The sequence below is a fragment of the Daucus carota genome, chromosome 1 (assembly GCF_001625215.2).
Source record: "Daucus carota subsp. sativus chromosome 1, DH1 v3.0, whole genome shotgun sequence".
NCBI lineage: Eukaryota > Viridiplantae > Streptophyta > Magnoliopsida > Apiales > Apiaceae > Daucus > Daucus carota.
In genome coordinates, this window is record NC_030381.2 from 29,605,143 (window position 1) to 29,676,892 (window position 71,750).

General features: G+C 38.3%; 6 protein-coding genes, 2 long non-coding RNA genes and 1 other non-coding gene across 27 annotated transcripts in view; 5 read left to right on the forward strand and 4 right to left on the reverse strand.

The window, feature by feature from the left end:
- The first annotated feature begins 3,948 nt into the window (after positions 1–3,948).
- LOC108205502 (patellin-3) lies at positions 3,949–6,640 on the forward strand. The gene is made up of 4 exons (XM_064079230.1): positions 3,949–4,862; positions 5,564–5,688; positions 5,793–5,943; positions 6,053–6,640. Exons 1-4 carry the CDS (start codon positions 4,047–4,049, stop codon positions 6,305–6,307), a joined length of 1,347 nt encoding a protein of 448 aa, XP_063935300.1. The 5' UTR covers positions 3,949–4,046; the 3' UTR covers positions 6,308–6,640.
- A 3,869-nt stretch (positions 6,641–10,509) lies between these two features.
- Positions 10,510–17,222, forward strand: LOC108220457 (uncharacterized). 17 transcript variants are annotated; one of them, XR_010284333.1, is made up of 8 exons: positions 10,510–10,638; positions 10,784–10,916; positions 14,547–14,672; positions 14,859–14,928; positions 15,044–15,114; positions 15,244–15,300; positions 15,746–15,777; positions 15,866–17,222. It is a non-coding gene; the product is annotated as an uncharacterized LOC108220457 (long non-coding RNA). The 17 variants fall into 17 exon arrangements; XR_010284331.1 differs by having other exon boundaries at positions 10,529–10,687; XR_010284334.1 differs by lacking the exons at positions 10,510–10,638; positions 10,784–10,916 and adding exons at positions 10,925–13,079; positions 13,987–14,411.
- A 3,613-nt stretch (positions 17,223–20,835) lies between these two features.
- Positions 20,836–21,522, forward strand: LOC135149888 (uncharacterized). The gene has a single exon (XM_064085775.1). It carries the CDS (start codon positions 20,836–20,838, stop codon positions 21,520–21,522), a length of 687 nt encoding a protein of 228 aa, XP_063941845.1.
- Positions 21,523–25,877: 4,355 nt separating this feature from the next.
- Positions 25,878–25,984, reverse strand: LOC135150027 (small nucleolar RNA R71). Its single transcript, XR_010288381.1, has one exon. It is a non-coding gene; the product is annotated as a small nucleolar RNA R71 (small nucleolar RNA).
- Positions 25,985–38,907: 12,923 nt separating this feature from the next.
- Positions 38,908–40,216, reverse strand: LOC108220467 (uncharacterized). Its single transcript, XM_017394249.1, has 2 exons — positions 39,869–40,216; positions 38,908–39,741 (listed from the first exon to the last, which is right to left on the reverse strand). The coding sequence occupies exons 1-2, from the start codon at positions 40,214–40,216 to the stop codon at positions 38,908–38,910; spliced, it is 1,182 nt and encodes a 393-aa protein (XP_017249738.1).
- A 3-nt stretch (positions 40,217–40,219) lies between these two features.
- On the forward strand, positions 40,220–41,360 carry LOC108220476 (uncharacterized). The gene is made up of 2 exons (XM_017394260.1): positions 40,220–40,615; positions 40,824–41,360. The coding sequence occupies exons 1-2, from the start codon at positions 40,220–40,222 to the stop codon at positions 41,358–41,360; spliced, it is 933 nt and encodes a 310-aa protein (XP_017249749.1).
- A 4,989-nt stretch (positions 41,361–46,349) lies between these two features.
- LOC108220486 (uncharacterized) lies at positions 46,350–46,679 on the forward strand. Its single transcript, XM_017394271.1, has one exon. It carries the CDS (start codon positions 46,350–46,352, stop codon positions 46,677–46,679), a length of 330 nt encoding a protein of 109 aa, XP_017249760.1.
- Positions 46,680–52,898: 6,219 nt separating this feature from the next.
- LOC108220510 (uncharacterized) lies at positions 52,899–53,774 on the reverse strand. The gene has a single exon (XM_017394303.2). It carries the CDS (start codon positions 53,772–53,774, stop codon positions 52,899–52,901), a length of 876 nt encoding a protein of 291 aa, XP_017249792.1.
- A 15,549-nt stretch (positions 53,775–69,323) lies between these two features.
- Positions 69,324–71,750, reverse strand: part of LOC108194284 (uncharacterized) — a 2,706-nt gene continuing 279 nt past the window's right edge. Inside the window, exons 1-6 of one of the 3 annotated variants that reach the window (XR_001801387.2) lie at positions 71,504–71,750; positions 71,361–71,412; positions 71,061–71,252; positions 70,928–70,981; positions 69,856–70,571; positions 69,324–69,789 (exon numbers count right to left, since the gene is read on the reverse strand). The exon at positions 71,504–71,750 is cut by the window's right edge and continues 278 nt beyond it. This is a non-coding gene — a long non-coding RNA (uncharacterized LOC108194284). Of the gene's footprint in view, positions 69,790–69,855; positions 70,572–70,927; positions 70,982–71,060; positions 71,413–71,503 lie in introns of all 3 variants that reach the window. The other 2 variants (XR_001801377.2, XR_001801388.2) reach the window with 2 other exon arrangements.

Consider the following 71,750-nt stretch of genomic DNA (forward strand, 5'->3'; position numbering starts at 1 on the left):
TTAACCCCTTTGATATTAATCGAAAAATAGAGTCCATTCCAAATCGGCTCCGAATCGAGCCGAAGAAAATTCTATGAACTCTTTTAAATCCATAGGGAAAATATAAGTAAAAATATCCACGAGGTGGTCTGACTCAATTGATCTCGAATTCCCATGTACTAACTGTTGGGTTCCGAGGCATATAATGCAGCGGATAAACGTAAATAAAACGAAAAATTCGAAACCCAAGAACAGGATCCATGTATAATTATGGGCAGATTATGGAGATAACGAATCATACCTTTCAAAATCTTTACTTTCACGAACTCAACGGAGATCCTAGCTATCACGCTTTCGTGTCTACCTCTCGGAAAACACCTCTATGGTATCCACACGAGCACCTCCAAGAACGGAATGGATGTACTAGCCTCCTTGACGATCTATTGCCTCTGCCTCTCCTTGCTGCTAGGGTTTTCACCAAAACGTGAATCTCTCTTTAACCTATCATTATCTATTTATAATGATAGATTAAAAGGCCCATAACAGCAAAGCCCAACCCTAATGGGTTAGATTAAATAATAAAAACGGATTTCTATTATTTAATTAATAACTAAGTCATACTTAATTATTATGGGCAAAAACATTCCTTTTAATTCGAATTTATATTATCTCAATTAAGTCTTAGTTGATTATAATAAAATTCAAATAATCATCAATTAATTTAAATCTATAATTTAAATTAACTATTCCATTAAGTGCTCTATATGTGTGACCCTATAGGCTATTATTTAATTGGCAATAATTTTATTCTCTAATAAAATTATAAACAATGAGCGGTATCTAGTAATACATCATTGTTACCCAATTAAACAATAATTAAATCGTGATTAGATAAAACCTTCCGTGATTAATGTTTCAGTGTAATATAATCCCTTTAACCATACATATTATAGATTAAACTCGAGGCATGTATTTAGTCATCCTTTTCAACATTTAATCCGGGTTTACTTGATCCATGAGTGGACTATCAAGACAAATCATTATTTGAGCATGGCCATGCTTTTTCATAATCTCACTCAATCAAGAGGCCAATAATATCTCTCCTAATTATAGAAGGGTTAAATCCTTTATCTATCATTCATATTTCTCATACGACTCATGATATACCCGATGTCCACTTTTATCATCACCCGATCAAAGGTAACTTTTAATGTAGTCAAAGTATATTAATCTTCGTATAGAAATATAATGATTTCAAGTCAAAGGATCATTACACCATTATCACTGTGAGTCTTTCTTATGACTTTATTAAACATGAAGAATCTCACTGTGGGTCTGTCCAGTATCATGTACTCTTACATGTACCTATGTATTGACTTTAGTATCCCCATACTTATAACCAATGAGATGTGGTTATCTTGTCAAACAACATACTAGTCTATCTATGTATTATTATTGTCCTTTATATAATAATACTCGACTAGGGACCATTTAAGAATATGATATATTATATAATCTCAAGTTCAAGTCATGAACTTAAACTATACAATGTGTATCATGATTCTAAGGACATTTATTATGAGAATAAAATATCGCAGTAATTAAGGACATAACAAATACATTTATTGAATGATCAACTGACATAAAGGTTTAAAAACAATAATGTATTGCCTCTAGGGCACCTACACTAACAATCTCCCACTTGCACTAGAGCCAATCACCCATATATCTAATACCCATGAAACTAGTGTGACCATCGTGCTTCTACTGCGACAAGCCTTTGGTCAGTGGATCTGCAATGTTATCATTTGTGTGCACTTTACATATGTGTATATCACCCCTTTCATTAATCTCTCGAATAAGGTGAAATCTCCTGAGTATATGTTTGGCCCGGGAGTGTGATCTAGGTTCTTTAGCTTGTGCAATGGCTCCATTATTATCGCAGTATAGATCAATGGGATCTGCGATCGATGGAACCACTCCCAAATCAGAAATGAACTTTCGAATCCAAATGGCCTCCTTTGCTGCTTCACAAGCTGCAATGTACTCAGCCTCCATTGTAGAATCAGCTACAGTTTCTTGCTTTGAACTCTTCCAGCTTACAGCACCTCCGTTTAGACAAAACACAAAACCAGACTGTGATACAGTATCATCTCTGTCTGTTTGGAAACTTGCATCGGTGTAACCTTTTACAACGAGTTTTTCCTCTCCACCATATACCAAGAATGAATCTTTAGTTCTTTTCAGGTACTTAAGAATATTCTTGACTGCCGTCCAATGACCTTCACCCGGATTAGACTGGTATCTGCTCGTCATGCTCAAAGCATACGAGACATCTGGGCGAGTACATACCATTGCATACATGATAGATCCAATTGCTGAAGCATATGGAACCTTACTCATGTGGTCCTTCTCATCCAATGATTTCGGACACTGGTCCTTAGAGATCATTATCCCTTGAGACACGGGGACATATCCCCTTTTAGCGTTTTGCATTCCAAAACGATGCAAAACCTTATCAATGTATGTGCTCTGACTTAGACCAATCATCCTTCTAGATCTATCTCTATAGATCTTCATTCCTAAAATGTAGGATGCCTCTCCTAAGTCTTTCATAGAGAAATTGCTCCCTAACCAAGTCTTAACATCCTTTAGAGAAGGTATGTCATTCCCCATTAGTAGTATATCATCAACATATAGTACTATGAATGCCACATAGCTCCCACTGACCTTCTTGTAAACACATGGTTCATCTTCGTTTTGAATAAAGCCATACTCTGTGATTATTTCATCAAAACGGATATTCCATCTCCTAGAGGATTGCTTCAATCCATATATGGATCGACGCAATTTACATACCTTGCCAACATTCCTTGGATCGACAAAACCCTCAGGTTGTGTCATGTACACATCCTCTTCAAAGCTTCCATTAAGGAAGGCTGTTTTGACATCCATTTGCCATATTTCATAATCATGGAATGCTGCAATGGCAAGCAAAATCCTTATAGACTTGACCATAGCCACTGGTGAGAAAGTTTCATCGTAGTCAATACCATGAATTTGTTTGAAACCTTTTGCAACCAGCCTAGCCTTATAGGTCTGAACATTTCCATCCATGTCCTTTTTCTTCTTAAAAACCCATTTGCACCCTATGGGTTTTACCCCTTTAGGTGGATCAACCAAAGTCCATACTTGGTTTTCGTACATGGAATCTATCTCGGATTTCATGGCTTCAAGCCATCTCTTAGAGTCTGGACTGTTCATAGCATCTTGGTATGTGAGAGGCTCATCTTCATCTATGAGCATCAAATCACCACTCTGAGTCAAAAGAAATCCATATCTCTCTGGCTCATGGCGAATTCTACCAGATCTACGAACAACCTGTGTTTGTTGAGCATTAGGATTATTCTGCTCTTGTTCCACTTCAGGTTCAATGCTACTTTGTGGTTCTCGATCTTCATCGAGATCTATAGTTCTCCCACTGTTTCTTTTGGAAACAAAATCTCTTTCCATGAAGACAGCATCTCGAGCAATAAACACTTTCTACTCCGAAGGACTATAAAAATAATACGTCTTTGTTTCATTAGGGTATCCCACAAAAATGCACTCTTCGGATTTAGGTCCAAGCTTATCAGATACTTGACGCTTCACAAATGCCTTACATCCCCAAACTTTCATAAAGTTCATGCCTGACCGTTCTTCCATCCATATCTCATATGGAGTCTTTTGAAAAATTATCAAGAAAATTGTGTATAACTCAATGAAAAATTATTTTTATAATTTGAAATGATAAATATATCGAATTAAATGATTCAAATGAGACCCGTTGAAACGAGCGGTTTAGGTGAAACGGCGGTTTTGTTAAAATCCGACAATACATTTTAAAGTAAAATAAGAAGGAATAACGAGGCTATTGCTTGATACACATACTCTGTAATCTGTATATTGACTATATTCTCCACCGAAAGGCAAAAGCCAAAATAAAGTACACTACTGGTCGATATATAATTATATACTGTTATCTCTACACTTCTAAACTAGTTTAACCGCACTCTCCATACCCTAAAATGGCCGATGAAAACCCCACCAACTCCCCACCGGAAACACCCGCTAACCCGCCGGAAAAACCCCATTTTCCGGCAGCAGAGCCCATTTCAGTTACCGAAAAAGAAACCCCACTCGACCCTTCACCAACCACTCCAGAACAAGACCAGAAAGAACCAATCCAGCAAGAACACTCAATCCCAGAAGCTGAAAAGCCCCAGAAAGTCCCTGAATCACAAGGCTCTTTTAAAGAAGAAAGCAACAAAGTGACAGATCTCTCAGATCCAGAGAAAAAATCACTTGATGAGCTGAAAACCCATGTTCAAGAGCTAGGTGAAGCTCAGATTTATGGGGTCCCCCTTTTGGTAGATGAGAGGAGTGATGTGATTTTGCTCAAGTTTTTGAGGGCTAGGGATTTCAAAGTGAAGGAAGCATTTTTAATGCTCAAGAACACTTTGAAATGGAGAGAGGAGTTTGGGATTGAGAGCTTAGTTGAGGAGAAACTTGGTGATGATCTGGATAAAGTTGTGTTTAGTGATGGGCTTGATAAAGATGGTCATCCTGTTTGCTACAATGTGTACGGTGAGTTTCAGAATAAGGAGTTGTATAAAAAGACTTTTGGTGATCAAGAAAAGAGGAATAAGTTTCTCAAGTGGAGAATTCAGTTTTTGGAGAAGAGTATTAGGAAGCTTGATTTTAGTCCTGGTGGTATAAACACTATCTTTCAGGTTAGTGACCTCAAGAACTCGCCTGGACCGGGGAAGACGGAGCATAGGATCGCTACTAAGCAGGCTTTACAGTTGCTTCAGGATAATTATCCCGAGTTTGTTGCAAAGCAGGTATCTTTTTGTTTTTTGCGATTTTATTTTCTCTTGTATATGGACTAAACATTGCATCTTGATAGATGTTTTGGTGCTATTACTGTGTTTGATAGAAATTTGATAAGATGTGATTATCTTAATTGCTAGTTACTTGCTGAAAGGCGAAAGCTGCTCGAACTGCCTGATTAGGGAAGAATACTATTCGATATCCAATTGCATATGTTGAGCCTTTTTAACAATGATAGTGAATAAAAGGAACAAAAAAGCACTTTAACTATCTGCTCCATACAAACCGTACACAAGTCCATAAGCTGCCTACATCCTAACACATTACTAACATGATAGAGGACACTAAATGAGATCTGCAAGGACATTTTTCTTCGACAGTCTCCATTCCACTATGTTTCCTATTGTGTTTTAAACTTTTAAAACCTGAAAACCACTCCACAGCGTGGCCAAATACTATAAATTAGCAGTGTCATTGTTTGGCCGTTAGCCTATATTACTAACCTTAAATCATTCCATAACCTCTTTTTCAAGAGCTTTAACATTAATTAATTTCACATCATTAGTGTTTTATTATAGCTATAACTTGCATTAAATTTCTAATTACATCCTAATCTTGTTAATTTGTTGCGTAATTGGTAGTTGCTGATTGATCAGTTGTGCATATCATTGGCTGTCTAATATATGCTTGGTGTTCTTTGCAATTTATCAAGGTGTTCATCAATGTCCCTTGGTGGTATCTGGCCTTTTATACGATGATTAGTCCGTTCATGACGCAGAGGACCAAAAGCAAGTTCGTATTTGCCAGCCCTGCAAGAACTGCAGAAACACTTTTCAAGTGAGTCATATCTGCAACTTTGTATATTGAGAATTTGAACTGGTGTTTTTAATACTGTATATAGGCTTTCAATTTAAAACATCTTGATATGATCGGGAAAACAGATACATCGCGCCAGAACAAGTTCCCATACAATATGGTGGTTTAAGTGTGGATTTCTGTGATTGTAATCCTGCATTCACTAACAATGATCCAGCATCAGAGATTACTATTAAACCAGCCACTAAGCAAACTGTGGAAATCCTTGTAAATGAGGTACCTTTTAATCCCTCTTGTTATTATGATTGCTGATAACAGTTGTCTGGACCCTTTTGTCTTAATTTTTTTACCAGTATACACTTTTGACCATGCACTGTAATTACAGAAGTGCAGTATTATCTGGGAATTGCGAGTAGTTGGCTGGGAAGTGAGTTACAGTGCTGAATATGTGCCCAGAACTGAAGGGAGCTACACCGTAATTATACACAAGGCAAGGAAGATGTCCCCAACGGATGAACCAGTAATTTGCAACGGTTTCAAGATCACTGAGCTTGGTAAGCTGCTGCTTACAGTTGATAATTCTACTTCCAAGAAGAAGAAGCTGCTTTACCGGTTCAAGGTGGAACCATTGTGCGATTAAGATCTTTGGTTCAAGTGCTGCATCGGACTTCCTGAGACTTAGTTTTTGTTTTTTGTTTTTTTTTTTTTTGGGGTGGGGGGGGGGGGGGGGGGGGGGGGGGGGGGGTGGTGTTGTATGTTTTTCAGAGCTTAGAAATTTTACTTGTCCAAATTGACATTATGAATGGGATCTTGTTTATGGAGTTTATGTATTAGACTGGAAACTTTTTGGTGCTCTCTCCTCCTTTTGGAGGAAAGAGGGCAAGGTGTGTAATGATTTGCCCATGATATCAACTGGGTTTTGGCCTGGATCTATATACTCAAGTGATTAGCATGCTTGGGGATTGAATGTTAACTTGAGCTCAAAAGTATAGATGACAAGCCAAATGTTGTAAACATGTGTATCTTCACTTGGTGTGTGTTAATGCAAATCTATTTCACATCATACATCTGTCTATAATGACTAATATAAGTATACTTTTCATTTCTCTTGCTTGTGTCATCGATTTTCTAGAATCTCGGTTTTATCGATAAATCTCAAAAGGGTTAGTACACGGGCATTAGAAACCCATTGAGTCGGACCACCTCGTGGTTAGTTTTACATATTTTCCCTATGGGTTTATAGGAATTCATAAAATTTTATTCGGCTCAATTTTAAGCCGAATCGGTGCCTATATGGCATGAACTCTGTTTTTCGATAAATCTCAAGGGGGTTAGTACACGGGAATTCGAGATCAATTGAGTCGGACCACCTCTTGGATATTTTTACATATATTTTCCCTATGGGTTATTAGGAGTTCATAGAATTTTATTCGGCTCAATTCGTAGCCGAATCGGTGCCTATATAGCGTGGACTCGGTTTTTCGGTAAATCTCAAAGGGGTTAGTACACGAGAATTCGAGATCAATTGAGTCGGACCACCTTGTGGATATTTTTACATATATTTTCCCAGTGGGTTATTAGGAGTTCATAGAATTTTATTCGGGTCAATGCATAGCCGAATCGGTGCCTATAGACACGGGAATTCGAGATCAATTGAGTCGGACCACCTCGTGGATATTTTTACTTATATTTTCCATATGGATTTAAAAGAGTTCATAGAATTTTATTCGGCTCGATTCGGAGCCGATTTGGTGCCGATATGGAATGGACTCGATTTTTCGATAAATATGAAATACACGAGATTTCGTGACCTATTCAGTCGAACCACACCGTGGATATTTTTATATATATTTTCCCTATGGGTTTATAGGAGTTCATAAAACTTTATTTAGCCCGATTTTGAGTCGAATCGATGCCGATATGGCATCAACTCGGTTTTATCGATAAATCTCAAAAGGGTTAGTACACGGGCATTAGAAACCCATTGAGTCGGACCACCTCGTGGTTATTTTTACATATTTTCTCTATGGGTTTATAGGAATTCATAAAATTTTATTCGGCTCAATTTTTAGCCGAATCGGTGCCTATATGGCATGGACTCTGTTTTTCGATAAATCTCAAAAGGGTTAGTACACAGGAATCAGAGACACATTGAGTCGGACCACCTCGTGGTTATTTTTAAATATATTTTCCCTATGGGTTTATAGGAATTCATAAAATTTTATTCTGCTCAATTCGTAGCCGAATCGGTGCCTATATGGCGTGTACTCTATTTTTCGATAAATCTCAAAGGGGTTAGTACACGGGAGTTCGAGATCAATTGAGTCGAACCATCTCGTGAATATTTTTACTTATATTTTCCCTATGGGTTTATAGGAGTTCATAGAATTTTATTCGGCTCAATTTGTAGCCTAATCGGTGCCTATATGGCATGGAGTCGGTTTTTCGATAAATCTCAAAGGGATTAGTACACGGGAATTTGAGTTCAATTGAGTCGGACCACCTCGTGGATATTTTTACTTATATTTTGCCTATGGATTTAAAAGAGTTCATAGAATTTTATTCGTCTCGATTCAGAGTCGATTTGGTGTCGATATGGAATGAACTCGATTTTTCGATAAATATGAAAGGGGTTAATACACGAGATTTCGTGACCTATTGAGGCGGACCACATCGTGGATATTTTTATATATATTTTCCCTATGGGTTTATAGGAGTTCATAAAATTTTATTTGGCTCGATTTTGAGTCGAATCGATGCCGATATGGCATCAACTCGGTTTATCGATAAATCTCAAAAGGGTTAGTACAGGGGAATTCGAGACCCGTTGAGTCGGACCACCTCGTGGTTATTTTTACATATATTTTCCCTATGGGTTTATAGGAATTCATAAAATTTAATTGGCTCAATTCGTAGCCGAATCGGTGCCTATATGGCATGGACTCTGTTTTTCGATAAATCTCAAAGGGGTTAGTACACAGGAATTCGAGATCAATTGAGTCGTACCACCTCGTGGATATTTTTACTTATATTTCCCCTATGGATTTATAGGAGTTCATAGAATTTTATTCGGCTCAATTCTTAGCCTAATCGGTGCCTACATGGCATGGACTCGATTTTTCGATAAATCTCAAAGGGGTTAGTACACGGGAATTCGAGATCAATTGAGTCGGACCACCTCGTGGATATTTTTACTTATATTTCCCCTATGGGTTTATAGGAGTTCATAGAATTTTATTCGGCTCGATTCGGAGCCGATTAGGTGCCGATATGGAATTGACTCGATTTTTCGATAAATATGAAAGGGGTTAATACACGAGATTTCGTGACCTATTGAGTCGGACCATCCCGTGAATATTTTTATATATATATATATTTTCCCTATGGGTTTATAGGAGTTCATAAAATTTTATTTGGCTCGATTTTGAGTCGAATCGATGCCGATATGGCATTAACTCGGTTTATCGATAAATCTCAAAAGGGTTAGTACACGGGAATTCGAGACCCATTGAGTCAGACCACCTCGTGATTATTTTTACATATATTTTCCCTATGGGTTTATAGGAATTCATAAAATTTTATTCGGCTCAATTCGTAGCCGAATCGGTGCCTATATGGCATGAACTCTGTTTTTCGATAAATCTCAAGGGGGTTAGTACACGGGAATTCGAGATCAATTGAGTCGGACCACCTCGTGGATATTTTTACATATATTTTCTCTATGGATTATTAGGAGTTCATAGAATTTTATTCGGCTCAATTCGTAGCCGAATCGGTGCCTATATGGCATGGACTCGATTTTTCGATAAATCTCAAAGGGGTTAGTATACGGGAATTCGAGATCAATTAAGTCGAGCTGAAATTCAGATGTGTATTATATGAGTTGATAATGTGGAACAAGCTCCTTACCCTGTTTATATTGTACAGGCATTTGTGGATTGTGGGCGTCTGGGTGAGGCACTGAGGTATATGCCAAAATCCTGCTTGCGTTCTAGAACAATGTTTCAAGAGTTATATAAAAGCCAGAGCTCTTGCATTTTGCATGACCACTGTTTTACCAAAAATTTGTTGGGTGATAACCAATTGATTATTTTGTAATAATAATAATAATAAATACAACAAGACACAAGAAATTGGTAATGCTGAAAAATCTCAATGTAGGGAAAAAATCGCAGGTGATAGCTAAGTAGAATTGATTATTTTGTTTACAAGTAATAATAATAATAGTAATAAATACAACAAGACACAAGAAATTGGCAACGCAGGTGGGATTGGTAGTTGAAATTGTAGTAGAAGATAAATTGTGAAAAATAATTATATGATTGCAGATGATACTCTCTAGCTTATGTAGCTAATCCTTGTAGAGTCCTTGAAATGGACTCCTATTTTTGCTCCACTTCTTCTCCTACGTGAATACAACTTCCGTCCTATCTTTATGCAACTCTATCTCGTATTCAAATTGCTCCTTGATTCGTGGGTTTGTTAAGACTAAGTTCCCATACTTATTTCTATATTATTAACCTTATTCGTTATTGCTTTGCCATGCTGTCAGCCGATACCACCACGTCGTACATCATCAACTTGTGTTGTCATGTCCTAAAACCTTGTCGTCACGTCTATCTCGTATTCAAATTGCTCCTTGATTCATGAGTTTGTTAAGACTAATTCCCCATATTTATCTCTATATTATTAACCTTATCCGTTATTACTTTTCCATGCTGTCAGCCGATACCACCACGTCGTACATCTTGTGCTGTCATGTCCTCAAACCTTGTCGTCACGTCTTTAGACTTGTCGTCATGTCCTGATGTCAGTGAATTGTGGGTATAACAACCACTTTTCTGAAAGGGGAAACCGTAATGTCCTGTACTGGTCCCAATTATTCGGTATATGGCTACAATTTTGAGAAAGAGAATCAAACTAGCTGTAAATTGCAAACGTAAAAGAATAGCCACCAAAGTGCTACATTAGGTAGCATTTCGAGCCAATTCTTTGCAAGTTACTCCAGAAATGAAGCTCAGTAGGGGTTTCAGTTGTTATGCACTATTACTTCACTTTCATGTTTAAGGGTATGGTCTTTGGTTGAAAAAATCAAAAATTTGTTGTCTGGTTGCAGTGATACTGCATAAAAGTAGGAGTCTTGAGAGTAGAAGCTGCAGATGCTGTCGCATACATACCGGAAATGCTTAATATTTTGTTGCGAGGGCAATTGAAGCAGCACATGGATCTGTCATCATTTGAACCCACAGGCATGCATGTTCTCCCTGCCTCATCAACCCTACTTCATGCTCTCTATATTTTACTTCAATTTCTGCATTTAAACCCTATCTACATTCTCTCGAATCATCGAAATAGATGTTCAGGTTTATAAAAAATTTCTGTACTTCGAGAAGGGTTCAGGTTTGATCTTTGAGTGAGAATTTTTACTTTGATTAAATTGTCAAAAAAAGAAAAGAAAAAGAAATAGACCTTGCCAGTTTGCAACCACTACCTTGGTTCTAGCCTGGGAGTTGTGATAAAATGATCCAGCAATTTTATGTAATTTCTTGAAAAGTAATATTAAAATTTTATATAAAATTAGTTTTTATTAAAAAAGAACAATACCCAGAAGTTTGAACTATGCATGCGTGAACGAAAACTGTTCCCAAAAGCAAAAAGCACCATGCCACCATGCTTACCTTTTCTTGAACTGCAGGCTGCAGCTTTTACCTTTTCTATCTTCTAGGAATAAAAATTAGCTGTGCCATTATAGTTAATTAGTTATAATAAATCACTTGGCCTTACATTTTATATATGGACCTCTGTAGAAATTAATCAAACTTAGTTATGGTCTTATGGATCAATATTTTAGCTTGTAAGTTGTAACCGGATACTAGCAGCAATCCAGTGCCTATATCGAATGGGTTGGGCCAGTAAGTTCTAAAAATTAGCAAGTTGCAATTCCATCTTATGTATTTAGATGTTCTTGCCTGCTTTATATTTATTTCTGCAAATTTTGTTTTACTAGTCACCTAATCATGTCCGTTCCGCAATATGTGTTGGGCCGCGCAACACCCATTAACTCTACATTAGTATGATATTGTCCGCTCTGAACCATGGCCAAACCCGCACGGATTTGTTTTTGGACTCCTACCAAAAGACCTCATACTAATGGAATTGTTTTGGCTGCTTATATTCAAGACAAATCTTATTTATCTTTTCGATGTGGGACTTGAGTTGAAACCCACTAAACAATCTCCCCTCAATCCAAGAACCACCAATCTTGTGACCCGCTCTCATCCGTAATTTCTCATCTTGCGGGACAAGCCGCCCGACCACCTCAGTGTCAGGAAGAGTTTCGACACAAGTCGTCCCAGACCTCCAATCACAATTCTGGAGAACCTCCCCCACATCACACAACTTGCAGCCCGCAACCCCAAGATCAACTTCTTAACATCGGCTCTGATACCACATGTTGGGCCGCGCAACACCCATTAACTCCACATTAGTATGATATTGTCCGCTCTGGGCTGTGGCCAAGCCCGCACGGATTTGTTTTTGGACTCCTCCCAAAAGGCCTCATACAAATGGAGTTGTTTTGGCTACTTATATTAAAGACAAATCTTCTTTATCTTTTCGATGTGGGACTTGGGTTGAAACTCACTAAACCTGGCTCTGATACCAGTTTGTTAGGATCGCATCCACTGTAGATTGACGTTAATCAAACACAATAACAAGCACGAAAGTAAAGAACACAAACAATTAACGTGAAAACCCCTCAAGGGAGGGTAAAACCACAAATCCACTAAATCTGTATGTATTACAAGATTGGAGTCGCTCCCTCACTCAACACTCTTGAATACAAACCTCCTCAACTCGATCACAAAAGTTCTCTCTTGTGTATCTCTCACACAACTCTTTAACTTTTGCATACATAAACCTCCTACAAATAACTATATTTATAGGCACCCCAAATATTCTAATCCTAATTTACTTCAAATCCTATTTATGATAATTATCATCTTTTCCTATCTTGGAGAGAAATCCTTCTACAATTAATGTTCTACCAAGAATCGGATTACCTCAATTATCATAAATAAGATACCTTCTCAAAATAGGATTCTTAATTTATTTAGGAATTCGGGACGGAACCCAACAATGTGACCCATATTTCACATACGAAATCCTGCACTTTGGTGCATAGACTTTCGTCATCACTCTGTCTGCGCAAGCTTGCCTAAAAGCAGATAGATTTATGCCCATCTACTTGTATCTTCATTTCTAAGTAAATGCTAGTAATCTCATGATTTTTGCTTGTTCTCACAAGCATGTATGAAACAGATTCACGTTCGTCTTAGAACCCAAGAAATTGTGGAGTTTCCTCTTCAGGCCCTCATTCCGCATAGTGCACTTGTGTTCACCTTGTCTCTCTGGTGAGTAAACAACATCTTTCACTACACCATAGATTCACTTACGCAACGCTCTTATTCTGTGTTGCATTCAAAAACGTTGTACTAGTTACAAAATTTAAATCTACTGCAACATCAATTTTTTTATGTTGCGATATATGTAAACACGATGTTGTAGTAGTTAGAAAACGTTAGACGGTTCAACGGTGATGATGAAATGTTGCTGTAAGTATGTTTTCAATCAAAACACTAAATATAAAAATATTTTTATGAAAATAAATTAATAGTGATAAAATATATAATTGAGAATTCATTATTTTTTATTACATTATATAATGTCATCTTTAATAAAATAATGTTTTTTACTATTTTTATATAGAAAATTATTTAGTAATAAAATTTGAATAAAAAATTAAAATTAAAATTTATTCAAAATTCAATGATTTTGAAAAATTAATTTAAGTTTAATGTTTAAAAATTAATAATTTACTATTAAAATATATTGCAAAAAATTTTAAAATATTATAAATTTTAAAATTAAATATTCATTAAATTATTAAACAAAATATGAAATAAGGTAAATTATAGGAGGTAGATATATTTGTAAAAGTGGGAGTACAATTGTTTATGAATTGTGAGAAGCGGCAAAATTGCCGCCTTCCACAAAAACTTACTCAAACCTCAATCCCCAGTACAAACTCTCTCATTCTCTCCCGACTTAGCTCCCCTCTCTTTCTTTCTCGATTTGAAGCAACTCAAGTGTTGTCAGATTAGTAATTTCTTTCATATCGGGATTCTTCAAACTCTCAACTGATGGGATTTACAATTAGGGTTTTGATTTGGGTTGGGGTTTTACAATTCGAGATATTACTAGGTATTTCTCTCAACTTCATCTGATACATGTAATTTTGACTATTAATTTGTTTTGTAGGTGGTATTGGAGCTTCAAGTTTTACTCATCGAGCTCCAAATCAGACTTTTTCTACTTTGAATTAAATTTTATGCTCATATATGTATGGTATCTGTTGTTGTCTATGTGCTCTGCCTTTCTCTATCTGTATGTGTGTCTTTAAATTTTTATGTCTGTATATACTGCATCTCTGTATGTGTGTCTATAGATTTTTATGTCTGTATATACTACATTTGTATGTGTTTGGGGTTTGGATTTGGGGTTTAAGATTGGGGTTTAGACGGGTTTTAAGATTGGGATTTTAATTTGGACTATCAACATATTAGTTCTTGAGTTGTATCCTTAAGATTGGGGACTCTTATAGTTCGTGAAATAATTTCATATTCGGCTAGACTTCGTCTGCCTCAATTGCTGTTTCTTGATGAGCTAACAAGTGGACTTGATAGGTAAAGATATTATATCTTCTATAAGATCCTTCTTTGAAATCATAATTCTCTGTCCATTGTCTGTGATACTCGTCGATAAGGAACTTTGTTATTAACATATATGTTAAATTTTAATTGCTTATATGTTGTTGGCAGTGCTTCGACATTTATTGTGACTCAGACGTTAAGATCTCTATCAAGATATGGAAGGACTGTCATAGCCTCTATTCATCAGCCAAGCAGTGAAGTGAAAGATTATTTATTTTGGCAAGGCTTCACAAGGTTATGAGGCAATTTTTGTCTTTAACTTGATCAAGGATTTTATTGAAACCAGTTATATATATATATATATATATATATATATATATATTGTGTTACAAAAAACTTGCTCTGGTCTTTTACTTGTGTCCTTGTTAATTCTTATGCGGCGTATTTCTTTTGTTATTTGTACCCGTCATCAACTGCCAGCTGCTATTCAATATATGTATACATTACCATTGTGGGAACATGCAGAAGTGGCATCCTGACAAACACAAAGGTGATTCTGCTGTCACTAACAAATTTCAAGCAATCAGCGAGGCTTATACATGTATACTTATGTCAATACATTTTTACTTTGTTTTACCTTTTGTAATGCTTTGATTGAATTACAGGAATACTTAACAAGATTTTAAGGGATGATACTTACTTGTAATGGGCTGGGTCTTGGTCACTCATCAATTTGGTGAGTTTTCTATAAACTTGGATTTAGTTATATTATTATGTATTCTGTATTTTTTTATGTCTAGAAATCAAAAGAAATTAATTCATGTTCATTTTGAAGTCTTAACCATTTTCAGATGTTATGAATCAGTTTGGTGATTATTAGAGTCAGAAGATTTGCTGGAGCAGCTGGAGGTGCAGTTGAAAGGTATTACTGGTCTAAATTATAACAATTTTAGAAGCAAATATTATCTATCTTATCTAGTAGTTAAGTATACGGCAAGAGTTTCTATAGTATGTGTTTCTATATTGATCTGTTGTTGTTTGTCTGCTATCCAGTAGCTAACTTCTGCTCCTTAATTTATATCTGTAGTTTGGCGCTTTGGTTATTCTTGCACGCCAAACAAATATTGTACTGAATAAGTTTTTACCCGACACATGTTGTTTGGTACTAATAATATCACTGGCACTGACTTTACCTGTATGTTAAAATCTGTATTTGATTGTTCGTACCCCTCGTTTATCCTGAAAAATATTGTTCTTATACAAGCTCTGTAGTCTTGTATTTATATAATAATCGCAGATAGTTTTTTCTCTAGTTTTGCTCTAAAAAGTAGGATACTAATCTACTCTGTGTTTTTTTAACCCCGCAGGACATGCTATGCAGCTTCTTCAGTATAATTGGGTAATACGTATTAGATTGAATTGAAACCTACTTGTGTTTCATAACTATGGACTGGATTTACCTGATAATATATTTTCTTCTTATGCAGGGATCCATCTAAAGGATTTTTTGTTATGCCCAGGGATATAGCACCCATTTCTTCTGCGTCGCTTCTTTTCTGTGGACTACTACAATTGCATTTACGCTTCATCGTACTGTTGTTAGACACAAAGCAGATGTAGAGGACTTGGAGCCTATGTTTCATCTGTATGTTTGGGGTATGTTTTGATTAGTTGTAATAGTTTGATATATGCGAGATCAAGTATGTTTATGAGTATGACTGTATGTCACCAATGAGCTTGCACCCTTAATGTTCCTGATCCGCTTCTGTTACAGCTTGGGAATATTTATCTTTAGTAGGAACTGATGTTTACACAGTATTTCTACCACTTAAGAATGGGGGAGGTCCCACCTTTCTGTAAGAACTTTGAATCACATGTAGAGTTGGCTGATCCATTTGTTAAACTATATTTTTTTCTTCCCGCAACTGAAAATTGCAATGGGGGATTTATTTTCTTGCATTTTCTAAAGCTGGTTCTTGCACACCAATCACAACAGAATCAGGAGCTAACACAAAATCAGTTTCTTCTCCTGCAACAAAGGCACCTAAAGCAAGAAGCCCAAATATTGTTAATCGTAGGGGACCTCGTACTCTGGCATCCAAGGTATTATATTACAACTCGTCTATCAATTCAAGTTCTTGTAGTTTAGAATATGCCACTGAGTTTCTTGAATATTACTTATAATTTAGAAATACCATCTGTACATGGTTATATGTCTTTTAGTACTTTTAATGAATCTGGGTAAGCACATTGGTCTGTGTGTCTAATTTCTAACGCATTGAAGATGCAAACTTATATTCTTAATCTGAAAAATAGTTGTAGTACAATTTTTTTTTCTTTCAATACATCATCTCAGCTCTGCTCATTGGAGTCGGTGAAGAATCAGGCTAATTTAGACAATGAAGAGGCCCATAAACAGCTAGCTGCCTTGTCCGCGAATCTTGAGGAAAGTTGAAAATTGTGATTAATTCGACAATATTGTCGATTAGTTTTCATTAATTAAGTTTTGTCTAGTTAGCAGCATGAGCAAGGCTGACACTTTGTAATGGATTTTGCAGGAGAGACACTTCTTTCTAAAAACATAGGGCGTAGATTACCCGTTGCTGAATACAGGGGTGAAAGCCATCAATCTCCACCTTGCAAAAGGCGCTTCTCCAAAGTCTCTGATCAAATCCCTTCAACAGTTTACCTGTACAAGAATGAGGATGAAATTACTTAGTTGTGATATTATGTAACTCTATTTTTCATTGTAACTCGTGTATAATTCATCTTAGTTGAGTGATTTATGATTCCACACATGTACATTGTATAAATTAATTGAAAATATCAATCATCATTTTTATAGATACTAATAGATAATGTAATTATTAATGTTGGCAATAATATAATATAATTTGTATATTTAAATTGTTGGTGGGCCCAGCACTGGGCCCACCATTTTTTTGAATTTAAAACTTTATTGCAACACTTTTATAATGTTGCTGTGGGGTATGTTTCGTGTTGTCTTAGTACTTTACAGCAACGAAAAGTGCAGTGTTGCAGTAGTGAGTACCAGTGTTGCATTAGACACCTACGGCAGCGGCAAAAAATGCAACACTGAAAAATGTTGCCGTTTCCTTTTATTTGGCTTGCAGCAACATTTTTTTGGTTTGCTGCAACATTTTTTCAATGTTGCGTAGGTGAATCTATGGCGTAGTAATTTATTTCTAAGCATAGTCATTGCTGATCTTACTCCGGGATATTTTTTCTCTATACATCTAGCAATATGACTAAGGAGTAAGGAGTATCAAGAATAGTCTTTTGCGACCCTTTTTTCCTCTGCCAAGTAAGTGGTATTTGGAAATCTCACTTCACAACAACCATGCGTCTATATCTACTGTCAAACTAAGATGCATAATATGCTACTGAGAAATGAAATGTATATTGATAATGAAAGTTTCAAACAGAAGGGTACACATGTTGCTTTATATACACATTCTTCTAACAAACTAATAACAAACTAAGTCAACTCAACTAGGATTGTGCCCGCTGCCGCGAACGTAATATATATAAAACTATTGTATCGGATGATAATTTCTGCTTCTAAAAGCTTGTTCATCATAAGAAATGATGTTATAATCATGTTTAATGTATATGAGGTTATGTAATTATATTTGTTTCTTAATGGAGGATCAAAATTTCCTATTAAGGATGGATTGTCTTCTTCTTGAAGAAGACAACGGTCATTACTTCTTCATGCATTAGATTAAATCTTCTACATTCTTTGTTAAACAACATGATCTTAAAATAAAAGTTCTGCAAGTCCAGGGAAATGAAGACATAGTCCATAAAACCAAATATAAATAGAGTACACCTCCCACATCGAGGTCATCATACCAAAATGTAAAATGTTTTTTTCTCAAGAGTTTTTCTTGACCAAGCTCCTGCCTTTCTTCTTCTTCTTTTCCTTGCTTCCCGTACTAAGAAAGTTCAGATCGGAGAAATCTTCCAGATTTTAAAAGAACCCTCCGCCTGCTTCAAATTATATTTTAGCATAATATATTAATTCATAGGTCACAGATTTTTTAGCTAAGCATTTCATTGTTTGTTGTGTCTAAAGATTAGGAATAATGATTCCATAATTTTGCTCTTCAATATTCTTTCTCATCTCAACAATTCCATTTGCGTAGTAGGTGTTCAAATAACATACATTAATTTGATTATTAATTTATAACAAAGTCTAATTGTTTATGATAAAAAATTAATTGCTTAAATCTTTATTCATAAAAAAATTATTTATCGTAGGGAACCCGCAGCCACATGATCTAAGTTAACCCAACGGGCTCAAGCAATAGCCTGCAAACCACGTGATCCAAAGTAAACCGCACTTATGCGACATGTCCTGACTTAGAGCATGGGATTTGAAGCTGTAACCAAGATGATATTTTATCTCTTCCAACTGAGCAAACCCTTGCGGGTAGAAAAAGAAAAATTTAAAAATAAGTTATTGAGCTATAATTTTTATGTTCCTTAAAATGCTTGCCGAATACTCCCTCCAAATGATAAGAATTGAACTAGATGGATGGAGTACTATATTTCAACTACAAAATAAAATATAGCCTCTAAGAATAATTAAGTATGAAAATCTATTAATGAATTAAAAATCACTTGGCAATACCAAAATCTAATACTCAAAAGATAGGTTTCTCGACCATGCCTCGCTTTTAAATTATTTAATTAAATATATTATTAAAATTATCGGTATTATTCCTCACTTTGTAAATGTTAAATAGTTTAATTGTTTGTTATTTAAGGAAGCAAAATCTTATACTAAAAAGATATATTTATTTTTACTTGAGTTATAAGCGTTAAATTGCTTTTGCATGTTATGTATGATTCGTATTATTATTAGAATTAAATTTTATGCATAAGCATGAGTGATTTTGAAATTATTTATGAAATTCCAAAGAAAATGAAAATTCTAAAAAACAATCATGTTTTTATGATCCTTAAAATGCGTGTCTAACACGTCCCTCCAAACGATAAGAATTGGAGGGGACGGAGGAGGTATATATTTCAACTACAAAATAAAATATTGTTTATAACAATTATTAAATATGAAAATCTAATAATAAATTAAAGATTTCTCGACAATACCTAAATATAGTATTCAAAAGATAGGTTTCTCAGCATGGCCTACGGCCATACCTTGCTTTTAAATTATTAAATCATAAATATTATTAAAATTATCGAAATTATTCCTCAAGTTATAAGTATTTAAATAATGTAATTGTTTGTCAGTTAAATTAAAATTATCGAAATTATTCCTCAAGTTATAAGTATTTAAATAATGTAATTGTTTGTCAGTTAAATGAAGCAAAATCTAATACTAAAAAGATAGGTTGCTCGGCATAGCCTATGCCCATACCTTGCTTTTAAATTATTTTTTTAAAAAAACATTACATTTATAAAATTATTAAATCAAAAATAGTATTAAAAATATCGTTATTATTCCATAATTATAAATATTTTGATAATTTAATTATTTGTTAGTTTAAAAAAGTAGAGTGTTATTAGAAAAGAAAATGAACAAAGGTAGGCTAATTTTTTCAACTTTCTATTTCAAGAAAAGTAGATGTCGATTTTTTCTCAGAAAGAGCCGCATCGCGGAGTAATTAATAAAATAACATACATTAATTTGATTATTAATTTATGACAAAGTTTGATTGTTTATGATAAAGAATTAATTGATTAAATCTTTATTCATAAAAAGATTTTTTTATTTATCGTAGGGAACCCGCAACCACGTAATCCAAGATAAACCCAACGGACTCACGCAATAGTATGCAAATAACGTGATCCAAAGTAAACCGCACTTAAGCAACATGTTCTGACTTAGAGCATGGGATTTGAAGCTGTGACCAAGATGATATTTTATTTCCTCTTTAACCGACTGAGCAAACTCTTGCGGGTAGAAAAAAAGAAAATTTTAAAAATAAGTTATGGAGGTATAATTTTTATGATCCTTAAAATGCTTGCCTAACACTCCCTTCAAATGATAAGAATTGAAGTAGACAGAGGCAGTATTTAGATTAGAGTGCAATTTTGTATTCTAGTAAAATTTTGTAAACTTGAAATATATAACCAAGTTAGTAGCCAGTACTTAGAGTTGTTCAAACATCTTCATATCTTCATATTCTCTGTATTGGACCTGCAGCTGTGAGATTTGCATTTGTAATCCACAAATTTCTTCTAGTAAATTTTCATGGGTGGATCAAACAATTCACCCATATTTTTAAATACTTGGTGTTTTATTATTACTCGTGAAGTTCAGTTTTCGATTTGTGATCTTAAAATTTTTAAGATTGTATTCAACCCCCCCTTCTACAATCTTACTTAGCTTGTTATAAAGTAACAATTGGTATCAGAGCCAGGTTTCTAATATACGAGAAGTAAAAGATCAAGCAAGCTAATCAAGATGGGAAAGAATGAAGCAGGAGTAAAGATTCCAGTTCTTGACAAAGACAACTACTTTCACTGGAAAGTGATAATGCACCTGGATCTACTCTCTATTGATAAGAGTTATGTCAACTGTATTGAAAGAGGTCCTCATGTTCCAATGAAGGTATGTACTGGAATTGGAGCAGATGGTGAAGCCACTGTAGGAAAGATGATTCCCAAGCCTGTGAATGAATATTCACAAGAAGACACAGAGGAGGTCCACAAAGATAAAAAGACCATGAACATCCTGTTTAATGGTCTTGATCAAGATATGTTTGATAGTGTCATATGTTGTTCTACTTCAAAAGAGGCATGGGACACTATCAGAACCATCTGTGAAGAAAATGAGGAAGTTAGAGAAAACAAAATGCAGTTGTTAATTCAACAATATGAATCCTTCCATTTCAAGGCTGGTGAATCTCTAAGTGAAACTTTTAACAGGTTTCAAAAGCTGCTAAATGGTTTGAAGATCTATGGGAGAGTCTATCAAGTTAAAGACTCAAATTTAAAGTTTTTAAGAGCTCTTCCCAAGGAATGGAAGCCCATGACAGTCTCTCTAAGAAACACTCAAGAATTCAAAGACTATACTCTTGAGAGACTGTATGGAACTCTGAAAACCTATGAGCTTGAGATGCAACAAGATGAGGAGATTGAAAAGACATAAAAGAAGGGAAACTCATCTGTGGCTCTAGTAGCATCTAATGAGGAATCTATAAAGGATAAAGGTAAAGGCAAGACTGAGGAATCTGTGAAGGTGGTCAATGATGAGAGTAAAGAATTAAGGAAGCTTAAAGAAAAGCTAATTGAGGAAGCTGATTCAGATGAAGATAGTGATGGAATTGATGAACACTTGGCATTTCTATCAAGAAGATTCTCCAAATTGAAGTTCAAAAAGAACTTCAATTCTGCAAAGCCCTTTAAAAGCAATCCCAAATTTGATAAAGGCATGGTTGATAGATCTAAATTCAAATGCTTCAATTGTGGGACTGCCGGTCACTTTGCTAGTGAGTGCAAAAAGCCAAAAGCTGAGAAGAAATCAAATGATCAAGTTGATTACAAGAAAAAGTCACTACACCATAAACCCCCTATTGCAACATCCAATATATGTTACAACAGGGGTCCAATATGTTACCATAGCCCCATCTTATAGCTAAGGTGACATATATTTTAAGTTAGTTTTTGCGATGTTGCCTTTGGGGTCTAAGGTAACATTTACAACACCTAGAGTAACATGACTTTTTATGTTACGGTAGAATACAATAGAAACATAAATGAGACCTTTAGCAACTCACTATTTATGTTACCTTAGAGTGTTATTATTTTTTAATAAAAATGGGCCCCACCTGGTAATATGGGGCATAAAATGAGATCCACCAGATGATATGGGGCCCACTTGTGTTGACATTATTTCCTACTAGAATAGAAAAGTTTACTACAAATCTAAAGCATATATTAAAACATCCGAAAAACATTAATAACCTCTATCTTTCAATTCACAAGTGCATTACAAAATCAACTTACTAAAATCATCCAAACATATTTATCCACCAATTTTTTCATATTCCAAAATAATATTACCACCAACCAATAGATCAAACATCATAACTTTCAAACTCATATAAATGGATGACTTGAGCAATATATTCATGCTCAAACTCCCCTGCTTCTCTTGAAATTCAATGTAGTTATACGTCTCATTTCCCTATCTTCAATTTCTTGAACTGCCTTTGTATGATTCTGCAAGTAGAATGAGGGAAGTTAATTAGTTGAACACAAACTAATTGCATAATTCAGTAGTAATTAGTTAACTAGTTAAACAAACTGTGTAATTTTTGTGAAAGCAAACTGTGGAGAGGCGGCATCCATTAATATAAGACTGTATTGATCGTTGGTCGCATAAAATAGCAGTGTAACATTCAGATAATCACCTATCAAGCAGTTAATACTTACATCTCTGGTTGACAAGTAAAGAAAAACAAAGCCTCAAAATTGTGTGAAATTGAGTTGCTGATATTTTAATAAACAAAACCAAGTAAAATTTACCTGCCCACAGTAATTTCTGAGATTAATATCGACTCCAGACTCGAGCAGCAGGGAAACTATTTATAATGACAAAATGAAGTTAAGAGTACATAAGCATCTGCCTTTGGTGCATAATACTAAGAGCATTTGAGTACTAATCAGCTAACTAATTCAATCAGCAACCCTAAGCTAATATTACTAAAATATACCTCATGGTGATCCTGGGCAGCAGAATAATGAAGAGGGGAATTGCGGACACCAAAAATTGAATACCTAGCAAGACGGGGATTATATTTCAATAAAGCTTTACAAATAGACTAAGGGAATGACACATTTCTTCTTCATCCTGAACATCCAAAAATCAGACAAAGAAATTGTATAAACATGTGCCAATATCAATAATTCTCCTTCCTTTAGTATTATCAGAAACCACTTCTTAGTCCTTCCATAAACATAAAAATGAATCTATATATCTTCCTCACTATTGCCATCAAGAAAGCCTTTGACCATGTATTAAACTCGAAAAATCACCAATTCATTGCCCCTGGAAAATCACAGCAATCCAGCAAAACCCACAAACCCTGTTCTTGAGCCACCGCTAGCAAATTATAGATTACAAAAAGACAGATAAAATTCTATATATCAACAAAACTAAGGTGAATTAAAATAGCGAGTACAAGTATTCCAAATTAAAAAGGTGTAGATTTATGAGAGCCTAAACTATAAGAAAACCATTCATGCAACAAAATGAGGGAAAAAATATCTGATCTGCCACTTCCTCCCGTTTTTACACCAGGTTAGCAAGAAGATAGAGTAGCTTGTATCGGGTTTTTTTCTTCCATACCTATTGATAAGTGGAATTTATATCCACTTATAGGCCTCATTTCCACTTAAATTGATTGGTTGTGCTTAAGTGTTTTGTGTATTTTTATGTGTTTTTTGTGTTTTTCTATGCAGACACAGGTTGAGGTGATGAAAACGTAATTCTATCACTTTTGGTTGGTTTTTGGCACTTATTTGCAAGAATAGAGTTCGTTGATTCACTAAGGCTTGGAGATTTTGTGGGTACATCTTCTACAAACCCTCACGAGACCGCACTCGTCCACTAGGGCTGGCTAGGGGTTTACAAGGCTTGTTGCATGAGCTAAATGCAACCGTGATCACCTACGGAAGTGGTACTAGCGAGGACATCGGGACATGCATTCACGGGACAAAGCGAGCAAAATTGGACCTCAGAGACAGAGGCCGGCGCGCCCGCGCCTAGACGCGGCGCGACCGCGCCCCTGCCTGCAGGACCAGCGCGCCCGTGCCGTCCTGGCGCGCGGCGGCGCTGAGTCCTGCGGGAGAAAAGCTGGTTTGACTCTTTTTACGGGCATTTGACTTGTCCGGGGACCTAGTCGACTTAGGGTAGTCCATATTATTTTGTGAATGTATTGTACCGAGAGTCATTGTACAATTTCTAGGGGATTATTCAAGTTTGTAACGTAAGAACATCTAGGGTAAGTAACAGAGCGAGAATCGTTCAACGCGAGGAATTGACAACTCCGAGTCAAGAACGAGGAACAATCTGTAATGTTGTATTTCGTTTTATTAATCCAAGTTTTATTTTCGATTAATTCTTATTGTACTTTATTTATCATGTTCACATTAGAACCCATGATGTCGATTAGTTTGATCATGAACTAACCGCCTTCGTGGGATTCTAATGGATTTATCGATGTAGTTTAGATGCGATCTATGTCTGATTAATAGTGTGGTGTACGTGATTTCTTTGCATGGTCGTGCATATTCTTCTTAGGTGCGTAGCTAACATCTAAGTTGTGTGTTAATTCCTTCTGAAACAACAGTGAATGATTGAATTTAGAACTTTGCCATGTAAACACGGGATTATGTGAATTAAACATAATTAGTGAATTGACTTGAACTATTTCTTTTCTCCCCGTGTAATCACGATAGATGACTTGCAATTTAAACCTTTATGTGTTCAATTCACTATAGACATATAGGAACTGCACATACTTGGTGTCCATGCGAATTCTATCTCTTTTGTGGATTTCAAGTGGTATGATGCATGTACAACGACAGTTGGCATGTATTACTTTAGTGTCGCCTGATTAGCTATCACAATCACATGTTAATTAAGAAGATTAATTCTAAGTGAAATCGATAATGAAGTTGGAATCCCATGTTCTCCTATTCTGAATTTGATTAGTAAATTAGCCATTAGTATAAAAACAACTCTCTTGTTAATTATCTTAGCAGTGGATAACAATCATACATTGATGCATAGGTACATATTTCTAATACACGAGTCTCTGTGGGAACGAACTGAACATTAGTTCTATATTACTTGTGACCGCGTATACTTGCGTGAATTTTGTGCGAACAAGTTTTTGGCGCCGCTGCCGGAGACTCGGTGCTTTTAATTAGTTTATGTACTTGTCATCAGTGGGCATTCTAGTTCACTGACTCGGATTTCTCTTTCTCACTTTCTTCATTTCTATTGTTTCAGGTACTTGAGTGACGTTTATGCGAACACGTTCTCAAGCTCGGAAGGAAGCATTAGAATTATCTGCCAATCTCAATTCTTCTACAATGGGTGAAACAACAACAAATGCAACAACAGACACTAAGGCATTGAAGGACTTCTCTATGCCGAAGATCGATGACATCAAATCTAGCATTATCAGGTCGGCGATTGCGGCTAACACTTTCGGGATCAAACCAGGCACCATTCAGATGGTCCAGAACTCGGTTCAGTTTGGGGGATTGCCTACTGAAGACCCTAATATGCACATTAGGAATTTCATCGAGATCTGCGACACATTCAAGTTTAATGGGGTGTCTGATGAAGCTGTCAAGTTAAGGCTTTTCCCATTTTCGTTGAGGGATAAAGCTAAAGGATGGTTGCACTCTTTGCCGCCAAGTTCAGTTAGTACATGGGAAGATCTAGCTCAAAAATTTCTTACTAAATTCTTTCCAATGGCGAAGACTGCAGCACTGAGGAATGCTATTTCGCAATTCTCTCAGCAAATGGGAGAGACATTCTGTGAATCTTGGGAGCGATACAAGGAGATGCTACGGAAATGTCCTCATCATGGAATGCCAGATTGGATGCAAATTACATGTTTCTACAATGATCTTGGAGCTCAGTCCAAACCTATGCTTGATGCCGCTTCTGGTGGAGCCTTGTGGGCGAAGAGCTACGATGAGGCTTACGAGCTCATTGAAATGATGGCGGCCAACGAATATCAGAATCCTAATCAGCAACTAAATTAAGGTAAATAGCCGGGGTTCTCGATTTGGATGCTTCTACAGCCATTGCGGCTCAGCTCAAAGCTCTTACTATGAAGGTCGATTCTCTGGTTAGTCAAGGTCTTCAACAGCTAGTTGTTATTTGTGAGCTGTGTGCAGGTACTCATCCTCCTGATCAGTGTGCCATTTCGAGTGAGTCGGCACAGTTCGTGAGCAATTTTCAGAGAGGCCAACAGCCTGCTCCAGCTACATACCATCCCAATAATCGCAATCATCCGAATTTCAGCTGGAGCAACAATCAGAATTTTCAACCTCAACAACAAAATTTTCAGCAGGGGCCTAGGCAGTACAATCAAGCTGGATCGCAGCAGCACTACACTTCTAAACAACCATATCACCCTCCGGGATTCCAAAACCAGGGTGCAGCAGGTCAAACTTCTAATGAGAGGTCGGAATTAGAGGAGCTGCGATTGATGTGCAAAGGTCAGGCCGTGTCAATAAAGACGTTGGAAACACAAATTGGTCAAATAGCCAATGCATTGCTAAACAGGCCACAAGGAACTCTTCTTAGTGACACCGAAGCTAATCCGGGCAAGAAGGACACAAAGGAGCAAGTACAAGCCATCACCTTAAGATCCGGACAAGTAACCAAGGAACAAAACTCAACAGCAGAGCAGGATGAAGAAGTTGACCAGCATGGAGAAGCTACACTTCCTACCAGTCCGATGAGTGCAAAAATGGTGTTGACGCTGATTTAGCTCATGGAAAGGGAGATGCGATCAATGAGGTTGAGAAGGAAAAGTTGCCAGCACAGGAGAAGGGAGAAAAGCCAATCTATCCACCTCCTCCATTTCCGAGGAGGCTCAAGAAACAGCAGATGGACAAGTAGTTTGGGAAGTTTCTGGAGGTTTTCAAGAAACTTCAAATCAATATTCCATTTGCAGAGGCACTCGAGCAAATGCCCAGCTATGCAAAGTTTATGAAGGGCATCCTATCTAAAAAGCTTAAGCTCGAGGAGTTGGAGACAGTGGCGTTGACGGAGGAATGCAGTGCAGTGCTGCAGCAGAAATTACCTCCAAAGCTAAAGGACCCAGGAAGCTTCACTATTCCATGCACTATTGGGGAGCTTTCTTTTGACAAGTGCTTATGCGATCTGGGAGCTAGCATCAATCTGATGTCGTTGTCGATTTTTATGCAGCTTGGCTTGCCAGAGCTTAAACCGACGAGCATGTCGTTGCAACTAGCTGATCGGTCTATTACATACCCTCGAGGTATAATCGAAGATGTGCTGGTCAATGTTGACAAGCTTATATTCCCAGCTGATTTTGTGATCCTTGATTTCGAGGAAGATAAGAAGAATCCTATCATCTTGGGACGACCCTTCCTAGCTACGGGACAAACACCTATCATCTTGGGACGACCCTTCCTAGCTACAGGACAAACATTGATTGATGTTCAAAAGGGTGAGCTCACGATGAAAGTACACGATCAGATGGTAACATTCAATGTATCCAACGCAATGAAGCTTCCAACTGATGAGGAGTCTTGTTTCAATGTGGATGCTCTCGACACGTCTACGCTAGCCAGCAGTAAGCGAATATTGCAACCCGATGCTTTGGAAGTAGTGCTTACTGGTAACGAGGAGTTAGCTGATGAAGATGAGATTGAACAACTCCAACATTTGAGTGCGTCACCATGGAAAAGGAGGTTTGATTCACCTATCGAATCTCTTGGATTATCCGAGTTGAAAGGTTCGCATGAGCCGTTGAAACCGTCGGTCATTGAAGCACCTAAGCTAGAACTTAAGCCACTGCCGGATCATTTGAGGTATGCATTCCTTGGTGAAAGTTCTACTCTTCCTGTTGTTATTTCTGCTAACCTGTCAGGTGAGGAAGAGGACAAGCTTCTGCGGGTGCTAAGGAAGTTTAAAACAGCAATCGACTGGACCATCGCCGATATCAAGGGAATCAGTCCTTCTTACTGCCAACACAAGATTCTTATCGAAGAAGGGAGCAAGCCAGTTGTGGAACACCAGCGGAGGCTCAACCCAATCATGAAAGAAGTGGTGAAGAAGGAGATTCTGAAATGGCTAGATGCGGGTATCATATACCCTATTTCTGATAGCTCTTGGATTAGTCCGGTACAATGTGTACCGAAGAAGGGAGGCATGACAGTCGTAGCCAACGAGAATAATGAGCTAATCCCAACGCGGACGGTGACCGGTTGGAGGGTTTGCATGGACTACCAGAAGCTCAACAAAGCTACGCGCAAGGATCATTTTCCTCTCCCATTCATTGATCAAATGTTAGATCGGCTGGCTGGGCATGAATTCTATTGCTTGTTGGATGGTTACTCGGGCTACAATCAGATTTGCATTGCCCCCGAGGATCAAGAGAAAACTACCTTTACATGCCCGTTTGGCACATTCGCGTTTAGGCGGGTTTCATTTGGTCTTTGTGGCGCACCAACCACTTTTCAGCGTTATATGATGGCTATTTTCTCTGATATGATTGGAGCAAATGTGGAGGTGTTCATGGATGATTTCTCCGTTTTTGGCACTTCGTATGACGAATGTCTTGACAACTTGAGCATGGTCCTCAAACGGTGTGTGGAAACCAATCTTGTACTTAACTGGGAAAAATGTCATTTCATGGTGCAGCATGGCATTATCTTGGGCCACAAGGTCTCGAGCAAAGGCTTAGAGGTTGATCGAGCCAAAATAGAAACAATCGAACGGCTACCACCACCTATATCCGTGCGTGGAATTCGGAGTTTTCTTGGGCATGCAGGCTTCTATCAAAGATTCATCAAAGACTTTTCAAAAATCACCAAACCATTGTGCAATTTGTTGGAAAAAGATGTTCCATTCCATTTTGATGAAGCTTGTTTAACTGCGTTCGAGACTCTAAAGAGTAAGCTAACTACAGCTCCGGTCATCGCTACCCCAGATTGGGGGAAGCCATTCGAATTGATGTGTGATGCCAGTGACTTCGCTGTAGGAGCAGTCTTGGGACAACGGAAGAGTAATGTCTTCCATGTGATTTACTATGCTAGCAAGACACTCAATGGAGCTCAGCTGAACTACACTACTACTGAGAAGGAACTCTTAGCAATTGTCTTTGGATTTGAAAAGTTCAGGTCATATCTTCTTGGTGCGAAAGTGGTAGTCTATACGGATCATGCAGCGATTCGCTATCTAGTGTCAAAGAAGGACTCAAAGCCACGGTTGATTAGATGGGTTCTTTTGCTGCAGGAATTTGATTTGGAAATCAAGGATAGGAAGGGTACGGAAAATCAAGTACCAGACCATCTATCTCGATTGGAAGACCCTGAACGAGCATCAAAAGACACCACTTCGATTAACGAGTCTTTTCCTGACGAGCAGCTATTTCAGATACATGAGGAGGAACCATGGTTCGCAGACATTGTGAACTATTTAGTAAGCAAAATCATTCCTCTTGACTTTTCTTATGCTCAACGTAAGAAATTTTTGCATGATGTGATATGGTATTTGTGGGATGAACCTTTCTTGTTTAGACAGGGCAAAGATCGTATTTTGTGTATCCCCCACAGTGAGACGAGCAATATCTTACAGGCGTACCATGACTCCACTTATGGTGGACATTATGGGAGTGAAAAGACAGCCGCTCGAATTCTTCAAGCTGGCTTCTACTGTGGCCTACGCTATTCAAGGATGCACACCAATTCTTCTTGCAATGTGATCGCTGCCAAAGGATGGGTAACATATCACGTCGGGATGAGATGCCACTCAATATACTCTTAGAAGTGGAAATCTTTGATGTTTGGGGTATCGATTTCATGGGGCCGTTTATTCCATCGTGTGGTGATGAGTACATTCTCCTAGCTGTCGATTATGTCTCTAAATGGGTAGAGGTTAAGGCCTTGCCTACCAATACAGCTGCAGTAGTCACTCGGTTTGGGACTCCACGGGTGATTATCAGTGACGAAGGTTCTCATTTCTGTAACCGGAAGTTCACTTCGTTGATGGAGAAATTTGGAGTGAATCATCGGGTAGCCACAACTTATCATCCACAAACTAATGATCAAGCGGAGGTTTCCAATCGAGAAATCAAACATATTCTAGAGAAGGTGGTTAGTCCTTCGCGGAAGGACTGGTCTTTGAAGCTCGATGACGCTGTTTGGGCTTATCGTACAGCTTTCAAAACTCCACTAGGGATGTCCCCTTATCAGCTTGTTTATGGGAAGGCATGTCACTTGCCGGCGGAACTAGAGCATAAAGCTTATTGGGCTCTCAAAAAGCTCAACTTTGATATGACAGCTGTTGGCGACAAGCGCATGCTCCAAATCAACGAGCTCGACGAGTTTCGTTTGCAAGCGTACGAGAACAACAAGCTCTACAAGGAGAAGGTCAAGCGTTGGCATGACAAAAAGCTCATTTCTAAGGAATTTGTCCCAGGCCAACAGGTACTTTTATATAACTCTCGTCTTCGTTTGTTTCCATGTAAATTAAAGTCACGATGGTCAGGACCTTTCGTTGTGAAGACGGTATTCCAACATAGAGTTGTGGAAATATTTGAAATTGATCCGGAGAAAGCTTTCAAGGTCAATGGACAGCGAGTTAAGCCTTACTATGGAGGAACGATTCACCATGAGACGGTGAATACCGTTCTCGTTGTTGTTTGAGCTTGGTTGGCCTTTACGTCGAGCTACCGACGTAAAACAAGCGCTCCGTGGGAGGCAACCCACGCCCTTAACATTGTTGTATCTTTGTAACACTAAAATAGGTGAAAAAAATGGCTCCGAACTTCAATCACGGGCGCGCCCGTGCCGCCCAGGCGCGCGGCCGCGCCGAAGTCACAGACCTCTCCGCGCCCGCGCCGGGATGGCGCGCGGCCGCGCCGGGATGGCGCGTGGCCGCGCCTGGGCCTGCCGGAGGGCCGAATTTTTTAGCTTGTTTTTGAGTTTTTTAGCTTGTATTCAGCCTTAATATTGCATGTACCCCCGATTTTACTCCCCTATATCTCTAAACCCTAAACAATAAACTTCTCCTACACTCTAAACTCCTAACCCTAATCCCTCTCTAATTCCCACATCTATATATATACATACACTCATACACACACACCTCTTCATCTCTTCCCATCCAAAACCTAGAAATCAAACACAACCACATACACCTACTCTTCACTTTTCAGATCTACAGCAATGGCACTCAAGCGACAAAAGAGAGCCGCTGAAGCTTCAGCCTAAGCCACCTCCGCCGATTCCTCATCCATGGGCGAGGTCGAGTTCACCACTCCTGATGCCGAAGTGGAGTACAATCGGCTGATGATGAAGCCCGTAGCCAAGGAGAGGGGTTTTCTTCCGTCTCTCAATGACGGGGAATTGGTTGCCTTGATCTAGGAGCGCGGATGGGAAACCCTCTGCGAAGCACCCGAGCCGGTTCCTCTAGCTATCGTTCGGGAGTTCTACGCCAATGCAAAGAAGGACAGGGATGGATTCTCGGTGGTGCGAGGGCGCACGGTGGACTACAGGCCGGAGGCCATCCGGAGGCTACTAGGAGCTACTGCTAGGCATCGGGGTCAGGAGGATTGGGTTCAGCGTTCGAGGGTAGAAGTCGACTTGGATGAGATAGTGTACGAGCTGTGCACACCGGGTACGGTGTGGAGGATGTCAGTAGGGACTCCATCGGTTCCGACCACTTTTCCAACTGCCGCGCTCAACCGGTATGCCAAGGCGTGGAACGCCTTTATTTGTGCTAACAATATGCCATCATCACACTCGCATGATGTTACGGTGGATAGAGCTATTTTGCTCTATGGGATTGTCACGGATCGATACGTCGATCTGGGGCATGTTATTTCTCAGGGGATTCACAGGTTTCTGCAGGGAGATAATGTGCGTAGTTCTTAATTAGTAACTTTAATTGCATGCGAGGCTAGTACTTGGAAATTGCTTATTGGGAAATTGTAATTCACATATGTTCTTGAGATAGGACTTAGATGAAGGCTTCTCGAATTTTAGGAATGGATTGGGCACCTTTCAGCTTAGGACTGTAAATCTTAAGTTTGGGGGAACTGAGGGATAGATATACCTTTCTAAAAAGAAAAAAGAGAAAAAGAAAGAAAAAAAATAGTAGCAATAAGTTCACTTAAAAAATAAAGTGGTAGAATTGAATAGGTTGAGCTCATTAGTACTCGAGCAATTAAGTCTGAGGGGACTTTGTGCCTAGCAACCTAAAGCCCTTCGTGGTTTGGGATTGTTGACCCAACGCTCGCTACATGGGTACTAGTGCATAAATCTTTTGGGATCTCGACCATTGTGCGGTCAAATAAACCACTAGAATATTTGTGAACAATTGGTGTGTGAAGTCTTATGGTGGTCGTAGCGCATTTACACTGCAAAGCGTCCTGACCTTAGACCGAACAATTAATCACCAATATTAGGAAAATTATATAAGTATATAGAATAAATTAGAGAGGTGTGGACGTACCTTGGTGACCTTGGCTTTTAGTTGGTTCTAAGTGACGAGGTGTTAGTCTCATACTTTTCCAATTCATGAATAGAATTATGTTGAAGTGATAGTCTTGGTCTTATCTCACCAAAGAGCATGCTTGCACACACTGGCACCCCATACTTGCAATAGAAGAGTGTTGGTTTAGTTGCGAGCGAGGTGAAATTTGAGAGCATGGCACAATCTGAGGTATTTATGGTTGGCAAGGCAATTTACTTCATAATTCGATTCATTCATCACGTAGTTGCATTCATGCATTGCATGTAATTAGTGTGTGTCGACGCTTGAGGACAAGCATCGGTTTAAGTTTGGGGGTGTGATAAATGGAATTTATATCCACTTATAGGCCTCATTTCTACTTAAATTGATTGGTTGTGCTTAAGTGTTTTGTGTATTTTTATGTGTTTTTTGTGTTTTTCTATGCAGACACAGGTTGAGGTGATGAAAACGTAATTCTATCACTTTTGGTTGTTTTTGGCACTTATTTGCAAGAATAGAGTTCGTTGATTCACTAAGGGTTGGAGATTTTGTGGGTACATCTTCTACAAAACCCTCACGAGACCGCACTCGTCCACTAGGGCTGCCTAGGGGTTTACAGGGCTTGTTGCATGAGCTATATGCAACCGTGATCACCTACGGAAGTGGTACTAGCGAGGACATCGGGACATGCATTCACGGGACAAAGCGAGCAAAATTGGACCTCTGAGACAGAGGCCGGCGCGCCCGCGCCTAGACCCGGCGCGACCGCGCCCCTGCCTGCAGGACCAGCGCGCCCGCACCGTCCTGGCGCGCGGCGGCGCTGAGTCCTGCGGGAGAAAAGCTAGTTTGACTCTTTTTACGGGCTTTTGACTTGTCCGGGGGCCTAGTCGACTTAGGGTAGTCCATATTATTTTGTGAATGTATTGTATCGAGAGTCATTGTACAATTTCTAGGGGATTATTCAAGTTTGTAACGTAAGAACATCTAGGGTAAGTAACGGAGCGAGAATCGTTCAACGCGAGGAATTGACAACTCCGAGTCAAGAACGAGGAACAATCTGTAACGTTGTATTTCGTTTTATTAATCCAAGTTTTATTTTCGATTAATTCTTATTGTACTTTATTTATCATGTTCTCATTAGAACCCATGATGTCGATTAGTTTGATCATGAACTAACCGCCTTCGTGGGATTCTAATGGATTTATCGATGTAGTTTAGATGCGATCTATGTCTGATTAATAGTGTGGTGTACGTGATTTCTTTGCATGGCCGTGCGTATTCTTCTTAGGTGCGTAGCTAACATCTAAGTTGTGTGTTAATTCCTTCTGAAACGACAGTGAATGATTGAATTTAGAACTTTGCCATGTAAACACGGGATTATGTGAATTAAACATAATTAGTGAATTGACTTGAACTATTTCTTTTCGCCCCGTGTAATCACGATAGATGACTTGCAATTTAAACCTTTATGTGTTCAATTCACTATAGACATATAGGAACTGCACATACTTGGTGTCCATGCGAATTCCATCTCTTTTGTGGATTTCAAGTGGTATGATGCATGTACAACGACAGTTGGCATGTATTACTTTAGTGTCGTCTGATTATCTATCACAATCACATGTTAATTGGGGATTAATTCTAAGTGAAATCGATAATGAAGTTGGAATCCCATGTTCTCCTATTCTGAATTTGATTAGTAAATTAGCCATTAGTATAAAAACAACTCTCTTGTTAATTATCTTAGCAGTGGATAACAATCATACATTGGTGCATAGGTACATATTTCTAATACACGAGTCTCTGTGGGAACGAACTGAACATTAGTTCTATATTACTTGTGACCGCGTACACTTGCGTGAATTTTGTGCGAACACCTATATGCGGATTACATAAGCAGTTGCTGAGTCCAGGCTCCCGTGGTAGTTAAGCTCCAGAAAGAAACCCCATCCTTCACCTCTTGCAAGTCTTCCTGAATTAACACATAGACTGTTCTTTTGTGCTTCTCCTTCGCTTTTACCTCCCACGGATACTACCTGAACACAGGTTAGATGTTTAATACAATAAATGTATTTCCAATACAGAAAGTTTACGTATGAATGTGAGACATACATCCTATTATAGAAACGAGCATTTGCTTTCCCGAGTTGTTAAAATTTCAAGGATAAATAAGTGGAACCACTCTTACCCTCACAAAATGAGTCAAGTCTGAAGGGAGGATTAGAATATCTGGAATGGAAGAGATTTCAAGAGTTCTGCAGCAAGTGAAAAGTCCAGCGGAATGCCTTCTACTGGTGGATACAGAGGATAGAACTGTTTTGGGAAAGTGTAAGAGGTACATGCAAAAGATGAAAACCAAATATGTCAGTTGAACCTATTTGATAACAACCAAAATAAAATCCTGAATGAATGTTAATACTTTATACATGCCTGCGTTGACACAAAATATGGTTTGCAAGTGGAGATATGCGATGCTTCGATCCACCAGCAGCATTTCGTGAGATCTCTTCTCCGCTAAGCTGCTTAATTATATCAACAGTGCAGCAAGCTACCTTGACCTGATATGTTAAACATATATTTAGATTTTTTAGTGCTTCCTCTTTTTCTATATCTTAACATCTAAACGCGCACTACATACATTTAACACCTCAAACTTTCATCAGTGGCTGGTAATGTCCTCGCAGCAAGCTTTTATAGGAAATGCATTGGTGTCATCTATATCTAGGAATCTAAAACTCACATAACTCAAAATTTATAACTCGGCTGAAAAAGATAAAGTAACAAGAAAAAAATGTTGGCCAGCATCAGTGTTACACTACGCATAATGCAGATACAAGCTATGATATGAATATACCAGCAAGAAATTAGCAAGGAGTGGAATAGAAAAAAAAGTGGTTTAAAATATTGAAAAAATAAGCCATAAAATAAAGGAAATAATATGATTACAGCTTGCACAATTAGAAGATATCCCCTGTAAAGGTAGGACATATTTGTAGCTTTGATTTATTTAAAATTCAATAAGAAACAAGTTTATTTAAAATTACCTTAGACGCCTTTGCTCAACCTCCACAGCACAGTCATACTATATCAGACATAATCAAAGATCATGTATACAATGTTGTATTCATTATGCTTAATACTTGTTCTCCCCACGACACACACACACAAAGAAGTAGATAGAAAAATAAAAAACTTGTGTTACAACCAGTGGCGGAGCCAGACTTAGTTATGAGGGTAGTCTAAACTAATCTGTAAATTCTAGACATGCATATCAGCCATCGAGACATTTACACAACAATAATTAAGCTGCTGTCCAGGATACTATGTACACAGTACACTACAAGTCTATAATATCAAATGTTCTTCGATGTATAAACCAATCTTCATGCCCAATTCACCAAGTACCAACAAATTTAATTAAAAGAAATGAAATAAAGACAATTTCAGTTGCACTTACAAATATAACACATGTCAATTCAGAAACCAGCCTATTTAGCACTTGCTCCGACCTTATGTCTGTGCATTGCCCATTATTTCTAAATACGAGCTTAGCAAACACAAACACAAACAATACTTCCATTTTATACAGAGACATATACATCCTTTCTATACAAATACATAAACATCATTTTCATACTAACAATATGCTCAAACACAATGCACACACCCAAAATATCAAAAAAGAAAAAAGAAAAAAGAAAATAATAATGCAAAATGAAAATCAATGACAAAAATCTAAAATAAAACTCTAGAGCTCCAAAGGATAAATACACCAGAAACCAAATATCAAATGCTGAAATGAAAAATATAAATATAGGAGAGTAGTGAACAAGCCCAGAAAATTGATTGGAAAAAGGGGGTTTACCTGAACAAGCACTAAAATCAAACCCTAAGCACTAAAATGGAACCTGCAATTAAAGAAACAGAGCAATTAATTGAAGTCAGTTTTAATAAACCCTAATTTGAACTCAGAATTGAAAACTCTTGATTTCAACAACCCCTAATTCCAAGAATGAGCCTCAACCCCTTAATAAGTTGGGCTGCAATAGTAACCCTTTCAACGAACCAAAACAGAGAGTTGCGGTGTGAGAGAAAGAGAGGTGGGGTGAGAGAGACAGAGAGAGGGAGGGAGGGAGAGAGGTGCGAGAGACGAGAAGAATCAGGAGAGGAGTGTTTTGAACAGGTGAAAACTTTAAGCAGGCTTTAGTATGAAAAATGCCGCTCAACTTTTCAATTTGATGTTTCATTTTTGTTATTTTGTTATAAATTTTAAATCTAATAAATTAATATCCAAATTAATATTTAATTATAAAAATCAATTATTTTATATATTCAAAATTTTTGATAAAATATACTATTTAATATTTTGTTAGTAATATTGGTTAAATATTAAATAAGTATTTAAATTTCCGTTTTTTGTAATAAAAATTGTTATTTATATATGTACATATTCTTTAGTAATTAAAGGTAACACTTAGATTTCATGTTGCCAGCTTTATCACTTTATACTTTAAGGTAACACAGTGTTTATGCCTAAGCTAACACCAAAAGCATAGTGTTCTAATAGGTGATATGACTCATAGCTAAGGTAACATAATCTAGCAACACCTTACTCAAATACGTAGCGGTAGGCCATTTATGGTGTAGTGAGTACTATGATCTTCTCAAGCAAAAAGAAAGAGCACTTATTACAAGAGATGATTGGGCAGCTGGGGAGGATTCTGATGATGAAGAAGAGTTTGTCAATCTTGCTCTCATGGCCAACTCTACAGATCAAGAAGAAAATTCTGTAGGTGACAGTCAGGTATTTACTACCAACCGAGTAGAATTAAGTAAAGATGAACACAATGCTACTATAAATGAAATGTCTACTGAACTATATCATTTGCATGTCTCTTTAAAGTCCATGTCTAAAGAAAACTGTAGGATTAAAGAAGCCAACTCATTTCTTAGTGAAAGAAATACTGTGTTGGAAACTCAATTTATTGAGTTTGAAAAACTTAAACTTGAGTGTCAATCAGCCAAAGATGAATTATTGGCTATTTTGAAAAGAGAAGAGATCATCAAGAAGCAGTTAGGAAAGGAGCAGGAAATTATTGCTATATGGAAATCTGGCAGAAATGTTTTTGAGAACATTATAGATATTCAAGGTGGAGAAACCTTTGTTGAAAATGATTGGAAAAGGGACAAGAAAATTCTTGAAACTTCAGGTGATAGCTCAACTGATAATGTGTCAACGGATGATGATCATCCATTGAAATCTAGAAGTTCGATGGATGAAAGTCATCCGTTGAAAGGAGAATCATCCGTTGATCAAAAAACCCTTAAGAAACTTAACAAGAAATATGGCCCAGTTAGTAAAAATTTCTTGAAGGGGGAGAGTAAGTCTTCTGAAACAGTTGAGAGTGGCAATGTCAGTCAAAATTCATAAAAGAAGCTTAAGAAGAAAGTTGAGATAGTTTTTTTTTACTAAATAAGAATTATACTAAAAGAAAAGGGAATTACAGACCTCATAGACAACAAGAACTCTCATAACAGAGTTCTAGAAGTCTGAAGAGCAGACTAAGGAGAACCCTTCACAGACAACAGCTAAACTTACTCGCTAACCTCCCTTATATCTCCAAACTGCTAATACAAGTAGCTAACTAAAGTCATATCATTACGACAATTTCTCCTGAACAAAGAGCTAGAATAGAGCTTCTGCCTAAGCACAAGCTTGATACGATGAATCAAAATACTAGCTTGATTTTCAGACCTAGGAGAATGAATCCTGAGGTTCCGCTCAGCCCATACATGATACATCAAAGAGGAAATATATAAATAACATATCAATTTCCAAATTCCATCAACTCTGCTCTTTAGAAATTGCCTTGTTCCAAACTACGCCCAGGTCTAATAAGGAGTCGAAGGATATACATCAAGAACCACTCGAGAGAAAGGGCAGTCACAAAAAATATGTTCATGAGATTCATTGTGCTGCAAACAGAGAACACAAAGCAGAGGTGTGACCATTTGAAAAGAAAGCATACGATCTCTAGTTAAAAGTTTTTCCTGCAAAATCAACCAAGCTGTGAACCCATAACGAGGAACTTGAAGCTTATGCCAAATGAAGGGAAACCAAAGAGGAGAAGCCTTGTTAGTAGCAATCGAAGAGTATATCACAGAAATATTCAGAGGAAGAGGATTATTATCCCAGACAATCTTATCCACTCCATGAATCGGGACCCCAACACAAAGATCTCGAAGCCCTAGAACCAAATGATAATCGCTTTCCCCCAAATTCCAAATGCCATCCACCTAAATGCTACTCAGAGCTTCAAGGGAACTCGATTCCAACGCATACATCAAGGTTGGACCAAAACGAGGAAGTAGAGGTCTGTTACAAAGCCATGGATCATGCCAAAGCAAAAAGTTGGAAGATACACCAGGAATAGATTTGATAAACTGAAGGGCCATATCTCGATGCTTAAGAATAGCACGCCAAGTCCAGGAGCATCTTGAAGGAATGGACATAGTCCAGAACCCCTTCCTTTTCAATTCAAATGCATAAACCCATCTCACCCATAACGAGTCCACCATGGAAATTATTTTCCAAAGTTGATACATGGTAGCTGCCAAATTCCACTTCTTTAAATCTTTAAAGCCAAGCCCTCCTTCGACTTTTGGAAAACAACAGTCCTTCCAAGCCACCTTGAACATACAAGGCCCCTCATAATTTCCAGACCACAAGAAATGTGCAAGAATACTCTGAATTCGCTTAATGACCAAAGTAGGAAGAAAAAGAAACCGAGCCCAATACGACTGCATACTAAATAATATAGCATGAATCAGTTGAAGTCTACCCGCTTGACTAATAAATATTGATGTCCACGTTTCAATTCTTCTACAAATATTAGAGATAAGAGTAAGACAATCTCTAAACTTTAATCCCCCCGAAACTAGTGGAAGACCCAAGTAGGAAACAGGTAAACTACCTTCATGAAAGCCAAAGATGTGTAATGCAAATTGTTTAGTACCAGAATAGACATTGCCAAAGAAGCATGTGCACTTTTCAGTATTAAGAGCCAAGCCAGAAATTCCCGAGAAGAAAGAAATACCATCCAGGAGAGAAGAAATAAATGCCTGATCACCCTTAAAAAAACAAGTAAGTCATCCGCAAATATTAAATGAGTTAAACAAATATCCTTGTATCTCTAATGATAAGAAAACACCGAAGGATCAATTTTTTTGATATGCACCAAAATAGAGACTCCATTGCCAGCACGAAAAGGTAAGGGATGAGGGGGTCACCCTGTCGCAACCCAGCAGCAGGGGAGAAATAACCCTCGAGACTACCATTAATTTTCACCGACTGCTTACAGGAAGTAATACAAATTTTTGTCCAGCCCACAAAGATCTCCGGAAATCCAAAATCATGAAGAACCTTAAAAAGGAAGTCCCAATTCAAGGTGTCAAACGCTTTCCGAATGTCCATCTTACAAGCAAATCTAGGAGGTCCATTATGCAAGTGATAATCACGACAAAGAGATTGAGCTAATAACACATTATCTCCCAAGCTACGAGAAGGAACAAAAGCAGCCTGGTCCACAGAGATGAGGGAGTTCATTACATGACTCATTCTTTGAGCAAGGAGCTTTGCAATACATTTATATATGCTAACAAGTCAGGCGAGGGCAAGAAGAAGAAAAACCAAAGAAATGGTAAAATTGGGATTAATAAGCACAATGATTATACCCCTAATGCTAGTGCTCTTAGGAAAACTTGCAACAAATGTGGTAGTGCTAATCATTTATCTGCTAACTGTAAATATGTGATTAATTTCAATTCATATATGCCTTTACCCATGCCATCTGTTCAAAATATGCACATGAATTCCATGAATATGATGCCTGGCTTGATGTCTCATATTCAATTCTCTCCTCCCAACATGCCATATATGTTTCATCCATTCATGAATCCTTTTAATATGTCTCCATTTTATCCAAGCATGCCAAATGTGAACAATGTATGCATGCCTCAAATCTCAAATCCGCCTGTTGCTGTGAATGATGTTGAAATTCCTAAATCTCAACCAAAACCGAAAACTGAATTAAATCAGTCTAAGGGAAAAATTGAGACTGAGGGAAAATTAAAAACTGCTAGGACTAACAAATAAGGACCCAAAGAAATTTGGGTACCAAAGTCAACTTGATCTGTTTGAAAATTGTGTGCAGGGATCCAAAAAGAAAAATTTATGGTATTTGGATAGTGAATGCTCAAGGCATATGACTGGAGATCCAACCCTGCTCACAAAGTATGTGGAGAAAGCTGGCCCAAGCATAACTTTTGGAGATGACATCAAAGGTTACACTTTGGGATATGGATTAATTCCAAATAAAGATGTCATCATAGAAGATGTCTCATTAGTTGATGGATTAAAACACAATCTTCTGAGTGTGAGTCAACTATGTGACAAAGGACTTCAAGTTTGGTTTCCAAATGCAGCCTGTGTTGTCTCAAACAAAAAGGACAACAATGTGGTTTTAAATGGAGTAAGAAAAGGGAATGTTTACATAGCTGACTTCAACTCTGCAAGATCAAAATCCCTCACTTGCTTATTTAGTAAGGCAAGTTCAGATGAAAGTTGGCTATGGAACAAAAGATTGTCTCACTTGAATTTCAAGACAATGAATGACTTGATCAGGAAGGACTTGGTTAGAGGAATTCCAAAACTGGAATTTAACAAGGATGGTCTGTGTGGTGCTTGCTAGCAAGGAAAGCAGAAAAGGAGCTCTTTCAAAAGCAAGTCAATATCTTCTATCTCCAAGCCTCTTCAACTTTTACACATGGATTTGTTTGGACCAGTCAACATAATGTCCATTTCAAGGAAGAAATATTGCCTTGTGATTGTAGATGATTTCTCTAAGTTTACTTGAACTTTCTTTTTACATTCTAAAGATGAAGTTGGTAAAATCATCATCAATCACATCAAGGCACTATAACAATCCAGATCTGAAGGTAGAGAGAATTAGAAGTGACAATGGAACTGAATTCAAGAATTCTAACATGAAGGAGTTCTGTGAAGAAATGGGGATTACTCATGAATTTTCTGCACCAAGAACTCCCCCACAAAATGGAGTTGTAGAAAGAAATAATAGAACACTCATTGAAGCTGCAAGAACCATGTTAAGTGAAGCACAACTTCCTACCTACTTTTGGGCTGAGGTTGTCAATACTGCATGCTTCACTCAAAACATTTCCTTGATCAACAAGTCAGAAAACTTAACTCCATTCCAATTATTTAAAGGGAAGAAGCCTTCAGTTAGCTTTCTTCATGTTTTTGGATGCAAGTGCTATGAACTCAGAAATCAAGGTGAAAATCTTGGCAAATTTGAAGCAAAAGCAGATGACGCTATATTTGTTGGATACTCTAATGGGAAAGCATATAGAGTTTACAATCTGAGAACAAACATTGTTATGGAATCAATTCATGTTGTTTTTGAAGATAAGAAAGTTCAAGGTCTGAAAGATGAAGGATTTAATGACAATCTCAGTTTTGAAAATGAATGTGAAGGTGACTTGTATGATAGTGATGATGACTGCTTAAATCAAGTGCAAATATTCCAATGGATGAGTTTTCAACGGATAATGGAGCATCCATTGAAGATACCATAGGAGCATCAATTGAAAACAGGGAAGAAGCATCCGTTGAAAGACCCCATAAATCATCAGTTGAATCTCACTCTCATGAGATGTCCAATTTAGGGGGAGCATTTCAAAATGCAAATTTTAATTCTTATTCTGAAGCATCATCATCAAGACAATCACTTCCACCACAAAGATAATGGACAAGGGATCATCCATTTGAATTAATCATTGGAGATGCTAGTGCACCTGTTCAAACCAGAAAGGCTAGTCAAGAAGAGTGTCTCTACAGTGCATTCTTAACTCAAGATGAACCCAAAATCATAGAAGAAGCTCTCAAAGATGCAGACTGGGTTCTAGTTATGCACAAAGAGCTTAACCAGTTTGAGAGAAGTAAAGTATGGAAGCTGGTACCCAAACCAAAGAACAAGTCAATTATTGGAGTAAAATGAGTATTCAAAAACAAGATGGATGAAAATGGAGTTGTCACAAGAAATAAGGCAAGGCTGGTTGCAAAAGGCTACTCTCAATCTGAAGGCATTGATTTTGATGAGACTTTTGTACCAGTAGCAAGATTGGAAGCTATCAGAATTTTCTTGGCCTATGCTGCTCATGCCAATTTCAAGGTTTATCAAATGGATGTAAAGAGTGCTTTTCTGAATGGTGAGCTGGAAGAAGAGGTCTATGTCTGTGAGCCTTCTGGTTTTGAAGATCCAAGATTTCCAGAGTATGTTTACTATTTATTTAAAGCACTCTATGGCTTAAAGCAAGCACCAAGGGCATGGTATGACACTCTATCCAAATTCTTATTAGATAATAATTTTATTAGGGGGACTGTAGATAAAACACTATTTTACAGAAATGTGAATGGTGCCTTTAACTTAGTCCAGATCTATGTAGATGATATGATTGTTGGCTCTACTGATGAAAGACTTTGTAAAAAGTTTGCTAAATTGATAAAAAGTCAATATGAGATGAGTATGATGGGGGAGCTAACCTACTTTCTTGGTCTACAAGTTAGGCAAGCTAAGGAAGATACTTTCATTAGTCAAACTAAGTATATCTATGATTTGCTTAAAAAGTTTGACTTGATGGATTGTAAAATTGCTAAAACTCCCATGGCCACTGCCACTAAATTAGAGATTGATCCAAAAGAGAAATCTATAGATATCTCTAATTATAGAGGCATGGTTGGCTCTCTCTTATATTTGACTGCAAGAAGGCCAGATATTATATTTTCTACATGTTTGTGTGCTAGATTTCAAGCAAATCCTAAAGAGTCTCATTTGATTGCTATTAAAAGAATATTCAGATATCTCAAGGGTACACCAAATCTTGGTATTTGGTATCCTAAAGAATCTGGATTTGATCTAATTGGATATTCAGATGCAGATTTTGTAGGATGTAGAATTGATAGGAAAAGTACCTCAGGTTCCTGTCAATTTCTTGGAGAAAGATTAATTTCTTGGTTTAGCAAAAAGCAACACTCAGTTTCTACCTCTACAACTGAGGCTGAGTACATTGTGTTATGCCCAAATTTCTACTTATGGATTTGGGCCGGGTTATCATTACATGGGCTGGCCAGCTGTCCTTATAGGACGCGCCTTGACCACTCTCAAGGGTGGTCATGACCTTAGTGGTTATATGGATGGGAGCTGGCTACAAGAGGAAACACCCTTCCCTCATTAAGGGAAGGGCGCGCCCTTGATTGATGAGGTACGAGTTGATCAGCCTCAGTGGTAGCTGCCAGGCATAAGTGGCTGGCCAGGTCCCTGGACCATGTAATAGGAAGAGCGCGCCATGCACTAGAGTAGCTCGATGATGATCATTTAGTTAAGCTGTGCTGATCAACAATGACATTGAAGGCTCCTTTCACCAAAGGAGTACATGTGACGATCACCAATGAAGACTTATCCATCTAGGGAACTTACAGATCCGCTCCTCCGGGAGTACGGCTAACCGGGGCCCATCCGGCGTGATCTACAACCCTCAATCCTGTATTCTGCCGGCTTATCCTCGTGCGGGGGCTTGAGGTGATCACTCAAACTTATAAGACCCTCACAGGGCAGTTCAAGGGTGATCGCATGTCTGGATCCTGTATTCTGGTGGGTTATCCTCATTGGGGGATTCAGATGATCACTGGCCTCTTCATATCCTGATCGGGGACCTTGCCCTGTAATATGGTGGGTTATCCTCACCGGGGGGTAAGGATGCGTCCTTACATACCTGGGGTAGGTCGCGACTATACCATACGTCACCTCCTACATACATGACGTAGCGGTTAGTGTTACCTCCAATAGTTAGGGGTAATGCTGAATCCGTGAAGTATTAGGATTTAGTGGCAGGTATTGGGCCACTTGACCAGGCCTTGGGGTAACGGGCTCTCCATCCGCGTATGACGATCGCCGCGTTGGAATAATCTAGAAGCCAGGCCCATGGGCTGGCATAGGATGGGATTCAGGAAACCTAGTCCTGATCGACTTTGGTTTCCTAAGTCCTAAAGAACTACGTAAGGGTTGATCCCTCTATAAATAGAGGGTACGTAGGCACATTAAAGGGATCGATAGTTGAGAGCAAGGAAGCAACCCTAATCCCTTTGATCTCAGCCACCCCTTATACACACAACCACCGCCTTCCGGCGAACTTTCTGCCTTGCGACCACCGTAGTAGATCTTAATTCCGGCGAAGAACCTCAACTTTGTTGATTACCAAATTCCTCCATCAACAAATTGGCGCTAGAAGGAGGGGAATTTAGGTCTGAATCTTTGGAGGAAGAGATGGCAAACCACGGTGATGATTGGTAGAGAGAAGATAGTTACCATAATAATGAGCGATCAGTAGAGGAGTATGTTCCAAGGTATGTTCCAGATCCGCGCACCATGTCCGGCAACCGACCACCAGTTATGGCAAGCAACACCGAGTTGCTGGGAACCCTTCACCGGATGGAGCAGAGTTTGGATGGCATTGGCCAAGATATAGATGACGTTTGCCGTAGGCTGAATACGGTGGAGTCACGCATGGAGGAAAGGGAACGTTCTCGTTCGAGAGATGATCGCCCTTACCATAATCGAGGTCGTGGACGAAATTCACGCTTCAGAGATATCACTCCCAGAAGGTTGGACTATGGCGATCGCTCTCCAATCGTAGAGATCCCGGAGGACCACACCCTAGTCCGAGCGGAGGGGTCTAGCCAGCGAAGAAGTGCTAATGAAGGAAACACCCGAGGTCAGCCGTTGGCGGAAGCCTTAGGCATAGCTCAGGAGAACCTGGCTATGATCGTGAGGTTAGCAAGTCGAGAAGCAGGCGGATCTGGCGATCGCCAAGATGAGAGAGCCCCTTCACCCCGCAGAAATCCAGGTGGAAATCGCTATCGTAATTATCGCGGAGTCAAGGGACGGGCAAGGAACTATTCGCATTCACCCGCGCCAAGGCAGCGACAGGAGGTCGAAGTAGAAATTCTTTCCCCCGTCAGGGATCCGGCCGACAGGGACCACTACCCAGATCACATGCTCGCGACGATGTCGACCAGCCTCCCCATAATGATCGCACCCGGGTCGATAACGTCGATTAGACTCCGGTCGTGGCTGCCCCCCGAATCCAACTCCTAATGCGAATGTGATTCAAAATCCTAGCCAAAGTCAACTTCCACCGGTCGCTCCAGCTCAAAATCCTACTCCATCTCAAATACCACCTATTCCTAATCCTACTCAGAATTTGAATTCCACGACTCCAGCTGTGGCGACCAACGCAACTCCAGTAGTGGCGACCAACCCAACTTCGACAGCACAGACGACGACCAACCTCACTACTGCTGCCCCTCGAACGGTTCAAGGTCCCCCGGTCATATCGACGGCCGTAATGCAAAATATACCTGGTATTGGGATGATAAACCATGACGAAATTCGGAAGTTGCTCACGCTAATGCAAGGAGGAATCACATCGGCAGTCCCGCACATACCATCTCCTTCCTCGTCAGCAGTTCTTCCAGTTGGGTATGGACCTCCTAGATTTGCTTGTAAGCAGTTCTTCCAGTTGGGTTCAGGAACCTAACCACTAACCTCCGTTATCACGGCAATTCGGATCCAAGGGAGTTTCTAGCCAGGTTCAACATTGAAATGGATGTCTATCAGATACCGGACCTGGTCAGGTGTAGGTTCCTGGCAACTACCTTGAGGGATAGTGCACAACAGTGGTTCCAGAAGTTGGGTGAAGGAGTGATCACCAACCGGGCCGATATGCAAGGTTTGTTCTTGATGCAATTTCAGGCAGCGACTAAGTATGCACCGACGGTGACCGCTCTTGCAAATATAAGGCAAAAAGAAAACGAGAGCTTATCAGCTTATTTCAAGAGATTCAATCAGGAAGCGATCAGTGTCACAGGCGCCACGGATGATATATTGAAAAGTTTCCTGATAGCCGGCTTACAGATAGGAAGAGACTTTTAGAAGTATCTGCAAGGAAAGAACCCAGCCACCTTGGCTGACCTTTACGCCGTAGCAGAGCCTTACAAGAAGGTTGAGCAGTCTTTGGCGGAAACTGGCAAAGAAGATCCCAACGCTAAGAATAAAGGGAAGAAACGGAAGGACCGAACTCCTAGTCCAGAGCCAAGGGGGCGCGCCCGTAGCCCAAATCGAGTGAATATGACCACTGATCGCCGCAACAGGAGTCCTCCACCAACCTATGACTTAACTTACACCATGCTGGCCGCCACCATAGATCATATCTACCAAGTCACCAAGGACAAGGCACCGTTTCGGAGACCGCCACCTCTATCATTCAATGCGGCCAAGGATAAGAGAAGATATTGTGATTACCACGAGTCAACGGGCCATAATACCCATGATTGTCGCCAGTTGAAGGATGAAATTGAAAGCCTGATAAAGGATGGTTACCTCATGGATTGGGTGAAGAAGCATAGGGTTGATCACCCCCCAGAGAGACGAGGCCTAGGATCAACCCAGGAAACTGATGCAGCCAATCATTGTGAAGAGCCCAGATTTGTGAGAGAAGGCAGCATCAGAAGCATTTTTGGAGGAGCATACATTGGCAGAGGCTCTAGGAATTCTATGGAGAGATATGCCAAGGAGGCAAAGACGCGGCCTCTCATAAATGTAAACCACCTGTCGGCCAGACCACCAAAATTGTTCAAAGGCGAAAGCATGGATATTACCTTCATTGAAGAAGATGCCAAGTGAGTACATCATCCCCACAATGATGTGCTAGTGGTGGCTATAAGGATAGGGGCGCTCAATGTGCATCGAGTATTCGTGGATAATGGCAGCTCGGTCAACATATTGTACTACAAAACTTACAAGAAGATGGGCTTGCCAGATCGAGACATGACTGTGGAGAACATATACCTTTATGGATTTGGAGGAGAGGCAATAAAAGCCAAGGGGACAATCAGGTTGCCAGTTACCCTGGGAGAACATTCGCGAACAGCAACTCAGATTGTGGAATTCATGGTAGTCAATCAGGGTTCAGCTCATAATGCATTGATAGGGCGACCGCTCTTGAAGGAGATGAGGGTGGTCACCTCCATCTACCATATATCCATGAAATTCCCCACCCCCGAAAGAGTTGGGTGTGTTAAAGGCTGCCAATATGAATCGAGGGAATGCTATGGGAAAGCTGTGAAGGATTTTCAGGACAGAAGAGACTTGAAGAATGATTTGATGCGCGTCGAACTCGAGAACAAGGTTAACACCCTATACCACGTCCAAATGCCTGACGAAGAACCCGAGGACGCGCCCTTCTTGACTAGTCAGCAAGGAGGGCTTCCCCTGTTGGCAACCTGCGAAGCACAGATCATAGAAGCTGAGGTGCCCAAGAAGGTAAATAAGGGGAAAGCTAAGATCGATGAACTTTATCCTATTGAGGAACTAGAAACCCCAAGTCTGCATGAAGAGGGTGCAACCTCTCAACCCCGGGTGGTCGCCAATGGCTTCGATTTTGACTTGGATCCTCGAATGCCCATACCGGTGGAGAAGACGAGTCCAGCGGAAGACACTGTGGATATAGCCGTAGACGCTGAGAATGCTGAAAAAGTTTTGAAGATAGGCTCTCGACTGGTCCCCGAGGTATGTGAAGCATTGGTGAAGTTCTTGAAGGCTAACTTAGATGTCTTCGCCTGGAGTCATGAAGATATGGTGGGAATAGACCCAGCAGTGATGTGTCATCACCTGAACATTGATCCCTCGAAGAAAGGCGCCAGGCAGAAGCGTAGACCCATCAGTGGAGAAAGAGCGGAGGCCCTCCAGGAGGAAGTCGATCGCCTTATGAAGGCCGGGATGGTGAAAGAGTCCTTCTACCCGACATGGTTGGCAAATCCGGTACTGGTTAAGAAGCCTAACGGGAAGTGGAGAACATGCATCGACTTTACAGATCTCAATAAGGCGTGCCCTAAGGATAGCTTCCCATTACCGAGGATCGACAAGCTGGTCGACTCCACTGCTGGTCATGCCTTACTCAGCTTCATGGACGCCTATTCTGGGTACAATCAAATCCCGATGTATTAACCTGACCAGGAGCACACCTCATTCATTACTGATAGGGGGCTATATTGTTACATCGGAATGACTTTCGGGCAGATCAATGCAGGAGCCACCTATCAAAGGTTGGTCAACATGATGTTTAAAGATCAGATTGGCAAGACTATGGAAGTATACATCGATGACATGCTAGTAAAGTCCAAGAAAGCTGTCGATCACGTTAAACATCTAGGAGAGATGTTTGATATCTTGAGGCGCTATCGCATGAAGCTCAACCCGCAAAAGTGTGTCTTTGGGATTGAGTCAGGAAAATTTCTAGGCTTTATGGTGAACCATAAAGGGATTGAGGCCAACCCTGCAAAAATAAAAGCACTGCTGGATATGAAGTCGCCAACCACCGTGAAGCAGGTGCAAAGTCTCACTGGAAGGATAGCCGCTTTGAACAGATTCGTCTCTAAGTCATCTGTCAAGTGCAAGGAATTCTTTAAGGCGATCAAGGGCGCATCCAAGGATTTCATCTGGACTGAAGAATGTGAAGCGGCCTTTGTTAACATAAAGAAGCATCTTGGCGAACCACCTCTGCTGGCCAAGCCTCAGGATGGAGAAACTTTAATCTTGTACTTAGCAGTGTCGGTGTATTCGATCAGCGCGGTGCTCATAAAGGAAGACGATGATGGCCAGTTGCCCATCTACTATGTGAGTAAGAGGTTGCTCGATGCCGAGACCCGCTACACAAGCATGGAAAAGCTAGTCTATGCCTTGATCCATGCCTCAAGGAAGTTACGGCCATATTTTCAGGCTCACAAAGTAGAAGTAAGGACCGCATACCCCCTCAGACAAATTATGCACAAGCCGGAAGAGACTGGAAGGATGATGAAGTGGGCGATCGAGCTCGGGAAGTTTGACATAAACTATAAGCCAAGGACGGCCATCAAGGGTCAAGCCCTCGCGGATTTCATCTTGGAATTTCCTGAGGATGGCGATGGCTCAGGGGCGATGATCGTATATGACCCTAGTCTGCGAGAAAGTGTTTTATCGAAAGAAGAGGTCCTAGAGTTATGGTGGATGCTGCATGTCGATGGAGCAGTAAACAATGAAGGATCGGGAGCTGACATAGTCCTTGTCAGTCCTGAAGGACATCGTCTCCTGAGCGCAATTCACTTCACCTTTAAAATTTCAAACGACGATGCTGAATACGAGGCTTTGATTGGAGGACTTCGCCTCGCCATCGAAATGAAGGTGAAGAAGCTGATCGTCAAGAGTGATTCTATGCTGGTTATCGAACACGTTAAAGGCGGCTTCCAAACAAAGGGACCAAAGAAAGCATTATACTTGAAGTATGTGCAAAACTAGCTTTCAAAGCTTCAAGTGGTCTAGATGAATAGAGTACCCCGAGAGTCGAATGGAGATGCTGATGCTTTAGCTAAACTTGGGTCAAAAAGAGAAGCGACACTCCTAGGGGTGATCGCCCTCGAGATACAAGAAAGGCCAAGCATTCCCGAGCTTGAAGTTATGGAAGTTGTGGAGAATGCTAGGAAGGTCACTTGGATGACACCTATATGGCAGTACATCAAGGATGAGAAGTTGCCAGACGACAAAGCTGATGCTCGAAGGTTGAAGTATAAGGCAACCAGGTACGTGGACTATTAAGGAGTCTTATATAAGAGAGGCTTTAATCAGCCGCTGCTGAAGTGCATTGATGGCGACGAGTGCAACTATGTCCTTCGAGAAGTTGATGAAGGCATTTGTGGCAATCACTCGGGGGGTAATTCTCTTGCCATGAAAATCCTTAGACAAGGATACTACTGGCTGACTCTAAAGAGTGATGCCTATAACTTTGCGAGAGCATGTGATAAGTGTCAGAGGTATGCCAACTATACTAGTCATCCAGCCACATCGCTAACCTCAATGACTAGTCCGTGGCTGTTTGCCATGTGGGGGATTGATTTAATTGGAGAACTTCCCAAGGCAAAAGGTGGAGTAAAGTACGCGGTGGTCGCCATTCATTATTTCACTAAGTGGGCGGAGGCTGAGCCTTTGGCGACCATCATAGCCAAAAAGATTAAAGATTTTGTTTTTAACTCTATTGTTTGCAGGTTTGGCATTCCGTACAAGCTGGTCTCCGATAATGGAAAACAATTTGATAGCAAGGAGTTGAGAGGTTTATGCGATGATCTAGGAATCAAGAAGGACTTCGCTGCGGTTTACCATCCTCAAAGCAATGGACAAACGGAGGCGATCAACAAAATCATTAAGCATACCTTGAAGACCAAGTTGGAGGAAAGCAAAGCAAACTGGACAGAGGAACTTCCTATGGTGTTGTGGTCTTATAACACAACTCGAAGGACTACAACTGGGGAGTCGTCCTTCATGCGGGCATATGGTTGTGAAGCTATGGTTCCAATTGAAATCGGAGCTGGCTCGTTCAGGAGGGACAACTTTGAGAAGGTCGACAACAATGTGATTCAAAGGTTATACCTGGACTTAATTGAAGAAATCCGAGCAACCTCTCAACTAAGGTTGGCGGCTTACCAACAAAGGACATCCAAGTATTACAATGATAAGGTAAAGTCACATCCTTTTCAAGTTGGAGATCTGGTACTTAGGAAAGTGATGCTCAATATGAAAAGTCCAACTCATGGAGTTTTTGGCGCTAATTGGGAAGGGCCGTATCGGGTAAAAGTCATACTTTGGAAAGGCACTTACAGGTTGGAGGACTTAGACGGCAAGCCAGTCCCAAGGCCTTGGAATGCTGAACACTTAAAGAAGTACTATCAGTAGCCAATGGCTACATGGTCATATAGACCAGAGATGCAACCAATTGCATCCCTAGTCTAGGGGGGTACCACCTACCTAGGCTCAGATGATTTGTCTATGAGTTTTTCTTCCCCATGAGGTCGCGAGCCTTGTGGGACTAGTGCGGTTTCGCACCGGAGCGCTTTATTATTCAGTTATGCTTTATTATTGTTATGAACTTGTTATTATCATGAATAAAGGACTTTAAGTCCACATCTTTAGCCGTCATATTGGTTTACTTATGTTTTCCTGGCATACTTAATGTCTGACTGACATGATGGAGACCCTCTTCAGGGACATCACATTATTAACTCTCTTTAAAGTCGATATATTTCGAGACCCTCTTCAGGGATATCATATTATGAACTCTCTTTAGAGTCAATTTGTTTGGAGACCCTCTTCAGGGAAGATACATTCAAAGATACATTCAAAAAACCCTCTTTAGGGATGATAAGTATATGAATCCTCTTAAGAGCCAATAATTTTATGTTTACGAAAAACAATGACATGTGGAAAGGTGGTTGTCATGTCTAAGTCTTAAAAAGACTGTTTATATATAGTTATACTACTATGTTTTTACAAGGGATGATGATCAACATCGAGTTATTTACAATCTAAGTTAAATTGCTAGCAAGGGCGTGCCCTTCAAAGGTCAGTCAAGTATAAGAATATTTTCCCAGGCGCGCCTATGTTATAATAAGTCATGCTTCAGAGTATGAACTATCTGGCTGCATCCCTAGTATACAGGTGATAAGCATGTTGTTCAACCAAATGCCCAAGTATGGTAGGGGCGCGCCCTAAAGATGTCAACTCCTGTTTAGGACGACTCACAATTGTTTAAGTCAAGTGCACGTCCCTCTTTTACTTGGAATAATTTGTTAATTGTGTAAGTTAATTGGTCCTTTAGATCATGGCCAGGCATCGGCGCGCCACTCCCTGCCTTAGCGGAAATTTTTAAGAACAAGTTTATGAACACCTCTCCAAGAGTGCGCGTCATGAAGGTGATTAACAAATTCTTGGCATTATAGGATAGGCGCGCCCTGAAAGCTGATGCAGGAAAATATAAAAGAGAAAAATAAATCATGAATATGGCCATACATATGCGGGGACGCGCCCGCCATCCACTTTGCATAATTTCTTTAATGTAAAGTTCCTTATGGATGAATGGTCAATATTGACAAGCATGAACGAGCTAAATTTGAAGAATGCACTAAAGGAAACAAATTACTTGCAAACGAAAAGGAAATCATCGATAATTCGCTAAGTACACAAGTGGCGCGCCACTTGATTAAAATAATTTTATGTACAAATTGCAGGGATTAAAGAGGGCCTGCAACTCAAAATCCTCAAAGCAGAAAGGTAAATTACAGAAGCTAATCAAGGATGATCCACCGTGGACGCGTCCTTGGTGGCCCGGTTTTCAGCAGCTTCGGCTTGAAGGCGCGCCTCTTCTTCGGCCTCCCTGGCAAGCTGTTGCTGCAGTTCCTCCTTCTTGGATGCCACCAGCTCGACATTCTTCGCAGGGAAAGAGGCCATGAATTCAGCAATTTCCTTCCCAAACTTGGGAACCCAGTTGTATTCAGGTTCCCAAGCCAGGAAGGTGGCCACATAGCTGCAAACACCTTTAGTGAACCCGGCCTCGTTGGCCACTTGCCTGTCAGCCTCTGCATTCTCCCTAAGGAGAGTGTTTTCGGCATCCAGGGAGATGTTTTTCTTTTTTAACTCTTCCAGCTCCTTGGCCAGGTCAAGACGCGCCTTCCTCTCTTCAGCCAAGGTTTTGCTGGACGCGTCCTCCACTTTCTTAGCCTTTTTCAGTTGTGTTTTGAGATCTTCATTTTCCTTGGCCAGCCTCTTATTCGTGGCATCGATGTCATGAAACTGACATCGCTCTAGAGCGGCAACTTCTTCCCTGTCATTGGCGTGAAGAAGTATTTGGGCAGCCGCCTTGGTGATGAACGCGTCCTTCTCATCCAAGGACTTGGCGCGCCATCGAGCAAGCTCTTCCTCAGTCACAAGGGATTCCGCCAAGTCCCCGAATACTTTGTTGACGGAGATGGAGGATGAAGGCTGATTGTTCCTCTTTGGCTTCTTGGGCTTCTCCTTGTCAGAAGGATTGATAACCCCACTCATCCTCTTCGAGCCAACCTGTGAAGAGTCTGTTTGTAGGGGAGTGGGGTTGGAGCTGTCCCGAGGCGCGTCCTTGGAGGACTGGCCGCCTTTTGAGGATTGGCCGCCCTTTGTGACGCCCTTCATGGTGGACGCGCCCTTGCGGCTGAAGAGAGTTGGAACCTTGGGAGGCATATATCCAAAAGTGCAATGAAGCAATTATAAGTTATTAGTTTATAAGCAAGTATGACATAAACATCATAAGTGTATGAGTGACGCGCCAAGAGAAATTCATGCATGATAAATATAATCTGTCAATTAGCTGTGCAATATGAGGCCTAGTGATAAAGGGCAGACGCATCCTAAATACATATTTTTGCTGAAGGGAGATCATTAGTTAAGATGTATCTAACAGGTAAGCATGTGGCACAAGTAAAAATAAATTAAGTAAAGTAAGGACGCGTCCTTACTGTCATGATCATCTTTGTCCTCATCTTGAGGTTCAACCTTTTCCTTGGGTTGGCCTTTTCGTTTCTTAATGGCGCGCCCATTAATGAAATTTTTAAACTCAACTTTGCTTCCCACATTTTCCGAGAGGAGGCCAACTCGAATTAGATTCTCTAGGGAAGCCAATTGGTTCATGTTCTTCCTCTCGTGGGGGAGTTCAAGGATTTGGCGCGCCCTTTCGAATTCATTGTCATCAAGATCTGTGATGGGATGTTCAATTAGATCTTTGTTCAATTGGATTCTCACTCTCTTGGTGTTATAAACATAAAAGAAGGGCTCTTTCCACTTCTTGACGTGAGAGACGCGCCCTTCAGAGAAGCCCCTATTGTTGTGTTCATGGCGAACCACAAGGAAGTGGTAGCCTAGGGCGCTCCTTGAGATTCTGAAATAATAACTAATCTCCCTCTTCGTGGGCTCTTCAAACCCAAGATCTTTGTGAAAGATATATAGGCCGGCTGCCAGCTTGTATGAGTTTGGAGATAATTGGATGGGCGCGAAATCGAACCACTTGCATATTTTTTCAAAATAATCATGAAATGGCGCGCCCACCCCATGGCTGACATGTCTTGGGGTCAATACGGTCCTTGGGATCCTGTGATTCCCAATGTCAAAACGGTGAGGGCGCTTCCCTGGCAATGGGACCACGGCCTTGCCCTCTTGCTCATAAAATTGCATAACCCATTCTAGTTCCTCCCATCCAATTTTTGTGTCTTGGTCAACACATGCCAACTTCTCCTCCCTCTTTTTGATTTCTTCTATGATTTTTGTGGAGAGGGGACCAAACTCTTCATAGTTTGTCCATTCCACGTCCTTCTCCCATTCTTCGGTGGGAGATGGTCATAGGGTTCAGGAGAGGTTTCTGGAGAAGACCAGGCTATATATGATTCGTCGGACGCGTCCTCGTCATCATTATGAGGATAACTGGCATCCTCCGGCGCGTTCTCCTCAGTATGATGCAATCTTAAAGGCACATCCTCTGTTAATATTTCTTTGCCCTTCCTAGAGGTGGAAGGAGCGCCTTCAGATGCCTTAGAAGAATGGGGGTGATGTGAGTGTTGGGTACTGGTAACTTCGTGAGTTGGAGAAGGAGAATTGCCTGAATTGGCAGTCTCGAATGAAGGTGAAGAAGACATGTCAAAAAGGTTGGAGGCGCGTCCTTCTTTTAGAGCGGTTTGAATTTGCACCCTGAGATCCTCAGGTAATACTTGGGGTTGCCTGAGTGGTGAAGGAGGAAAATAACTTGGGGGCGTTGTTGAGATGCCGTATCGCCCTAGCAAATCTTTGAAGGGATTTTGTGCAGGGGACGCGTCCTCGTTAGCCAGCTGCAATATGTAATAAGGTGAGTGAGGACGCATCCCACGAATTGAAGAACTTAAATGTTTTAAAGAGAAACTTGTCCTGTTCCAGAATAAGCTGTGAATATTAATGAATGGCCATAAGGCGTGCCCTAAGAGGTGAGGTATGGCATGGTTACGTGTCCTATAATTATAAGTGTCCTATAGGATGGGGTGTCGCGCCTGTGTCTATACGGCGCGCCCTCTATTTATGAGTCTAAGATTCACAAACAAAATTTAAGTACAATGTTGCGCGTGTTTAAGATCAAAATGGGTTATATAGCAGCACGAATATATATATATATATACATGAACAAATGAAGAAAATGAAGAACACTCAAGAAAATAAGGAGACACATGTTTATATTGGACGAATCAGCCAGCGAAATTTTCCGAAAATGCCATGAAAACTTACCTTGAGTGAGGGCGATTGTTGATATGTGAATGGATGTGCGAAAAGCTGCCGGGAAATGGCTGTTGTGGCTGCGAAAGCTTTGTCGACGGCGAGAGGTGAGAGAATGTGTGGCTGCAAGTGAAGTGTGAGTGGAGATGAAGGGGGTGGAGAGTTTATATAGTGGGGAGTTAGTGGGTGACGTGGCCACGTCTCAGCCCCACGATTCCACCACTCTTCATTGTCTTTTTAATCATTTAAATGATTAATTATGTCTGAAAACTCAACCGTTGTTGAGCAATTTAAAATTTGAAAACGTGAAGAAATAAGCCTTTCAAATATGAAGACGCGCCTTTGACGAAAAGGCGCGCCCCTGTTTGTACACCATAGGGAAATGATTCCTATTATAATGTGTTTAAATGTGAATAGAACGGGTTATAGTTCCCCGGTGCGTCCTGAAGTGAGAGGAAGACGTTTGATTCTGAAGATTCCTCTACCATTTTCAATGATAGAAAAATCTGGGGAGTACTTGTTATGCCCAAATTTCTACTTATGGATTTGGGTCGGGTTATCATTACATGGGCTGGCCAGCTGTCTTCATAGGACGCGCCTTGACCACTCTCAAGGGTGGTCCTGACCTTAGTGGTTATATGGATGGGAGATGGCTACAAGAGGAAACACCCTTCCCTCATTAAGGGAAGGGCGCGCCCTTGATTGATGAGGTACGAGTTGATCAGCCTCAATGGTAGCAGCCAGGCATAGGTGGCTGGCCAGGTCCCTGGACCATGTAATAGGAAGGGCACGCCATGCACTAGAGTAGCTCGATGATGATCATTTAGTTAAGCTGTGCTGATCAACAATGACATTGAAGGCTCCTTTCACCAAAGGAGTACATGTGACGATCACCAATGAAGACTTATCCATCTAGGGAACTTGCAGGTCCGCTCCTCCAGGAGTACGGCTAACCGGGGCCCATCCGGCGTGATCTACAACCCTCAATCCTGTATTCTGCCGGGTTATCCTCGTGCGGGGGCTTGAGTTGATCACTCAAATTTATAAGACCCTCACAGGGCATTTCAAGGATGATCGCATGTCCGGATCCTGTATTCTGGTGGGTTATCCTCACCGGGGGGTAAGGAAGTTGCTGTGCACAATTGTTGTGGATGAGAAATCAATTACTTGATTATGGCTTAAAGCTATCTAAAATCCCAATATTTTGTGACAATACCAGTGCTATTGCCATAATTGAGAATCCTGTGCAGCATTCAAGAACAAAGCATATTGACATCAAATATCATTTCATAAGGGAATATGTGATGAATGGTACAGTTGAAATGCATTTTGTTCCAAGTGGAGAGCAGATTGCAGATATATTCACCAAGCCACTTGATGAATCGACATTCATAAGGTTGGTAAGTAAATTAGGTATGTTAAATTTCTCCTAAACTTTGGTGAATTTTTGTATGTATGTTTGCAGCCAGATTTGTAATTCACTAGGTGGATTAAAATTCTGGAATTAGTATTAGATATTTCAACTGATAAGCCCTAAACATTATTTCGATGGATATATCTGTGAAGCAGCCATTGAAGCTATCTTTAGTTTAGTTTCGATGGATATGTCTGTGAAGCATCCGTTGAAGCTGTCTTTAGTCTAGTTTTGATGGATATGTCTAAGAAACATCCATTGATGCCTTCTTGGTTTAGTTTCGATGGATAATTCTATGAAACATCTATAGACGCTTTTCTGAGATTGTATCGATGGATAATTCAAAAAGGCATCCATTGAAAATGTTTCAACGGATGATGCATGCAGAACCATCCGTTGAACAAGATTCTAAAAGGGTTTGTCTTATCCGTTGTCATATCAGTGTAATCGCAATCGTTGAAATTACTTTTCTCTCACCCATTACTTTATATATACAGTCGTGTGTGTAATTTTTGAGAGCACGTTAAGAAAATTTATTTTTAACGGATACTTTTAAACCAATCACAGTAATTTCCTGAGTTGGTATTTAAGTGTTTTAATTTATTATTTCAATTTCTATCTCACACTTTCATCTTCTCAAGTTCTCTCTCTCAAAACTCACTTTAAGCAAAACCTGCAAGTTCAAGCTTACTACAATGGCACCAACAAAGAAATACTCCTCTCTCACCGGTTTCACATATGAGAAGAACAACTTCGCATCTTTTGTAAATACTGGAGTTGTGGGAGGGGACTACCACAAGATCATGAACTTCATCAAGAACAGCCGTCTAGCCCATGCTATGTTGTCCACTCCCATCATCTATGAAGAGATAGTGGAGCAAATGTGGTCGTCTGCAAAATTTAATAGTGAGGATGAAACTATCTCTTCTCTATTAAAGATAAATCTTATACTGTGAATTCTGATTTAGTTGGCTCATGTTTTACAATTCTTGAAAATTCTGTCTCCTCTTTGCCTAGTGATGCACAAATTGTTGCTATGCTAAATGACATGAATCATGCCATGCCTACTACTCATCTAAGTAAAATTGTTAGAAGAGGGCTTAGAAAAGAGTGGAGTTATTTATGTGATGCTTTTATTAAAGCCTTTTCTGGTAAGATTAGTAATTTTGATGCAATCACTTCTAAAATCTTGCAAATGCTCTATATGTATCTTACTAATGAATACTACAACTTTGCTAGCTTAATGATTCTTGAGATAGCAGAGAAGCTAGGTGACAAAGCTACCAGACTTAAGAATGTTTACTATGTTAGATTCTTAATGATGTTAGCTAATCATCTATTTTTTTTTTTTTTTTTTTTTTTTTTTTTAGGTGAAAAATGAAATTGCATTAAAAAAGAAAATTAAAGATTACAAGACAGAGGGGCATACCCCTGAGAAATCCTACCGGACAAGAAAATGAAACTACAGTTAAGAAACTAATAGTAATCTAAAACCACAACAGACCACCAACGACCAAGGTTATGCTACGAGCAGCGCCAGAAGAGGATTTTTCTGTAATTGATTTCGGAACCAAGCATTAGAGAATAACTTATCCTTGACAATTCTTCTAACAATTTGGGTTAAGGCAAAGCTTTGCTTTGGTTGGTGATTTGCATCATGAACACGGTGCAGGATTAAAAGAGATGAACTTGTTATTGCTAAGCCCTCTGCTAAGCTTGAAAGTTGGGTGCAGGACAAGAGAGTCTTTAGTGACTTAACTAGGATGAATTTATATTCATCTGTAGAGCTCAAGTACTTGCCAATAATGGAGGATGGCAATGCAGGTAAAATTCTTGGTTACCCCTCTACTCCATCTTCCTAACCTCAAATCTCTTTTAATTCTGCTACACTGGCTGTTGGTACTGACCCACAACAGCCTGCCCAGGTAGCAAAACCCTCAAAAATCAAATCCAAACAACCTACATCAAGTGTCTCTCAAAAGACACTTGTTGTAAAATCACAGAAAAAGAAACAAGAGGGGAGTGTGGCTGGAGAAAGTGAGGGTGGGGGAAGGGGTGAACATCAAGAAAACCCCAAGGATAAGGAAGGTGAGATTCTAGAGAACCAGCCAAGCCATTCTGCAGTCTCCCAAAAGACTGTAGAAATTAATAAGGAATTAAGCTCATCTCTGGTGACATCCTCCCAAAAGGATGCCACTATTAAAAATAGTCCCCAGCCAGGGACACAGGAAAAGAGGGGGAGGGACACTAATTCACCAGTTAAGGCCTTTGAAAGGAAGAAGAAAAAGGTGAAGGTTACAAAGAGTACATCTGCACACACATCACAGTCCAAAATTACAGATTTTGTGGCTGGGACATCTCAAACTCAGTTTGATGTGGCTCCAATAAATGTGGAGTCACAGCCCCCTTCCAGTTGCACCAAAACCTCCACTATTTTTGATCTTACAATTTACCACACACAATCCCCAACCTCTTCGGTAGATGTGGAGTTAATTCACACTACTCAAACTGATTCTTCATCTCTTACAATCATGGAGGAGCCCTATTCTGAGCCTGATCATCACCTTGGTGATTTGTTGGATCAGGTTCCTTCTTTTGTTACCCTGGAAATGAATTCTGTGGCTTCTAATTTAAAATCAATCTCCACAGATTCATTCATCCTGGCTTCAACAATCTTCAATGGATATAATTCATCCGTTGACAAGTGCCTCTCTTTCGATGTATGTGCCTCACAGCAGTCATCCATTGAATCTAGTAATCGTCCCTTCAACGGATGCATCTTCAATGGATATCTCTCATCCATTGATAGATTTCACAAATCCTATATTCATTTCTACATCTGAGAAGGACATTGCGGAGACACTTTTAGGCATGAGAGGTGAGGTGAGTTGTGAGGAGAGGCAGCCTTGGGAGCTGGCAAAAGGAGAGGAAGTGGAGGGTCTGGCTATTTCTTCTAGCCAGGAAAAAAGAGAGGCATTGAGTGGCCCTTTAGAAAGGGTAAGTGAAGGAGAGGTTAGGGTCTGTGTGAGCCAAGGGGAGCCCTTGATGCAAGAATAGAGAGAAAATGAGAGAAATGCAGGTGTCAATGATGGGGCAAGTGAGATGGAATTCCAAAAAGAATATCAATCTGTCATTGACAATATCTCACTTGACCCTGAGACTTTTACACATGGGTTCTCTGCCTACCAGACTCTTGCCAGGCAAGACAATCAAGCTGTAGAAAGAGTTCTTAACTTGGTTCACACAAGTGAATCCTTGTTAAGAGCTAAGGATGCTATTGCTGCTACCCCCTCCAATGCTGGGGATGATTTCCAATATGTAGACTCTTCTGATGCATCAGATGAAGAATTCAATGAGGCCATGGATGTCTCCATTAATGAAGCTGCTACTACTGCAACCACATCTCTTCCAATTTGGCTCAACATTCAAGCTGCTAATGCTGTTGCAGTCAGCACTGAAATTGCAAGGCAGGCTTCTTCAATTCTATCAACCTCTACCATCTCTACATATCTTGCCAGCCAGGCCCTGGACAAGCTCAAGCTTCACAAATATCAATCCTTGTTCTTTGCAAAATATATTGAAGGTATAAAGTCCACATTGGTTGCTGCCCAGAAAGAGGTGAATGCTAAATTTAATGAAAAGCTGCCTAGCAAAGTTGTCAATGCTCTTACTGATTCAGACAAGAAATATGAAAAGTTATCACAAAGGCTTGAAAAGATGGATACCAGGATGAATACACTGGATGCTAGGATGCATGAGGTGCTGTAGCACCAAAGAATTCAAACAGATCTTCTACAGCACCTTCTTCTTCAATCTAGTGTCCAAGTACCTAGGTCCCCACAACTTGATGCTAACAAAAAGGGGGATAAATACGCAGCTCTACCTTCCCCTGCAGAGTTGTGGCAAGGATCCCTCCTCCATACTATACTCTAGCTGAGCAAAAAGTCAAAAAGGAGAGGGATTCCATAAGGGCTAGGCTTGATGAATTGACAAACAAGAAACAAGGGTCTTCCCCCTCTACAACTACAACATCAACAATTTCTGCAACCATTCCAACCTCAACCACAATTATGACAGTTTTCACACCTGAGGTGATGGTTTCTTCAATCAAGGAAAGAGGATAGACTTCTTGGAAAGGGGAACTGGAATACAACTCACTTGTTCTTCAGCCAACAAAATCGGACTACACAAAGGAAGGGAAGGACAACACAGGGGTCTACTATCCCCCTGGAAAGATTGATGAACACAAGCTTCTAAGCCATCAAATCATTTCTCTGAAGAAATCAATTAATGAGCATTCTAGGTCACATTTTGCTGTGATCTTTAGAGAAGGGCAAAGACTTGTTATCAGTGCTAGTCATTCTAACTTTGTTGCTGCTAAAGCTGAGGAAGAAGCTAGAGAAAAGGAGAAGAATACAAGTGAGATTGATCCAGATATCTTAGAAAAAGAAAAGGAGGAGAGGCTAGCAATTGAACTTATGCAGGAATTGGAAATGGAAATGGGAACAGATGAAACACTACAAGAACCTACACTTAAAAAGACAAGGCTCAAGTCTAAAGCTAAAATGCCAATGTCTGCTAAAAGGAAGGATGAGGAGCAAATTCAAGTCTCCAAATCTCAGTCTCCTATCAAAGTCACCAACATTGTGCATCCTGATGTTACCTTTCATGAAGAGCCAATCATCCTGCCTTTCTCATTAATGAAAAGCCTAAGAAGAAAGTGAAGCAAATGGCAAGAAGAGCTTCTAAGCTTCCAAAGCCTGCAAAGGAACCTGAAAGCAAGGATGATTATCTATACACTGCCAGCATTGAAGAATTCTCAGAGCTGGATTTGTAACTTGAAGATATTCATGAAGTCAAGGGGATTGATCGAACTTCAAGATTGCCTGAAAGACTAGTGTTTGTCTACAAGGATAGGGGAGATGTCATTTGGCCTCTTCACAGAGTGCTCAAAACTGAAGGCTATAGTTCACTCACCAAGATTTTTGCTGCAATGAAGAGAACTGGTGGTTTCACCCCTCCAAATGATAAGAATTGGAGGGGACGACGGAGGTATATATTTCAACTACAAAATAAAATATTGTTTATAACAATTATTAAATATGAAAATCTAATAATAAATTAAAGATTTCTTTAAATATAATATTCAAAAGATAGGTTTCTCGGCATGGCCTACGGCCATCCCTTGCTTTTAAATTATTAAATCATAAATATTATTAAAATTACCGTAATTATTCCTCAATTTGTAAGTATATATAAATTATGTAATTGTTTGTAAGTTAAATGAAGCAAAATCTAATACTAAAAAGATAGGTTGCTCGGCATAGCCTATGGCCATACCTCGCTTTTAAATTATTTTTTAAAAAAACATTACATTTATAAAATTATTAAATCAAAAATATTATAAAAAGTATCGTTATTATTCCATAATTATAAATGTTTTGATAATTTAATTGTTTATTAGTTTTAAAAAATAGAGTGTTATTACAAAAGAAAATGAACAAAGGTAGGCTAATTTTTTCAACTTTCTATTTCAAGAAAAGTTGATGTAGATATTTTCTCAGAAAGAGCCGCACCGCGGAGTAACTAATAAAATAACATATATTAATTTGATTATTAATTTATGACAAAGTCTGATTGTTTATGATAAAGAATTAATTGCTTAAACCTTTATTCATAAAAAGATTTATTTTATTTATCGTAGGGAACCCGCAACCACGTAATCCAAGATAAACTCAACGGACTCACGCAATAGTCTGCAAACCACGTGATCCAAAGTAAACCGCACTTAAGCAACATGTTCTGACTCAGAGCATGGGATTTGAAGCTGTTACCAAGATGATATTTTATTTCCTCCTTAACCAACTGAGCAAACCCTTGCGGGTAGAAAAAAGAAAATTTTAAAAAAAAGTTATGGAGCTATAATTTTTATGATCCCTAAAATGCTTGCCGAACACTCCCTTCAAATGATAAGAATTGAAGTAGACAGTGGCAGTACTATATTTCAACTATAAAATAAAAGATAATTTCTAAGAATTATTAAGTACGCCAATCTATTAATGAATTAAAAATAACTCGGCAATACCAAAATCTAATATTCAGAAAATAGGTTTCTCGGCATGGACTACGGCCAACCTCACTTTTAAATTATTAAATCAAAAATATTATTAAAATTATTGTTATTATTCCTTACTTTGTAAGTGTTAAATTATTTAATTGATTGTTACTTTAAGGAAACAAAATCTAATAATCAAAAGATAATATTTTTTTTACTTCAGTTGTAAGCATTAAATTGCCTGTGCATGTTATGTATGATTCGTATTATATATTAGAATCAAATTTTATACATAAGCATGAGTGGTTTTTAAATTATTTATGAAATTCTAAAGAAAGGTCATGTTTTTATCATCTTTAAAATGCATGTCTGTTAGGAATCAATAAGTTGATGATAACATAAAACCTGTAGCTTATCTGAATTAGAGTCTTTATCTTTTTAATCTATTGAAGATAATGTGTTTGAGTCCAATGATATGTCCAAAGATAGATATAATAAAATGGCCAATTGTAAATATTCTATGCCATGTAATTTTATCTAAGTGAAGGACAATCAACGGATGGATCTACAACAACTTCGATGGATGAAGTCTTCTCAACGGATGAAGTCTGTAAAGTCTCAACGGATGAAGTCTGTAAAAGTATCAACGGATGAATCATGAGTAACTTCAATGGATGAGACATAAGGGATTTCAACGGATGATTCACTCAATCCTTCAACGGATGGATCATGAGAAGTTTCAACGGATGGTTCACAAGACCTTCAATGGATGAAGCATGAAATCAATCAATGGATGACAAGCACAAGAAAAGATTTCACTAATTCTGGTAAGGAAGCCTATTTAGGAAAATAAAGAAGAACAAGAAACATATCATTTCTGTGCAATGCAACTTGGAGGAAGATCAAGTCAAAGATCATACAATCCAGATGACAAGCACAAGAAAAGATTTGAAGGAGCAAAATTTAGATTAGAGTGCAATTTTGTATTCTACTAAAATTTTATAAACTTGGAATATATAATCAAGTTAGTAGCCAGTACTTATAATAGTTGTTCAAACATCTTCATATCTTCATATTCTCTGTATTGGACCTGCAACTGTGAGATTTGCATTTGTAAACCACAGATTTCTTCTAGTAAATTTTCACGGGTGGATCAAACAATCCACCCGTATTTTTAAATATTTGGTGTTTTATTATTACTCGTGAAGTTCAGTTTTCGATTTGTGATCTTAAAATTTTTAAGATTGTATTCAACCCTCCCTTCTACAATCTTACTTAGCTTGTTATAAAATAACAGTGTCGAACACTCCCCTCCAAATGATAAAAATTAGAGGGGATGGAGGGATTATATATTTCAATTACAATATAAAATATAGTTTATAAGAATTATTAAATATAAAAATCTAATAATATATTAAAGATTTCTCGACAATATCAAAATATGACATTTAAAAGATAGGTTTCGCGGCATGGCCAACGACCATACCTCACTTTTATATTATTAAATCAAAAACATTATTAAAATTACCATACTTATTCCTAAATTTATAAGTGTTTAAATAATTTAATTGCTTGTTAGTTTAAGAAAGCAAAATCTAATACTCAAAAGATAGGTTGCTCGGCATGGCCTACGGCCATACCTCGCTTTTCAATTATTAAAGCAAATATATTATTAAAATTATCGTTATTATTCCTCACTTTGTAAGTGTTAAATAGTTTAATTGTTTGTTATTTAAGGAAGCAAAATCTAATACTCAAAAGATACATTTATTTTTATTTCAATTGTAAGCGTTAAATTATTTGTGCATGTTATGTATGATTCGTATTACATATTAAAATCAAATTTTATGCATAAGCATGAGTGATTCTCAAGTTATTTATGAAATTCTAAAGAAAATGAAAAGTCTAAAAAAAGCCATGTTTTTATGATCCTTAAAATACGTGTCGAACACTCCCCTCCAAATAATAAGAATTGGAGGGGACGGAGGGAGTATATATTTCAACTATAAAATAAAATATTATTTATAACAATTATTAAATATGAAAATCTAATACTAAATTAAAGATTTCTCAGCAATACATAAATATAATATTCAAAATATAGGTTTCTCAGCACGGCCTACAGCCATACCTCGCTTTTAATTTATTAAATCAACAATATTATTAAAATTATCGTAATTATTCCTTAATTTATAAGTATTTAAATAATTTAATTGTTTGTTAGTTAAATGAAGCAAAATCTAATACTCAGATAGGTGGCTCGGCATGGCCTATGGCCATACCTCGCTTTTAAATTATTTTTATTTTAAAATATTAAATTTTTAAAATTACTAAATCAAAAATATTATTAAAAGTATCGTTATTATTCCGTAATTATAATTTTTTTAAATAATTTAATTATTTGTTAGTTTAAAGAAGTAGAGTGTTATAGAAAAGATAATGAACAAAGGTAGGCTATTTTATTCAACTTTCTATTTCAAGAAAAGTAGATGTCGATTTTTTTCTTAGAAAGAGCCACGTCACGGAGTAATTAATAAAATAACATAAATTAATTTGATTATTAATTTATAACAAAGTCTGATTGTTTATGATAAAGAATTAATTGCTTAAATCTTTATTCATTAAAAGATTTTTTTATTTATCGTGGGGAACCCGCGACCACGTGATTCAAAGTAAATCGCACTTAAGCGACATGTTCACTCAGAGCATGGGATTTGAAGTTGTGACCAAGATGATATTTTATCCTCCCTTTAACCAACTGAGCAAACCCTTGCGGGTAGAAAAAGAAAATTTTAAAAATAAATTATGGAACTATAATTTTTATGATCCTTAAAATGCTTGCCGAATAATCCCTCCAAATGATAAGAATTGAAGTAGATGGATGGAGTACTATATTTCAACTACAAAATAAAATATAGCTTCTAAGAATTATTAAGTACGACAATCTATTAATGAATTAAAAATCACTCGGCAATAACAAAATCTAATACTCGAAAGATTGGTTTCTCGGCATGGCCTACGGCCATACCTCGCTTTTAAATTATTAAATCAGATATATTATTAATTATGGTTATTATTCCTCACTTTGTAAGTGTTAAATAGTTTAATTGTTTGTTATTTAAGGAAGCAAAATCTAATACTCAAAAGATATATTTATTTTTATTTCAATTGTAAGCGTTAAATTATTTGTGCATGTTATGTATGATTCGTATTACATATTAAAATCAAATTTTATGCATAAGCATGAGTGATTCTCAAGTTATTTATGAAATTCTAAAGAAAATGAAAAGTCTAAAAAAAGCCATGTTTATATGATCCTTAAAATACGTGTCGAACACTCCCCTCCAAATAATAAGAATTGGAGGGGACGGAGGGAGTATATATTTCAACTATAAAATAAAATATTATTTATAACAATTATTAAATATGAAAATCTAATACTAAATTAAAGATTTCTCAGCAATACATAAATATAATATTCAAAATATAGGTTTCTCAGCACGGCCTACAGCCATACCTCGCTTTTAATTTATTAAATCAACAATATTATTAAAATTATCGTAATTATTCCTTAATTTATAAGTATTTAAATAATTTAATTGTTTGTTAGTTAAATGAAGCAAAATCTAATACTCAGATAGGTGGCTCGGCATGGCCTATGGCCATACCTCGCTTTTAAATTATTTTTATTTTAAAATATTAAAATTTTAAAATTATTAAATCAAAAATATTATTAAAAGTATCGTTATTATTCCGTAATTATAATTTTTTTAAATAATTTAATTGTTTGTTAGTTTAAAGAAGTAGAGTGTTATAGAAAAGATAATGAACAAAGGTAGGCTATTTTATTCAACTTTCTATTTCAAGAAAAGTAGATGTCGATTTTTTTCTTAGAAAGAGCCACGTCACGGAGTAATTAATAAAATAACATAAATTAATTTGATTATTAATTTATAACAAAGTCTGATTGTTTATGATAAAGAATTAATTGCTTAAATCTTTATTCATTAAAAGATTTTTTTATTTGTCGTGGGGAACCCGCGACCACGTGATTCAAAGTAAATCGCACTTAAGCGACATGTTCACTGAGAGCATGGGATTTGAAGTTGTGACCAAGATGATATTTTATCCTCCCTTTAACCAACTGAGCAAACCCTTGCGAGTAGAAAAAGAAAATTTTAAAAATAAATTATGGAACTATAATTTTTATGATCCTTAAAATGCTTGCCGAATAATCCCTCCAAATGATAAGAATTGAAGTAGATGGATGGAGTACTATATTTCAACTACAAAATAAAATATAGCTTCTAAGAATTATTAAGTACGACAATCTATTAATGAATTAAAAATCACTCGGCAATAACAAAATCTAATACTCGAAAGATTGGTTTCTCGGCATGGCCTACGGCCATACCTCGCTTTTAAATTATTAAATCAGATATATTATTAATTATGGTTATTATTCCTCACTTTGTAAGTGTTAAGTAGTTTAATTGTTTGTTATTTAAGGAAGCAAAATCTAATACTCAAACGATAATTTTATTTTTACTTCAATTGTTAGTGTTAAATTGCTTGTGCATGTTATGTAGATTCGTATTATATATTAGAATCAAATTTTATGCATAAGCATGAGTGATTTTGAAATTACATGTGAAATTCTAAAGAAAATGAAAATTCTAAAAAAAAGTCATGTTTTTATAATACTTAAAATGTGTGTCGAACACTCCTCTTCACATGATAAGAATTGGAGGGGACGGAGGGAGTATATATTTAAACTACAAAATAAAATATTTTTTATAACAATTATTAAATATGAAAATCTATTATTAAATTAAAGATTTCTCCGCAATACCTAAATATAATATTCAAAAGATAGGTTTCTCAGCATGGCCTACGGCCGTACCTCGCTTTTAAATTATTAAATTCAAAATATTATTAAAATTACCGTAATTATTCCTAATTTTAAAAGTGTTTAAATAATTTAATTGTTTTATAGGTTAAGGAAGCAAAATCAAATACTCAAAAGATAGGTTGCTCGGTATGGCCTAGGGCCAAACATCGCTTTTAAATTGTTAATTTAAAAATATTAAATTTGTAAAATTATTAAATCAAAATATTATTAAAAGTACTGTGATTATTCCTTAATTATAAGTGTTTAGGTAATTTAATTGTTTGTTAGTTTAAAAAAGTAGAGTGTTATTAGAAAATAAAATGAACAATGGTACGCTATTTTTTTCCAACTTTCTATTTCAAGAAAATTAATAGTCGACTTTTTCTCAGAAAGAGCCACATCACAGAGTAATTAATAAAATAACATAAATTAATTTGGTTATTAATTTATAAAAAAGTCTGATTGTTTATGATAAAAAAGTAATTCTTTAAATATTTATTCTAGAAAAAGAATTTTTTTTATTTATCATAGGAAACACGTAGCCACGTGATCCAAGTATGAGATTTGCTATTTTGCATTTCAGATTATTTGTGTCTGCCGTTTGTGCTTCTCGGTAGGAGGATGCACATAGAGGACTCGTTTGGGTAAACATAAAAAAAGTGCTTCTTTACTTTAAGTAAAGAAGTGGATTAAAAGCGAGAAATAAATAGGTTAATAAAGTGTTTGGAAAAAAAGCAGAAGCTGTGAGAGAGAAGCTATCAATCTCACTTCTTAAAAGCGCTTCTGCTTATTTACACAAACGGGTCTAGAAGCAGAAGCCCCCTGCTTCTGCTTCTCAAACAGCCAAAGAGATAGTATAGAAAATATCTCTGAAACAATAGTCCCATCTCCTCCCCCACTGACAATTTTTGTAGCAGGAAGAGAGCTAGATAGACCACAAAGAATGCTTGAAACAGAGCTACTATGTATTTAGCACCTCAAGATAAGCTGAAACAGGAAACACTTGTATTTATTTTTCCTTAAACAAAAGCTGAAATACTTAATGGCTATTGATTTAAAGGATATAATGTATAGCTAAAGTAGTGTACTACATAAAAAAAATCTGGTACACAGGAAAATATAGACAAACTCTTACACATGTCAACATCTTCCTTTGTTCATGCAAATCTTAGCACATTTAACTTTACATGACCAAAAATAGATAAGAACTCATAAACACTTCATGGGAAAATCTTAGCACTTTCGAATTAACCTAAACATCTTCCTTTTCTTTATGCAAATCAGAAGAAAAAGAAGCATATTCTACAAAACTCAATTTTCCTATGTGCCAGGAACAGGAATGAAGCGCCTACTCATTGCTGGACAGTTAGGGAGGTAGCCATCATATGGATATTGTCCAAAGTTTACTGCTGCATGAAGAGCAGAAGCCAGCCAAATTATGGTAGTACATGACTCTATTAGCTCATTTCGAGTCTGCATTTTAGGCCACCAAGGTTCATCTTTCTTGTCACCATGACCCTTTTCACGCACTTCAGTCCACCCTTTTTGCGCACTTCATCTGTGATAAACTTAATCAAAAAAACACATGTTTCTAATAAAGGAAAGTTAGATCTTCTTATAATACCTTTAATCACTTGTGGCATAGGGATTTGAAACACTGGCTCACCATCACTTCAAAGTAGTTTTCTGAGAATTTGTGATGATATACGATCTCGAACACTTGACAATACAGGGCCATCATATAGTTTGATCTCCCCTTCATATAGTTTTACTATTTCTTCAATTTTTTCTTGTAAAATGTGGCAAGCAAATAAAATGAACACGATTGTGGCCAGGAACATCTTCAAGAGTAAGGGTCTTAAGGTAGAATTCATGATGATGATTATTCTTAATGATAAATGCCCTTGGAACTCCATCGTTCTCCTTGTCACAATCAAAACTAACGTCGAACATTGGATCACTCACTGTTTTAGGAGTTTGCGAGTTCCAAGTTCCAGTTCTCCAGAATGGCCAGTTTGCCCATGTTTCCCATGCACCTTATTGTCTGTAAAAACCAGCAGTAGCATTAATTTGCTCCAAATACAAAAGAAGTGTCATCTTATCAAAGGTCTGCAGATTTCCAGTAAAAACAAACTTAAAAAATGAACATGCACCATTTGACTTTGTCTCTGTTACATATTTTTATCTGGTTGACTCAGATTGTATCAACCATTCCATCAATTGTATCCGCGTCTATAAAAGATTCACCGTTGAGAAGTCAAAATCACATATTTACAATCTTCTTGCAGGGCTTCCATCTAGCATAATGTTGGCCAGATTCAAGTCCCCATGAGATACTTGCTGCAAAATAGAACAAGTAACTAAAATGATCTATATTACATATAGAAAACACTTCCTCTACAAATAAGTCTTGCAAACTAATAATATATCAGTTTGCCCCCTGGCCAATAGGTGGACTAAATGGCACAATCTTTGTAGAGACAACATGATTTGAGGTTGTCAGTTCCATTACTCAAATTGGAGCAGAACTTACCTTTTCTAAGCCCGAAATCTTGTAAAATAATTACATCCAGACCTTGCTACTAAACACAATGGTATGAAAATATCCATATCTCAACAATCTTGTCAAAAATTACTCATGCATAAGCGGATGAACATGCAGATGATATAGGCAGTTCATATAAGAATTTCTTTACCATTGAATGACAGTAGCTTACTCCTGAGATTAGTTGCTGAAAGAAGTTTTGAGCCTGAAAGTTTTATACAAAAGAGTAGTTGATTAAATGTTCCAGATTCACCAAATGTTGAAATTTAACACATTCAAGATACCTCATCTTCACTAAATATGCCTGCACCTAAAGTGCGTTCAAAACGCTAGCCTCCAGAAGCATATCCATCACAATCATAAGGTAGGTGGGTGTAAGTAGCACCTAAAAATTTAAAACCCGCATCTAGAGTACGTGAAGTGGATAACTCATAACTTACATAGAACCATGGGATATCAATTGTTGCGGAAAGGTTCTACGAGATATCACAACATATCAATTGTTAAGAAGAAAAAGGAAAAATAACAACGAATTTAATAACATAAAACACAGTACGTCCAAAATTCACTGAGAAGATGATTACCTTTCAGTTTGTCTGAATTATACAGACCAACGTTCTCCCGGTTTACATTAACCTGCATAAAACAAACGTAAAACATGATTAAAATACTATTATTAAGTCAAAATTTAAAAATGGGTTTACAAACATGGCTGAGGGAGAAGAACCTTTCTCCTGAAAGAAGTAGATACTTCTTCTAATGCTAACAACTCTCCCAAGGTTGGTTATGTTAGACAGTGGAGAATGGACATCAGAAGAACACTAAAAAAACTACAACTCTCTTAGACCATTAATCAAACACTTAGACTACAAAAAAAAGGAAACTAAATACAATGAGATATATAAACATCAATTTTTTTTACAGTAGATATAGAATTGGAGTAGAAACGAAACCCTAATGATCGGCCGAGAAAA

Bases quoted from the DNA above. Each gene is read 5' to 3' on its own strand.
- LOC108205502 (XM_064079230.1), top strand. From the start codon at position 4,047: ATGGCCGATGAAAACCCCACCAACTCCCCACCGGAAACACCCGCTAAC. The intron at 4,863-5,563 runs GTATCTTTTTGT...CAATTTATCAAG, and splicing joins CCGAGTTTGTTGCAAAGCAG to GTGTTCATCAATGTCCCTTG. The intron at 5,689-5,792 runs GTGAGTCATATC...TCGGGAAAACAG, and splicing joins ACTGCAGAAACACTTTTCAA to ATACATCGCGCCAGAACAAG.
- LOC135149888 (XM_064085775.1), top strand. From the start codon at position 20,836: ATGGGAAAGAATGAAGCAGGAGTAAAGATTCCAGTTCTTGACAAAGAC.
- LOC108220467 (XM_017394249.1), bottom strand. From the start codon at position 40,216: ATGAACTCCCTCATCTCTGTGGACCAGGCTGCTTTTGTTCCTTCTCGT. The intron at 39,742-39,868 runs GCAATGGAGTCT...TGTTTTTTTAAG, and splicing joins TCCCTTACCTTTTCGTGCTG to GGTGATCAGGCATTTATTTC.
- LOC108220476 (XM_017394260.1), top strand. From the start codon at position 40,220: ATGACTCATTCTTTGAGCAAGGAGCTTTGCAATACATTTATATATGCT. The intron at 40,616-40,823 runs GTATGCATGCCT...AATTGTGTGCAG, and splicing joins GCATGCCAAATGTGAACAAT to GGATCCAAAAAGAAAAATTT.
- LOC108220486 (XM_017394271.1), top strand. From the start codon at position 46,350: ATGGATGTCTATCAGATACCGGACCTGGTCAGGTGTAGGTTCCTGGCA.
- LOC108220510 (XM_017394303.2), bottom strand. From the start codon at position 53,774: ATGAAGGGCGTCACAAAGGGCGGCCAATCCTCAAAAGGCGGCCAGTCC.